General features: G+C 37.8%; 3 protein-coding genes and 1 pseudogene across 3 annotated transcripts; 3 read left to right on the forward strand and 1 right to left on the reverse strand.

Moving 5' to 3' along the window:
* Window positions 1–4,515: 4,515 nt before the first annotated feature.
* Window positions 4,516–5,484, forward strand: LOC136157315 (olfactory receptor 7A17-like). The gene has a single exon (XM_065919241.1). It carries the CDS (start codon window positions 4,516–4,518, stop codon window positions 5,482–5,484), a length of 969 nt encoding a protein of 322 aa, XP_065775313.1.
* Window positions 5,485–10,065: 4,581 nt separating this feature from the next.
* LOC136157325 (vomeronasal type-2 receptor 116-like) lies at window positions 10,066–33,990 on the forward strand (annotated as a pseudogene).
* An 18,485-nt stretch (window positions 33,991–52,475) lies between these two features.
* Window positions 52,476–55,878, forward strand: LOC136167298 (olfactory receptor 7A17-like; the record flags this gene model as incomplete). The annotated part of the gene is made up of 2 exons (XM_065934822.1): window positions 52,476–53,383; window positions 55,848–55,878. Coding segments are annotated over exons 1-2 (939 nt in total), but the record flags the coding sequence as incomplete, so codon positions are not given.
* A 6,768-nt stretch (window positions 55,879–62,646) lies between these two features.
* Window positions 62,647–63,615, reverse strand: LOC136157335 (olfactory receptor 7A17-like). Its single transcript, XM_065919256.1, has one exon. It carries the CDS (start codon window positions 63,613–63,615, stop codon window positions 62,647–62,649), a length of 969 nt encoding a protein of 322 aa, XP_065775328.1.
* Window positions 63,616–72,089: the final 8,474 nt, after the last annotated feature.

The raw sequence follows: 72,089 nt of genomic DNA on the forward strand, positions 1-72,089 counted from the left end.
TATATTTTTAATGGAACTTTATTTTATAATGTTAGCATACAGAGTGTGTTTTACATAAGTGATCATTAATATATCATTTAGGTAAATATGTGAACTCAAAACCACCAAACTCTTTGGTCAAAGATTTAATGCTCATAATCAAAACAGCAGTGTTCAGGGTTGGGCTGTACCCAGAAGCATTTTATGGTTAAGTTTCCTGAGAGTGTAAGAAGTTTAACAGAAAATCAAATATTGTTCTGCTTACTATTTGAAAGAGAATTGTTAGTCAACAGCAATACCATACAAAATGCACCTGACCTTTTATGATCTCAGAAGCTAAGCAGGGTTAGGACTGGTTGGTACTTGGATGATGGGAAACCACCTGGGAATACTGGGTGCTGTAGGCTTAAAAGTAAATAAAGAAAAGAAAATACTAACACTTACAGCAGTTCAGTTGGCTTCTCATGGAAAAGCAATTAGCACATGGTAGATCCAGGAGTCAAAGCTCAGTTTTCTGATGCCCCAAATTTGCATATAATACCATTTAAAAAATCTCTCATATTTTCATCTTTCATCTTTAAAAATGTTCAGTAGTTATTTTACCTTGTATATTTTCTGTTGTAAATTGAGAATTTATTTCTTAAGTGAATTTATCTAACAGAATATTTAATCAGTAAAAGGTCATAACATTATAAAATATTCCTTGTTTCTCTGGAGAATAAATTGTGAGTTTTCCCCCTCCTTTTATTAGGTATTCTATGCACTTAGGGGATATGGTTTGGAATGCTGCCAGAACCAGAAAAGAGTCCCTCTCATCATAATCTCTCAGAAACTACCTGAGCATTCTAGATCATTTTATCTCTGATGTGTAGATCTCTTCTCTCACTTTCCATTTTTGAATCTCTTTTATGTTTCCTTATATACTAGACATAAAATGGGCATATAAATATAGATCTTCATGTTAACATGTACTTGAGAGAATTATCAGTTGGAATTGTGTACTATTTCTACATTCTTTTTTAATTGAAGTGACATTGGTTTATAACATTATGTAGTTTTCACATATACAACATTATATTTTGAGTTCTACAACACTGTATTCACTACCAAAATATTAGTTTCCAACTATCACCACATAGTTGTTCATCTTTATTAATTTTACATCCCCCTCCTCTCTTCTCTGGGAACTATTCTTTCTCTATATCTAAGTGTTTCTTTTTATGTGAATTGGTTTGTGCACTTGTTTTAATTTTTTTTCCCTTATATACCACACATGGCTGAAATCATATGGTGTCTGTCTTTTTGCCTCTGACTTATTTCCTTCCATCATACCCTCGAGGTCCAGATGGACCTTTGTAAAAAAATGTTAGTAGTTCTTCTTTTATTTTAGCCAAGCAATACTCCATTGTAGATACATACCACATTTTCTTTATCCACTCATCTGTCAATACACACTCAGGTTACTTCCATATATTGGCTATTGTAAATAATGCTGTAGTTAATATTGGCGTGCATGTATCTTGTCAAATTAGTGTTTGAGAGTTTTTTTGGAGGGAGGGGCATAAATATCCAGAAGTAGAATTGCTAAATTTGAGAAACCTCCATACTATTTTTCATAGTGGCACCACCAATTTATATTCCCACCAATAGTGTATAAAGTTTACCTTTTCTCCCCAGTCTTTCCAATACTTGTTATTTCTTGTTTTTTTGGTAATAGCCATTCTAATGGACCTGAGGTGATAGTCTGTGTTTTCTTCCAGAAGTTTTATGGTTTATCAGTTCTAATATTCAAGAATTTAATCTATTCTGAGTTGACTTTTTATATCATTTTTTTGCAATTTTAAATAGGATGGTATTCTTAATTTATTTTCCTTTTAGTTCACAGTTAGTGTATAGAAACAAAATTTTATATGTTGATTTTATACCCTCTAACTTCACCATATTTATTATTTCTAATGGTCTTAGGGTCTTCTACAAATAAAATCATGTTATCTGCAAATAGTGATAGTTTAACTTTTTCCTTCCTAATTCAACTGTCTTTTATTTATATTTTTGCTTGAATGCTCTGATTAGGACTCCAAGACTATCCTGAATAAAGATGGGGAGAGTGGGCATTTTTGTCACATTCCTGACCTTAGGGAACCAGCAGTTAGTACTTCAGCACTGATTCTGATGTTAGCAGTGGGTTTGTCATAGATGACTTTTATTATGTATGCTGAGGTACATTCCTTCTATATTCACTTTATTGAGAGTTTTTATCATAAAGGGGTATTGAATTTTTGAACACCCTTTCCACATCATCATCTTTTCTGCATCTGTTGAATTGATCATATGATATTTGTTCTTCATTAGTTTCTCATGATTTTTCATGTTGATTACCTTTAAGATGTTACGCTGTCCTTGCACCCCAGGAACAAACCTCACTTGTTATGGTGTGTAATCCTTTTAAGGTACTGTTGTATTCAGTTACTAATATTTTGTTGAGACTTTTGGCTCTACATTTATCAGATATAGTGGACTATAATTTTCGTATTTTCTTTGTTTTCATGGTCTGGTTTTGCAAAAGGGTAAATTTGGCCTCATAAAATCAGTAAGGATGATCTTCTCTCCTTTAATTTTTTGGGAAGAATTTGGTGAGGATAAGTATTAAATCTTGGAAGGTTTTGTAGAATTCACCCTTGAAGTTGTTATCCTAAACCTTTCATTTTAAGGAGCTTTTTGATTACTGCTTTAATACCTATACTAATAATTGGTCTAGTCAAACTTTATATACCTTCAGTCTATAGTTGTGTGAGTCTAAGATCTTATTTCTTCTAGTTTGCCCAATTTGTTGGCTTATAGCTGTTCATAATAGCCTCATAATCTTTTGTACTTCTATTATATTTATTGCTATTTCTGTTTTTTTATTTCTAATTTTTTTGATGTGGACTGTTTTTAAAGTTTTTATTGAATTTGTTACAATATTGCTTCTGTTTTTATGTTTTGTTTTTTTTTGGCCACAAGGCATATGGGATCTTAGTTCCATGACCAAGCATTGAATCCATACCCTCTGCACAGGAAGGGAAAGTCTCTACCACTGGACCACTAAGGAAGTCCCTATTTCTGATTTTAATCAGAGACTCTTTTTTTTTTTTTCTTTTCTCTTAATGAATCTAGTAAAGTTTTGTCTGCCTTTGTTTATCTTTCCAAAGAACCAGCTTGATTGAACCAAATCATTGATTTTTCCCCATCATCTTAATTATTTTCATTTCACGTTTTTCTGTTCTAACTTTTATTATGTTCTTTCCTTTACTGATTTTTGGCTCTTTCTTCTTCTTTTTCTATTGCCTTTAGATGTAAAGTTTGATTGTTTAGATCTTCCTTGTTTCTTGAGGTAGGTAGGAATTGCTGTAACATTCCCTCTTATTGCTACTTTTGTTTTATTAGAAAGATTTAAGTATGTCATATTTTCATTTGTATGCATAAATATTATGACTCGTTTGATTTGTAATATTCTAAATGCTGTTAAGTAGCATGTTGTTTCATGTGCATATATATTTCCAGCTTTTCCTTATAGTTGATTTGTAGTCTCATACCATCATGATCAGAAGATGCTTGATATAATTTCAGTTGTCTAAATGTGTTAAGATTTGTACTGTTTTCCAACATATGGTCTACTCTTGAGAAGCTTCCAAGAGTAGACTTGGAAGCTTCTTGAGAAGCCAAGCTTCCAAGCTTTGCACCTGAGAAGAATGTGTATTTGGATGGAATGTTCTGTACAAAATCTATCATGTCCTTCAGATCCAATGTTTCATATAAGGCTATTATTTCCTGTTGACTTTATGTTTCAATGATCTATTCATTGTGGCCAGCAGGGTGTTAAAATCCTCTACTATGATTGTATTGCTGTCACTTTTCTCCATTAGGTCTCAATAACTGCACTATACATGTCAGTTCCTCTATTTTAGATGCATATATATTAATAACTGTTATCAACTTTGTAATTTTGTCTTCATCATATCTAGATCTTCCTGAACTCTCAGTAATAAATAAACCCTCATCCATTGTTTTTATACTTGTTTTTCTTTCTTCACATATGTCACTATGTCACATGATATATGATACTTATTTTCTTATACATTTTCACTGTCCTTATATCTTTTGGCTTCTGTTTCTCAGCATCTTAAACCTAGAAAATGGCCAGTACTCACCATATGTTCCTCAAATGCATGAAAATATTTCTCATTAAAATCGTTTAATGCGTGATTCCTTGGGAGAAAATCTGAAACATTTCTCCACATAATAATCCAGGATCACCTGAGAACTTTAGATATTTTTTCCCACTCAAGTCTATATATTTCCCCTCTTTTTAACAGAATTCCTAGTCAGAGATGTCACAGAACATCCATTAAATGTGAAGATTCGGACAATACACGTATGTATGTATATATATTATATGCATATACATATACTTACTTTATACATTGTAGCATTTCAAATGAATAATATCCATCATATATGCATTTTTTTTTTATTCCTAGTCATCAACACCAGCACATGGTACCAGGAAATGATACACAAAATTCAGGATTTCTTCTTCAGGGTTTATCAGTGGAACCAGAACTGCAACCATTCATATCTGGAATCTTCCTCTCCATGTATCTGATCACTGTGTTTGGAAATCTGCTCATCATCCTGGCTGTCAGTTCAGACTCCCATCTTCACACACCCATGTACTTCTTCATCTCCAACTTGTCCTTTGTTGACATCTGTTTCACTACCACAACAATCCTAAAGATGCTAATAAATATACAGACCCAGAATAAAGCTATTTCCTATGGAGGGTGCATCACCCAGATGTATTTTTACATACTCTTTGCAGCACTGGATGATTTTCTGCTGACTGTGATGGCCTATGACCGCTTCTTGGCCATCTGCCGCCCCCTGCACTACACGGTCATCATGAACCCCCGACTCTGCGGACTGCTGGTGCTGGTGTGCTGGCTCATTAGTGCCCTGCTTTCCTTGTTAGAAAGCTTGCTGGTGTTACAGCTGTCCTTCTGTACAGACTTGGAAATCCCCCACTTTTTCTGTGAAATCAAACAGGTTGTACAACTTGCCTGTTGTGACACTTTCCTTAATGACATAATCATGTATTTTACAGCAGTGCTGTTGGGTGGCGGCCCCCTGGCTGGTATTCTTTACTCTTACTCTAAGATAGTGTTCTCCATACGTGGAATCTCATCACCTCAGGGGAAATATAAAGCGTTTTCTACCTGTGTGTCTCACCTTTTAGTTGTCTTCTTATATTATTGCTCAAGCCTAGGTGTGTACCTTAGCTCTGCTGCTACCCACAGCTCACACTCAAGTGCAACAGCCTCGGTGATGTACACTGTGGTCACACCCATGCTGAACCCCTTCATCTATAGTCTGAGAAATAAAGACATAAAGAGGGCTCTGAAAGTGTTCATTCAGATGGTAGTTAAAAAAAGGAAAATCATTCTGAGTCTGCAGAAGTGTCCTTGAAGAAGCACTCAAAACCTTAAAAAAAGAGATTCCTATTCTTTGATCAGATTCTGAATGTTGGATTTGCTCCTTCTGTTAATTTCTTAAAATTTCCATTTCTTTGACTTCAACACTTTAGACGATTTGTATACTCACCTGTTGAAGTTTTCCTCTCTAATGAATTTTTTTTCTGTTCATTTCTTTTGTCCATTTCCCTATTTTTCCATTTTCATTTGTATATTTTCCTACTTTCACAAAGTTGTTCCCAGCCTTAGAGAAGAAAGACTTGGAAATTTTGATTAATTGGTGCAACATGGATTACTTAAAAATAATTTTTCTCAAATGACATATATTATCCAAAAAACTGAAAAGTGAGTAATAAAATTTTTAAACTTACATATATATCAATAATTTCTTTAATTGCCAATGGAGTAAATGATTCAATAAGGAGACACAGGGTGCCTGAGAGGATAAGAAAACAAAACCCATTTAAATGCTGGGGCTTCTCAAGTGGTGCAGAGGTAAAGAATCCACCTGCCAATGCAGGAAATGTAAGAGATGTGGCTTAGATCCCTGGGTTGGGAAAGTCAACTGGAAAAGGAAATGGCAACCCACTCCAGGATTCTTGTCAGAAAAATTCATGGACAAAAGAGCCTGGTGGGCTAAAAAGTCCATGGGGTTGCAAAGAATTAGACCTGACTGAGTGGCTGAGCACACACATACATACTTTATATAAAAGACTAACTTCAGAGCTGAATTTTTCACAAAGAATGAATGTAAGGGACTGCAAAAATATATTTTATGCATATGAACATTATAAGAAAGAGGGGTTTCAGTATCCATATCAAACAAAATAGGCTTCAAAACAAATTTATCTTTATTACATGAGACAAACAGGGTATTATATAATCTGAAAGGAATCAACACAAGAAGAGTATATACTAATATATATATATATATATGTGCTAGTATATATGTGCCTAAGATAAGAGAAACTAAAGGATAAAGCAAACATTGACTTATATAAAGGGAGACATTGACAATAATACAAGAACAACAGGAAATGTTAACATCCCATTTATATCAATGGACTGATCATCTAGATAGAAGATCAACAGTGGTCTTGAATGATACATTAGAATAGTTGTACTTAATAAATACATACAGGAGATTCAATTCAGAAAAACAACACATATTTTTATAGTGTACATGGAATATATACTCCAGGGTAGATCACTTGATAGCCCAATAAACAAGCCTCAAATTTAAAAGTATAGAAATTGCTTTTTGCATTTTTGGAGCACAAAGATATGAAACCAGAAATCAATTATAGGAAATAAAATGAGAAAAACACAAACATATAACTAAGAAAACACCATATAACTAAGTAACAACACCATAAAAACCCAAACTAATGGGTAAATGAAGAAATCAAAGAGGAAATCAGGAAATAGTTAAAAAATAAAAATGAGAGCACAACTTTCCAAAATCTATAGGGTGCAACAAAACTGTTATGAGTCATTTTAATACCAACACAGGTCTCAGTCAGTTTAGTTCAGTTGCTCAGGTGTGTCTGACTCTGCAGCCTCTTGGACCGCCGCATGCCAGGCCTCCCTGTCTATCATCAATTCCCAGAGTTTACTCAAACTCATGTCTATTGAGTCAGTGTTGCCATCCAACCATCTCATCTTCTGTCATCCCCTTCTCCTCCCGCCTTCAGTATTTCCCAAAATCAGGGTCTTTTCAAATGAGTCGGTTCTTTACATCAGGTGGCCAAAGTATTGGAGTTTCAGCTTCAACATCAGTCCTTTCAGTGAATATTCAGGACTGATTTCCTTTAGAATGGACTGGTCCAAGGGATTTAGAATTGCAGTCCAAGGGACTTTCAAGAGTCTTCTCCAAAACTGCAGTTCAAAACATCAATTCTTTGGCACTCAGCTTTTTTTATAGTCCAACTCTCACTTCCATACATGACTGCTGGAAAAACCATAACTTTGACTAGACAGACCTTTGTTGGCAAAGTAATGTCTCTATTTTTTAATATACTATCTAGGTTGGTCATAACTTTTCTTGCAATGAGCAAGTGTCTTTTAATTTCATGGCTGAAGTCACCATCTGCAGTGATTTTGGAGCCCCAAAAAATAAAGTCTGTCACTGTTTCCACTGTTTCTACATCTATTTGCCATGAAGTGATGAGACCAGATGCCTTGATCTTAGTTTTCTGAATGTTGAGTTTTAAGCCAACTTTTTCACTCTCCTCTTTTACTTTCATCAAGAGGTTCTTTACTTCTTTGCTTTCTGCCATAAGGGTGGTATCATCTGCATGTCTGAGGTTATTGATATTTCTCCAGGCAATCTTGATTCCAGCTTGTGCTTCTCCCAGCCCAGTGTTTCTCATGATGTAGTCTGCATATAAGTTAAATAAGTCAGAATGGCCATCATCAAAAAGTCTACAAACAATAAATGCTGAAAAGGGTGTGGAGGAAAGGGAACACTCTTGCACTATTGGTGGGAATGTAAATTGATACAGCCACTGTGGAAAATGGTATGGAGATTCCTTAAAAGGCTAGGAATAAAAAAAAAAAAAAAAAAGAAAAAAGCTAGGAATAAGACCAACATATGATCCAGCAATCCCACTCCTCAGGCATATACCCTGAGGAAACCAAAATTGAAAAAGACACATGTACCCTATTGTTCATTGCAGCACTATTTACAATAGCTATAACATGGAAGCAACCTAGATGTCCACTGACGGATGAATGGATAAATAAGTTGTGGTATATATATGCAAAGAATTATTACTCAGCCATAAAAAGGAACACATTTGAGTCAGTTCTGATGCAGTGGTTGAATATAGAACCTATTATACAGAGAGAAGTGTGTCAGAAAGAGAAAGATAAATATTGTATTCTAACACATATATATGGAATCTAGAAGAATGGTACTGAAGAACTTATTTACAGAGCAGCAATGGAGAAACAGGCATAGAGAATAGATTTATGGACATGGGGAGAGGGGAGTAGAGGGTGAGATGTATGGAAAGAGTAACATGGAAACTTACATTACCATATGTAAAATAGCCAACAGGAATTTGCTGTATGACTCAGGAAACTCAAACAGGGGCTCTGTATCAATCTAGAGGGGTGGGAGGGGGAGGGAGATGGGAGGAAGGTTCAAAGGGAAGGAGATATATGTATACCTATGGCTGATTTATGTTGAGGTTTGACAGAAAATAGAAAAATTCTGTAAAGCAATTATTTTTCAATAAAAAAATAAAAAGAAAAAAAAGAGTGAAAAAGTCAGCTTTTTAAAGCTCAATATTAAAAAAACTAAAATCGTGACATCTGGCTTCTCTGCCCACGGGATTCTCCAGGCAAGAGTACTGAAGTGGGTGGGTTGTCGTGCTCTTCTCTAGGGGATCTTCCTGACTCAGAGATTGAACCTGGTCTCTTATATCTCCTGCATTGGCGGGTGGGTTCTTTACCACTATAGCCGCCTGGGAAGCCCCCTCATCACTAGTTCCAAAACTTTTTATCACCCTGAGCAGAAAGTCTGTACCCACTGAGTTTCACTTCTCCCAGTCAGTTTGTGAACTGTTTTTATTTGTGAAGCATTTTTCCATTTATATTTTCATTCAGTTGACACAGGTGGTAGGAATCACAATGACAAATCAGGCAGTGCCGCTACCCTCATCTAGCATGGACAACAGACACCTTACAGGACAATAAATGTCTAAATAAAGTTATTTCAAAAGCAGTAAGAGCATCAATAAAGATAGATGGGAAAAGCAGCTTTACCCAGAGGTCTGGGGTACCTCTTTGTGCAGGTGACATCTGCACTGTGTTCCAGTTTGGCAAGAAGGATTTGGGCATGAAAATTATTCTAGACAGAGTGAACAGCATGGGCAAAGATCCTGGCATGGGAATGAGCTTGATATGTTCAATTAGCAGTGAGAAAGCTAGTGTGGCTGAGCCAAGAGAGGGCAAGAGAGAGAGGAGATGAGATTCCAGACAATCAGCACGTCTACATCAAGGAGAGTCTTGGGGGAAGTTGAGTTTTAAATTGTGGTAAAATATAGGTCAAGTAAAACTCATAATTGGAAATATTTTTAAGTGTACAGTTCAGTAGTGTTAAATATATTCACATTGTTGTGCAACCAATCTTGAGAATGTGCAAAACTGAAATTCTATGTCCATTAAACAACAGTTCTCTACTTCCATAAAATCTCCCAGATGCTGGAAGCCTCCATTCTGCTTTCTGTCTCTAAATACTTGACTATTCTGGGTAGGCCATATAAATGAAGTTATCTGTATTTGTTATTTTGTGACTAGCCTATTTCATTTAGTATAATATCCTTAAGGTTCATCTTTATTGTGGCATGTATCTGAATTTCCTTCTTTGAAAGCCTGGAAACATTCCACTGTGTGGATGTACCACATTTGGTTTACTCATTCATTAGAACTTTGGTTTTTACACAGAGCAGGCAACATGCTAGCTGCTGGGGTACAACAGGACAAAGGTGAACTAGATTTCCTGACTTTGTGTAGGTCAGCATGTGGAGAGAACAGGGACAAATAATATATGTTCACAAAGAAGGTAACCATGCCTGTAATGGGACAGACTCGTTGTTTGTGTCCTGGACCCTTGAGTCCTGGTTATGGGAGAAATCAGAGCCTTATAAAGGATGATGATTTAGAAATTTTGCACCTCCCCAAAGAACAGTGCACCATCCCTACGGGGAATCTCCACCCCGGGGACACAGACTCTCTGTCCTCAAAAGCCCATTCCACTGTTGTGTTGGGCCACCTGCTTCAGGATGGTTGGAAAAGGGAAGGACCAGTGAATTTCATGAGCGGTTGCTCACTGTCAAACTTCATTTCCTGTGCAGTGTGTGTGGGACACCGTGACGATTGATAATACACCTAGAAACATCGCATGCAGGAATGGAAATCTGTATCCAGCATGAATGTCTATCCCAGAGAAAACAAAACACTGCCCTTTCATTGGCCAAATTGAAAGGACTGATCATCCCAGGGATTGTTCTCATCCCAAGAAAAGGACTCCATCTTGGATCTCATTTTGAATTAAAAATACCTATCTTACCTTCACTTTTCACTTTACTCAATGTAATTTGTTGAAAAAAATCTGTCCCTTCCACATTGAATGATAGTACAGTTTTGCCTCACTGCTTAAGTTAATTGCTAAGAATTTTTATTCCTTTTTGAACTGTTCTTCATGAGCATGTAGCACAATAACTTAGGTGTATTGATTTTATATTGTGCAACTTTGCTGAATTTCCCCAATGAGTCAAAATGTGTGCTTTGGTTATTGTGTGTCTCTCTCTGTGTCTGTGTGTAATCTGAGGGTTTCTACACATTACACAACTTCATCTGTGAACAGGGATAATTTTTTGCTTCTTTTTAATATAGTTTTTTTCATATCTTTTTTCTTGCCTATTTTCTCTAGCATGGTCCTCCTGCACTATGTGGAGTAGAAATGGCAAAAGCAGGCATCTTTCTCTGAAAGGGCATCAGTGTTTTACTCTTAGCTATTACATTTATTTCTTTCCATATGTTGGACCATCTTTCAGTTCAGTTCAGTCGCTTAATTGTGTTCGATTTTCTGCGACCCCATGGACTGCAGCACGCCAGGCTTCCCTGTCCGTCACCAACTCCCGGAGTTTACTCAGATCCATGTCCATTGAGTCGGTGATGCCATCCAACCATCTCATCCTCTGTCGTGCCCTTCTCCTCCTGCCTTCAATTTCCCCCAGCACTGGGGTCTTTTCCAATGAGTCAGTTCTTCGCATAAGGTGGCCAAAGTATTGGAGTTTCAGCTTCAACATCAGCCCTTCCAATGAACACCCAGGACTGATCTTTAGGATGGACTGGTTGGATCTCCTTGCAGTCCAAGGACTCTTGTATGGCAAAAACCACTACAATATTGTAAAGTAATTGACCTCCCACTAATAAAAATAAATGAAAAAAAAAAGAGTCTTTTCCAACACCACAGTTCAAAAGCGTCAATTCTTCGGCACTCAGCTTTCTTTATAGTCCACTCTCACATCCATACATGACTACTGGAAAAACCATAGCCATGACTATGCAGACCTTTGTTGACAAAGTAATGTCTCTGCTTTTTAATATGCTGTCTAGGTTGGTCATAACTTTTCTTTCAAGGAGTAAGCGTCTTTTTATTTCATGGCTGCAGTCACTATCTGCAGTGATTTTGGAGCCCCCAAAATAAAGTCTGCCACTGTTTCCACTGTTTCCCCATCTATTTGCCTTGAAGTGATGGGACCAGATGCCATGATCTTCGGTTTCTGAATGTTGAGCTTTAAGCCAACTTTTTCACTCTCCTCTTTCACTTTCATCAAGAGGCTCTTTAGTTCCTCTTCAGTTTCTGCCATAAGGGTGGTGTCATCTGCATATCTGAGGTTATTGATATTTCTCCCGGCAATCTTGATTCCAGCTTGTGCTTCATCCAGCCCAGTGTTTCTCATGATGTACTCTGCATAGAAGTTAAATAAGCAGGGTGACAATATACAGCCTTGATGTACTCCTTTCCTGATTGGGAACCAGTCTGTTATTCCATGTTCAGTTCTAACTGTTGCTTCCTGACCTGCATATAGGTTTCTCAAGAGGTAGGTCAGGTAGTCTGGTATGCCCATCTCCTACAGAATTTTCCACAGTTTATTGTGGTCCACACAGTCAAAGGCTTTGGCATAATCAATAAAGCAAAAATAGATTTTTTTTCTGAACTCTCTTGCTTTTTTGATGATCCAGCCGATGTTGGCAATTTGATCTCTGGTTCCTCTGCCTTTTCTAAAACTAGCTTGAACATCTGGAAGTTCATGGTTCACGTATTGCTGAAGCCTGACTTGGAGAATTTTAAGCATCACTTTACTAGCATGTGAGATGAGTGCAATTGTGTGGTAGTTTGAACATTCCTTGGCATTGCCTTTCTTTGGGATTGGAATGAAAACTGACCTTTTCCAGTCCTGTGGCCACTGCTGAGTTTTCCAAATTTGCTGGCATATTGAGTGCAGCACTTTCACAGCATCATCTTTCAGGATTTGAAATAGCTCAACTGGAATTCCATCTCCACTAGCTTTGTTCATAGCGATGCTTCATAAGGGCCCATTTGACTTCACATTCCAGGATGTCTGACTCTAGGTGAGTGATCAAACCATCATGATTATCTGGGTTGTGAAGATCTTTTTGGTACAGTTCTTCTGTGTATTCTTGCCACCTCTTCTTAATATCTTCTGCTTCTGTTAGGCCCCTACCATTTCTGTCCTTTATTGAGCCCATCTTTGCATGAAATGTTCCCTTTGTATCTCTAAATTTCTTGAAGAGATCTCTAGTCTTTCCCATTTGATTGTTTTCCTCTATTTCTTGCATTGATCACTGAGGAAGGCTTTCTTATCTCTCCTTGCTATTCTTTGGAACTCTGCATCAAATAGGTATATCTTTCCTTTTTCTCCTTTGCTTTTTGCTTCCCTCCTTTTCACAGCTATTTGTAAGTCCTCCTCAGACAGCCATTTTGCTTTTTTGCATTTCTTTTTCTTGGGGATGGTCTTGATCCCTGTCTCCTGTACAATGTCATGAATCTCCATCCATAGTTCATCAGGCACTCTGTCATCAGACCTAGTCCCTTAAATCCATTTCTCACTTCCACTGTATAATTGTTAGGGATTTGATTTAGGTTATACCTGAATGGTCTAGTGGTTTTCCCTACTTTCTTCAATTTAAGTCTGAATTTGGCAATAAGGGGTTCATGATGTGAGCCATAGTCAGCTCCTGGTCTTGTTTTTGCTGACTGTATAGAGCTTCTCCATCTTTAGATGCAAAGAATGTAATCAATCTTACTATCTTTAGATTCCAGGAATAAATCTCATTTGGTTATTTTTTACAATCCATTTAATGTGCTGCTGCGTTCAGCTAGCTAGTATGTGCTGAAGATATTTCTATTATTATTCATGAGTTTATTCATCTATTGTTTTATTTTTTTTCGTATTGTTTTCTTCTGGTTTTGGTAGAAGAGTAATACTGGCCTCATGAAGTGAGTTAGAGAGAGTGCCTGTCTCTTCAATTTTTGAGAAGCATTTGAGAATTATGATTATTAGCTAATTTTTATGTTTAGTAGAATGCAACAGTGAAACTATATGGCACTGTTCTTTATTGGAATTTTTGGGTTACTGATTCAATCGTCTTACTAATTATAGGTCTATTCAGATTTTCTATTTCTTCTTGATTCAGTCTTGGTTGGAACATTTCAGGAATTTGTCCCTTTTGTCTGGATTATCTAATCTGCTGATGTGCAATCATACAGAGTGTTCTCTTTGAATTCTTTGTTTCTATTATTTTAGCAGTTATGCTCACAACATTGATTTCTTATTTTGAGTAGTTGAATCTTCTGTCTTTTTTCATAGCAATCTATTTAAAGTTTTGTCATTCTTGTGGATCTTTGCAAAGAATCGTTCGTTGATTTTTATATTGTTTTTCTCTCCTCTATTTTATCTCCCTCTAATCTATATTATTTCATTGTATGTGATAGATCTGAATTTAGTTTTCCTTACTTTTCATAATTTCTTAACATGTAAAATTAAGTTGTTTATAAGATAGATTTGAAATAAAATTTTGAGATATAGTGGCTTCTTAATTACATATGTCATGATCAGAAATTGGTAATTAATTTTACCTTTTACTAAAAATCAGTATTATGTGAAAAAGTTCCACGTTGATTCCAGACCAGATTTTCCTAACCCTGCCAAGTCCCTTAAAGCAGTGGTTTCACAACAACCATGGGCTCTTTGCGAGGAAATCAGTCCTGAACAGAAGATGACAGAAGTCTCAGTGTCAGGATGGGCTTGTTCTCTCCAGCCCTAACTCTCTGCCCCTAAGCGGTGACGTTTGAGAGTCACACACTATGATGAAATCACAGAGGTTAGAGGAAAGACATGTTTATGCTCATTGTTTTCCACCAGGTTGGAGGCGACAGGTGCAGAGCCCCAGGACAGGGGCCTCCTCGGTGGTCCTCCATGAGACTGATATGAACCGGTAAAAAGAGGAAGCCAGGCTGCTCCGCTCACAGTGACACTGAGGGTGAGGTGTCAGCACCGTGACTCCTCGTCAATACCTCCTTTATGATTCTAACTGGGCCCCGCTCCGACATGTCAGCCTACACACGTCCTGGAGTGTTTCCCGGGCTGAGAGACGAGTGTTAGTGGGCATGTGCTGTGGTGCTGGTGAGGAAAAGTGTTCCGTTCTGAGGGCAGAGCCTACAGACTTGCTCCTTGATCCAGCTTCTCCTCAGCTGAGCTTAGACACAGGTTTTATCTCCGCTGGGCTGACCCTACCGTGTCATTCTCTCTGCTTTGTGATTTCTGAATCCTGCGCCCTTTACATACTGCCTGTGAGACGTATAAAGACGGTGTTTACAACACCAGAAGCTAAGTGTCTGCAGAGATGGGGATCTGATGGTGGGTGGGTTTCTCCTATTGTATTCTTTAGGCCAGAAAGCAAAAATATTCCAGCTGTCTTTTGTGCACAGACCAGAAGAAGTGACAACCATTACGTAAGTTCTTGTTTGCACATGCAAATGTGTGTGGGTTTCATCCCCTTGAAAATGATCTCAGTGGTGCACAGAAGTGGCAGAAATATAGACCAATGGGATTCTGAATGTTCTATTGCTTCTTTGTCTTTGAAATTTTTTTCCCTCCTTGCTCTGTTCAAGACAGAGAAGTGAATTATGCATCTATCCTGTTCATTCCATCAGCAGAATATCCACGTTTAGTTCCTGGAGGTCTTAGAATCTGTGAGACTGCTGACCCCCAACCCCTCCCATTGTTAGGACCCTTAGGCTGAGGCACACAATGCTTTTGTGACACTGATCACCCTGGCCACACTTAGGAGAAACTGGCTCAGCCTGAATGCTCACTATTAACAAAGACACTGCTGAAATGTACTGTCCTAGAGAGACCCTAAGTGCCTTGGATTCACCACCATATAAATAGAAGTCCCCTAAAGATCATTAATCAAATCCCATCAGGAGTGTGATATTCAGCTCATTATTCCAAAAGCAAGAGTAGAAAACTCAGTAATATTTCAGAGAGTGTCAAACCCCTTCATTTTTATACATATCCTTAACCTCTCAAAAAAAAAGAAAAAAAAAAAAAAACCCCAGTGCCTTAAAATGTGGACTTTGTCTACTTTTGTGAAATGTATGTCTGTAGTTGATTTATAATACAGAAGCCTAAGAGGTGGTTTTCATCAAGCAACCTGTGTTCTGTTCATGATTTGTTGAGTGAAAGGGTAAACAGTGCTTCTGCAACATTTTTCAACATGTCTGTGTCCTCAGAAGAGTGAGGAGGTATTTAGAACCTATGTACTATGCTTCCTTACTAGTTCTTTTTGGAACTGTCTTAAACCCAATCGTCTGTGCAGGTGTCCTGCACTGGAGGGCTCTGACATTTTCTCTCATCTGTGGGTTGACCTCTTTGTCCCCATCTTTGTCCCTTCCAGCTGTCTCATGTCACGTTTTCTTTCCTCTCGGTGTGCTTCTGTATCTTGTACCAAAACATGAATTGCAGTGTTTTATAGAAATTGCTTCATGCGTGTACATTCTCTAGTTTTGTGAAATCTACTGATTGTTTTCCCTCTACCAGGGTTAGGATGGTAAGAAGGCTAACAAAGAATGAGGGAAACTCTCTGATCTCAGGCATTGTGGGGGGAAGACAGAACCTGTTTTGTGCATGAGGTCTGTGGCAGGCGGGGAGGGGTGAGAGTTTTTAGTGATGTCACAAGGCTAGAGGTCAAATTTTACTGCCTTCCTTCTGAGCAGCAAGCAGGAATCTTTCTGCACATTTCCACTCTGGGCTTAAGAGCTACAGGTATCATGTGATTGACAACTCTGGAATGTTTTCCTAAACTGTGTGGGTTATTACATGGCTATATACTGTCAACATGATTCTGTAAACTGTTTCTTACACATAAAAATTATCATAAACATTATTTAACATGGGCAAATGGACTTTTACATTATTGTTTAAAATCTACAAATGTGATTTCATATAGATGTGGAATATTAAGTCATTGTCATTAATTTTATGCAATAATAAATAAGGGATTATTAATTCTTCCTAATAATCTTGGAACAGCTCTGTGATTTCAATAAGTTCAAACTGTTGGGTCAAGACCCATGCAATTTCATACAGCGTTTGGTATGTATGCGTTATCAAGATACCTGCTGCGTGGATCCTCTATGACCCACCTCCCAGAATATTGGAAATAAAAGCAAAACTAAACAAATGGGACCTAATGAAACTTAAAAGCTTTTGCACAACAAAGGCAACTATAAGCAAGGTGAAAAGAAAGCCCTCAGATTGGGAGAAAATAATAGTAAATGAAGCAACAGACAAAGGATTAATCTCAAAAACATACAAGCAACTCCTGAAGCTCAATTCCAGAAAAATAAATGACCCAATCAAAAAATGGGCCAAAGAACTAAACAGACATTTCTCCAAAGAAGACATACAGATGGCTAGCAAACACATGAAAAGATGCTCAGCATCACTCATTATCAGAGAAATGCAAATCAAAACCACAATGAGGTACCATTACACGCCAGTCAGGATGGCTGCTATCCAAAAGTCTACAAGCAATAAATGCTGGAGAGGGTGTGGAGAAAAGGGAACCCTCTTACACTGTTGGTGGGAATGCAAACTAGTACAGCCACTATGGAAAACAGTGTGGAGATTTCTTAAAAAACTGGAAATGGAACTGCCATATGACCCAGCAATCCCACTTCTGGTCATACACACCGAGGAAACCAGATCTGAAAGAGACACGTGCACCCCAATGTTCATCGCAGCACTGTTTATAACAGCCAGGACATGGAAGCAACCTAGATGCCCATCAGCAGATGAATGGATAAGGAAGCTGTGGTACATATACACCATGGAATATTACTCAGTGATTAAAAAGAATTCATTTGAATCAGTTCTAATGAGATGGATGAAACTGGAGCCCATTATAAAGAGTGAAGTAAGCCAGAAAGATAAAGAACATTACAGCATACTAACACATATATATGGAATTTTGAAAGATGGTAACGATAACCCTATATGCAAAACAGAAAAAGAGACACAGACGTACAGAACAGAATTTTGGACTCTGTGGGAGAAGGCGAGGGTGGGATGTTTCGAGAGAACAGCATCGAAACATGTATATTATCTATGGTGAAACAGATCACCAGCCCAGGTTGGATGCATGAGAGAAGTGCTTGGGCCTGGTGCACTGGGAAGACCCGGAGAGATCGGGTGGAGAGGGAGGTGGGAGGGGGTATCGGGATGGGGAATACATGTAAATCCATGGCTGATTCATGTCAATGTATGACAAAAACCACTACAATATTGTAAAGTAATTAGCCTCCAACTAATAAAAATAAATGGGGCGGGGGGTGGGGGGTGGGGAAGAAACCTGCTGCGAAACTAACACTTCACAATGCAGCCAGCAGAGGGCAGGGTCGTCCTTTTCCTGCATTCTTGCTAAATTGAATATTCTCTCTGCTTCACCTTCGAGGCACAAATCTAAGGCCTTCATATTAATGTGCACATTTTTGCTTGTTAAAATCTCAGTATTGTTGCCTGTGATTTTAGACCATTGAACGTGTTTGTCAAATTATGTGTTTGTTCATAGCCTTTGTCTTTAATAATCTCTACTGAGGTGCTGGTCTTTTGCTTATTAATTTATAAAATGCTTTATGTAGTACTTGTCTGAGCCCTTCACAGTAATTTATCACAGTTTCTTTCTTGCCGTTTAATCCTGGGGCGGTATGGAGAATTATGAAAGTGCTCCCATTTATGTAGTTAAATCTTTTATTTTTCTACTTTTGTTTCATGTTTCATCAAAGTCAAGAATTTATGTGTATACATCTGTATTGAATTTTTAAATCAATGTTTTATTGAGATATAATTCCCCTAATATAAAATTAAGGCTTTTACAGTGTACAATTCATTGGCTTTTGTGTTTTCACAGATTTGTGCATCCATCCCTAGTATCTAACTTAGAACATGAGTATTACCCCAACATGAAATTCTACACCTATCATCAGTCTATTCCCATATTCTTCTCCTCCCAATCCTGGTCAGTAACCTACTCTCTCTAAGTGTTTTATTGTTCTGGTATTTCATATAAATATTTATGTAATATATAGTTATTATTAATATATTTTGAAGTGGCTTCTTTTACTTAGTTTCCTAATGGATTATCTGTCTGAAAGATCTATTCACTGTTGAAAATGGAATATTGATGTCTCTATTGACATTGAATTGTTGTCTATTTCTCCCTTGTTATCTGTTAGTATTTGCTTAGTATTTCACCATACTCCTATAAAATAGGATGTAAGAAAGGAATCTTTATAAGATGTAGTTTATCAATTTGAGGTAGTTTCCTCTGCTGCTAGTTTGCTAAGGTTTTGTTAGTTAAGGATTTGAGAGTATTTGCTACACTTGATCTGCATACATTCAGATGATCAGGTTTTCTTGCTTTATTTTGCTAATATGGTAAATTATGTTGATTTTTCAGTGGCAGCACAGCCTTTTATTTCTAGAATGGTCTCAGGAAAATTATACTGTTTACATGCATATACACACATATACCTATATATATGTATATGTAATCAATGTGAAGATGTATAAAAAGACATTTGTCTGTAGTATTATTTTCTTCCAATTTTCTTGTCTTGTTTTTATTATGGTAATGCTAGCTGCACAGAATGATTTAGGAAATATTACATATTTTTCTTTTTCCTGGAACAGTTTTTAAAGAATTCATCTAATCTCTAGCTGAAATGTTTTGGAGAAGTTATAGTTTTCTGTTCTTTCTGCCTTTGAGTGCTGTGACAAGTACCATGTCATAATTTTTCTCTTTTTTTGTCTTTAAAGGCCTTGTTTAATTCTATTGGCTAAAATTTACATAAAATGAATACATTTGGATTTGTTCCTGGAATGGAACAGAAATCAATTTTTCAATATCCAACTTTGTGTCCTGGTTCTTCCAGCTTCAGGAGAACTGGTTGGAGAGAAGTAGATGTTTTTCTGGAACTCTCTTGCTTTTTCAATGATTCCGCAGATGTTGGCAATTTGATCTCTGCTTCCTCTGCCTTTTCTAAAACTAGCTTGAACATCTGGAAGTTCACGGTTCACATATTGCTGAAGCCTGGCTTGGAGAATTTTGAGCATTACTTTACTAGCATGTGAGATGAGTGCAATTGTGTGGTAGTTTGAGCATTCTTTGGCATTGACTTTCTTTGGGATTGGGATGAAAACTGACCTTTTCCAGTCCTGTGGCCACTGCTGAGTTTTCCAAATTTGCTGGCATATTGACTACAGCACTTTCACAGCGTCATCCTTCAGGATGTGAAATAGCTCAGCTGGGATTCATCACCTCCACTAGCTTTGTTCGTAGTGATGCTTCCTAAGGCCCACTTGACTTCACATTCCAGGATGTCTGGCTCTAGGTGAGTGTGAGTGATCACACCACCGTGATTATCTGGGTTGTGAAGATCTTTTTGGTACAGTTCTTCTGTGTATTCTTGCCACCTCTTCTTAATCTCTTCTGCTTCTTTTAGGTCTCTACCATTTCTGTCCTTTATTGAGCCCATCTTTGCATGAAATGTTCCCTTGGTACTTTCTAATTTTCTTGAAGAGATTTCGTCGTTCCCATTCTATTGTTTTCATCTATTTCTTTGCATTGATCACTGAGGGAGGCTTTCTTATCTCTCCTTGCTATTCTTTGGAATTCTGCATTGTAAATATACTAGAATGGAATCCTCATATGAGATGAAGTGTGCATCAATTGAACTGAGCACTAAATTCACTCTTTTTTAAAATTTATTTTACATTTCTTAATTTTTAATGTTTATTGTATATTGGAGTACAGTTTATTAATAATATTGTGTTGATTTCAGGTATTTAAAGTGATTCAGAGTTCAAAAGTCTGTTCTGTACTTCTGTGTCTCTTTTTCTGTTTTGCATATAGGGTTATCATTACCATCTTTCTAAATTCCATATATATGTGTTAGTATGCTGTAATGTTCTTTATCTTTCTGGCTTACTTCACTCTTTTGAACTCTGTGGGAGAAGGTGAGGGTGGGATGTTTCGAAAGAACAGCATGTATATTATCTATGGTGAAACAGATCACCAGCCCAGGTGGGATGCGTGAGACAAGTGCTCGGGCCTGGTGCACTGGGAAGACCCAGAGGAATTGGGTGGAGAGCGAGGTGGGAGGGGGGATCGGGATGGGGAATACGTGTAACTCTATGACTGATTCATATCAATGTATGACAAAACCCACTGAAATGTTGTGAAGTAATTAGCCTCCAACTAATAAAAAAAAAAGTGATTCAGTTACACATAAACCTGTATCCTTTTTAAAATTATTTTCTCATTTGGGTTATTACAGAATATTGAGCAGAATTCCCTGTGCTACACAGTAGGTCCTTGTTCATTATTAATTGCAAGGATAGTAGTGGAACATTTCATCCTAAACTCCCAATTTATCTCTCACTTCCACCCTTCCCCCTTGTAAACATAAATTTGTTTTCAAAGTTTGTATTTTTTTTCATTTCTGTAAATATGTTCATTTGTATCATTGATTAGATTCCACATACAAGTGATATCATATGATGTTTGTCTTTGTCGAATTTACATTACTTGGTATGGTAATCTCCAAGTTCATCCATGTTGGTGTAGATGCCATCGTTTTATTCTTTTTAATGGTTGAGCACTATTTGATTTTATATATGTACCACAGTTTGTTTATCTTTTCATCTTTCAATGGTCATTTATGTTCATTCCATGTCTTGGCTATTGTAAACAGTGGTGCAAGCAACAGTAGGGTCCATGTATCCTTTGTAACCATGTTTTTTTCATATATATGTGTAGGAGTGCAATTGCTGGATCATATGTTAGCTCTATTTTTAGTTTTATAAGGAACTTCAGTACTATTCTCCATAGTGGCTCTACCAATTTACATGCCCACCATTTGTTTAAGAGGATTTTCTTTTAGATACATGCTCTCCAGCGTTTACTATTTACATATTTTTCAATGATGGCCATTCTGACTGGTGTGAGGTGATATATCCCTGTAGTTTTGATTTGCATTTCTCTAATAAATTCTGGGAGCTGGTGATGGACGGGGAGACCTGGCGTGCTGCGATTCATGGGGTCGCAAAGTGTCGGACATGACTGAGCGACTGAACTGAACTGAATAATTTGCAACGTTGAGCACCTTTTCCATATACTTTTTGCTCATCTGTTCTTTTTCTTTGGAGAAATGTCTATGTAGGTCTTCTGTCCCCTTTTTGACTGGATTGTTTGTTTGTTTTGATATTGAGCTGCATGAGCTGTTTGTAAATTTTGGAGGGTGATCCCTTTTGTCCATATAATTTACAACTGTTTTTTCATTCTGTGGGTTGCCTTTTGTTTTGTTTATGGTTTATTTGCTATGCAAAAGCTTTTGAGATTTGTTAGGTCTGACTGGTTTGTATCTGTTTTAATTTTCATTACTCTAGAAAACAGATTGAAGAAGATATTGCTGTGATTTATATCAAAGTGTGTAGTGTCTATGATATCCTCTAGAAGTTTATTATTATTATTTATTTATTTATTATCCATCATGCTGGATCTTTAGTTGTGGCACATAGGATCTTTGATCTTCCTTGCAACATGTGAGATTTTTAACTGTGACAGGTGGAAAATCAGTTGCAGCATCCCAACCAGGGATAAAACTTGGGCCCCATACATTGGGGCCCATATGTAAGTTTTAGCCCCTGGACTACAAGGAAGCCCCTCTTCTAAGAGTTTTATAGTATCCAGTTTTATATTTAGGTCCTTAATATATTTTGGGTTTATTTTTGTGTATGGTGTTAATGAATGTTATAATTTAATTTTTTTTGCATATAGCCATGCAGTATTTCCAACACTATTTATTGTAGAGGTTGTCTTTCTTCCATTGTACTGTCTTGCCTCATTCATTGTAGATGAATTGAGCATAGGTAGGTGGGTTTATTTCTGGTCTTTTTATTCTGTTTATTTGATATGCTTGTCTCTTTTTTGGAAAGTACATACTGTTTTGATGACATTATTTTTGCAATAGAGTCTAAAGTCAGAGAACCTAATTCCTCCAGCTCCATTTTTCTTTCTCAAGATTGATTTGACTGTTCAGTGTCTTTTGTATATCCATACAAATTTTAAGATTTGTTTGTTCTAGTACTATGAAAACATCATTGGTAATTTGATAGAAAATGCATTGACTGTATGTTGCTTTGGGTGACATAGTCATTTTAATAATATTAATTCTTCCAATCCATGAACATGGTATATCTTTCCGTCTGTTTGTTTCATTTTCTATTTCTTTCATTAGTGTCTTATAGATTTTTGAGTATGGGTATTTTCTATCCTAAGTTAGGTTTACTCTTAGATATTTTATTCTTTTTGATGAGATGATAAATGTAATTGTTTCTTTAATTTCTCTTTCTGATCTTTCATTGCTAGTATCTAGAAATGCAACAGATCTGTGTATTAATTTGCATCTTGCTACTTTACAAAATTCATTGATGAGCTCCAGTAGTTTTCTGGTAGCATCCTTAGGATTTTTTTTTTTTTGTATTTTACCATGTCATTTGCAATCATTGACAGTTTTATTTCTTCTTTTCCAATATGAAATATTTTTTTTTGTTTCTTCTATGATTGCTGTGGCTAGGACTTCCAAAATTATTTTGAAAAAAAGATAAGAGAGTTGACATCCTTGTCTTATTCCTAATCATATAGGAAATGATTTCAGCTTTTCACCATTGAGTATAATGTTAGCTGTAGGTTTGTCATATGTGGCTTTTATTATATTGAGATATGTTCCGCCTGGTTTCTCAGGTGGCTCCGTGGTAAAGAATCTGCCTGCTAGAGCAGTAGACACAGGAGACACGGGTTTGGTCCCTAGGTTGGGAAGATCCCACGGAGGAGGGTATGGCAAAACACTCTAGTATTCTTGTCTGGAAAATTCCATGAACAGAGCAGTCTGGTAGACTACAGTCCATAGTCACAAAAAGTTGGACACAACTGAGCACACACACACAAAATCTTCCCTCTATGCCCACTTTCTGGAGAGTCTTTTAAAAGCGTAAACAGATGTAATTATGTCAAAATATTTTTTCTGCATTTATTGAGATTATAAAGTCTCTATTCTTCACTTTGTTCATATGGTATATCATTAATTTATTTGCGTATACCAAAGAATCCCTGATTTCTGGGATAAATTTCACTTGATCATTGTGTATGACCCTTTTAATGTATCATTGCATTCATTTTGCTAGTATATTGCTGTGTCTATGTCCATCAGAAATATTGGCTTGTAATTTTCTTTTTGTGTGACATTTTTGCCTAGTTTTGATATCAGGTAGCCTGGTATGGTATGGTATGGTTTGGTATGGTAGCCTCATAGGATGAGCTTGGGAGTATTCCTTCCTCTGGAATTTTAAAGAAGAGTTATTGGTAATAGCTCTTTTCTATATGTTTGATAGAATTCACCTGTGAAGTCATCTGGCTCGGACTTTTGTTTGTTGAAAAAATTTTAATCCCTCTTTCAACTTCATTACTTGTGATTGGTCTGTTCATATTTTCTATTTTATTTCCTGGTTTAGTCATGGAAGATTGTACCTTTTAAGAAGTTGTCTATTTCTTCCAGATTGTCCATTTCATTGGCATTTAGTTGCTTGTATTAGTCTCTATGATCGTTTTTATTTTTGTGTTGTCTGTTGTAACTTCTCTTTTTCATTTCTAATTTTATTGCTTTGAGCCTTATCCCCTTTTTGTTGGTGAGTTTGGCTAAAGGTTTGTCAGTTTTGTTATCTTTTCAAAGAACCAGGCTTCAGTTTTATTCATCTTTTGTATTGTTTTCTTCATCTCTATCTCATTTACTTCTACTCTGATATTTATAGTTTCTTTCCTTCTGCTAACTTGGTTTTGTTTGATCTTCTTTGTAGAGTTGCTTGAGGTGTAAGGTTAGGTTGTTTGTGACTTTTCTTGTTTCCTGAGATAAGATGGTATTGTTATAAACTTTCCTCTTAGATTTGCTTTTGCTGAGTTTTATAAGATTTGAATAGCTGTGCTATCACGTTAACTTTCTGTAGGTATTTTTGATATCCGCTTTGATTTTTTCAGTAATTCATTGGTTGTTTAGTAGCATATTTTTATATTGTTTAGTCTCCATGTGTTTGTTACTATTTTTTGCTTTTAGTTGATTTCTTATCTCATAGTGTTGTGTTCAGAAAAGATACTTGATATGATTTCAAATTTCTTAAATTTTCTATGAGTTCACTTTGTGTCTCATCTTGGGATCAATCCCAGAGAATGTTCCGTGTGCCCTGAGCAGAATGTGTATTCCGCTGCTTTTGGATGGAATGCTCAGTAAATGTCAGTTAAGTCCATCTGGTGTAACGTGTCATTTAAGACCTATGTTCCCTTATTGATTTTCTGTCTGGATGATCTGTCCATTGCTGAAATGGGGTGTTAAAGTTCCCAAGTAGTGTTGTGTTGTTTTCAATATCTCCTTTTTATGGCTATTAGTATTTGCCTTGTATATCAAGGTGCTTTTGTGTTGGGTGCATATATATTTACAATTGTCGTATGTTCTTCTTGCATTGATCCCTTGATCATTATTTAGTGTCTTTGCCTCTTTTAGCAGTCTCAATTCTAAATTCTATTTCATCAGAGATGAGTATTGCTACTCCAGCTTTCTTTTGTTTTCCATTTACACTATATAGCCTTTTTCATCCCCTTACTTTCAATCTTTATGTGTCCCTAGATTGGAAATGCATCTCTTGTTGACAGCATATATACAGGTCTTGTTGTTGTGTCCATTCAGCCAATCTACCTCTTTTGGCTGGAGCATTTAATCCAAAGATAATTATTGATACATATGTTTCTATTGCCATTTTGGTGATTATTTAGGATTTACTTTTGTAGTCTTTTTTCATCTCTTCCTATTTTATTCTCTGCTCTTATATTTGGTAACTAACTTTAGTATCATGCTTGGATTCTTTGTTCTTTTGTGTGTGTTGTATCTATTGTAGATTTTAGTTTTGTTGTTACCAATTGGTTTTGATATAGCAGTCTACATTTAAACAAGACTCTCAAATTGCTGGTATTTTAATTTCAAATGCATTTTAAACACCCTGTATTTGTGCTCTTCTTACAGTTGCTGGTTTTGATATCATATTTGAGAGTGATTTCCTACCATTACTGTATGTTTGCCTTTGTTGTTTAATCCATAAATCATATCTGACCTTTTTGCAACCCCATGGAATGTAGCCTGCCAGGTCCTTCTGTCCATGGGATTCCCAGGCAAGAACACTGGAGTAGGTTGCCATTTCCTTCTCCAGGGGATCTTCCCAACCCAGGGATTGAGCCTGCATCTCTTGTATTGGCAGACAGATTCTTTACACTGAACCACCTGAGAAGCCCATGTTTGCCTTTACCTGTAGGCTTTTCCCTTACTAATTTTCCTGTTTCTAGGTGTGGCATTTTTTTTTTTTTTCTCAGACAATTTCCTTTAGTATTTGTTACAATGCTATTCTGGTGGCATTGAATTATTTTAGCTTTTGCTTGTCTGTAACACTTTTGATTTGTCTGTTGAATCTGAAAGAAATCCTTGTTAAGTAGAGTATTCTTGGTTGTAGGTTCTTCTCTTTCATGTCTTTAAATATTCTCTTCCGCCATGTATAGTTTCTGCTGATAAATAAACTGATTATCTTATGTGAGTTTCCTTGTATGTTATTTGCTGCCTTCTTTGTGTCACTTTAAAATTTTTTTCATTGATTTTAAATTTTGTCAGTTTGATTACCATGTGTCTCTATGTGTTGCTCCTTGAGCTTATCCTTCCTGGGACTCTCTCTATGCCTCCTAGACTTGGGCGAATGTTTCCTTTCCTATATTCAGGAAATTTTCAGTTATTATTTATTCAAATATTTCCTTTGGACCTTTCTATCTCTGTTTTCCTTCTGGGACTTTTATAATGCAAATATTGGTTCATTTAATGTCTCAGAGGTCTTTTAGTCTGTCCCCATTTGTTTTCATTCTTTTTTCTGTTCTGTGGCAGTGTCTTCCAGGTAACCCTTCCATTCTCCCTTAATATTTGTGCTGTTGGTTTTTTCTAGTGTATTTTTTATTTCTATTATCTTACTGTTCAACTCTTGGTTTGTTTTGTTTTTCAGTTCTTTTAGGTCATTATTGAACATTTCTTGTGTCTTCTCAATCCTTGTCTCCATTCTTTTATTGAAATCTCTGATTACTTTCACTATCATTATTCTGAACTCTTTTTGCAGTAGGTTATCAATCTTGTTCTTTCATCTGGCACATATCTCTCTGCCATCTCGTTTTGTCTTTCTGTGACTCCAGTTTCCATTCTGCAAGTCCCAGGGTATTATTTCTTCTTGCTTCTGTTTGCTCTGGTGGATGAAGCCATCTAAAAAGTTTGTGCAGGGTTCCTGGGGAGAAACTTCACTGGTGAGTGGAGCTGGGTTGTGTCCCTCTGGTGGCCAGGGTCATGCTCAGGAGGACTTTAAGAAAAATGGAGCTGTGTTCCTGCCCTATTGATTCTTTGGCTGGGGCATCTCAGCACTGCAATATATAGACTGTTGGGTGGGGCTAATGACAGCCTCTGGGAGGGCTCATGTCAATGAGTACTCATCAGAATTGCTGCTGTTGGGGTCTTTGTCCCTGCAATCAGCCATAGCTACTCTCACCTCTGCAGGAGACTTGCCAATACTAGCAGGTCTGTTTGGCCCATTCTCTTATGAATTCACTGTCCACCCACCCCAACTCTGGGTTCAGGTGCACAAAAACCTTGTGTGCATCCTTCAAGACTAAAGTCTTTGTTTCTCCTAGTCCTGTGGAATTCCTGTGATCAAACCCCACCGGCCAGCAAAGGCAGGTTCTCTCTGGACTTCTCCTCCCGTTGCCAGATCCCCAGGCTGGAAAGTCTGACATGGGGCTCAGGAGTTTCAATCCTGTGGGAAAACTTCTGTGGTACAATGCTTTTCCAGTCTGTGGGTAGTTCATTCAATAGATATGGGATTAGATTTTACCATTGTGCTCCTCCTAGCATCTTGCTGTGGCTTCTTTTTTGCTTTGGATGTAAGGTATCTTTTTTAGTAGGTTCCAGTGGTTTTCCTTTTCTTTTTTTTTTTTGATAATTTTTCAGCAGTCATTTGTGATTTTGGTGTTTTCATAAGGATATGTGAACACCATCCCTCTTCACCAGCTTCAGCCACCTCTCTCATCTCTTGCCTTTGTGCCTGATCTAGTTTCACTTGTTCACAGGGTACTCCATGCTGAGGCATTGTGCCTATTGCTTCACACCAGAATGCCTAGTGGGCAATGACTGTGCCTGACACCTCAGCTCTGTGGGTTGTGTGGGCAAACACAATGTAATTTCCTATATTCACTCTTTGAATGCAATGTCTAGACTTCATACTAAGTAATCTTACACACAGTATGAGCCACTGTCTAGAATAAGCATGCTTATACAGACAGTTATTTTAAATTTCAGCATATGTATTCATACAGCAGCTGAGTGAGTGCAATGAATAAAGGTCGTGGATGTAGTGGGAACTCTGAGCCTTATTTATGTACTGTGAAAGTCCTACTTATGTTTAAATAATCACATGTAGATTAAATATTCAACTATTTTTTAAAATTCCATTTATGCATTCCCTGCTGGCTCAGAGGGAAAAGTGTCTGCCTACAATGTGGGAGACCTGGGTTCGATCCCTGGGATGGGAAGCTCCCCTGGAGGAGGAAATGGTAACCCACTCCAGTACACTTGCCTGGAAAATCCCATGGATGGAGAAGCCTGGTAGGCTACAGTCCATGGGGTCGCAAAGAGTCGGACATGACTGAGCAACTTCACTTTCACTTTCATGCATTCCTTAGGTCATTTTCATGTCCTTTGATCATTGAACAATTCTACTATGTACGTCAAAACTTTGAGCATGATTTCCTTTCATTTTAGTTGAAAATTCCACAGTAATATTTTGTTGATTAGTAAAACAATGATAAATGCCTTTAGTGTATGTGTTATTTCTGGGTAAAACTGCAATACTTGGATCAGGCATGCAGAATTGTATCATAATCTTCATTTCACCACACATACTGATACTTTGTCTCTTCATACCTTACATTTATTGTTTCTTGAAGCTACTTTTAGTAAGGTGGTAGTTTTTCACATTATTAGGTACTTTTATCTCAAACCTACAGCCTTCTATACAGCCAAGTATGGGAGTATAGTAAAATATTTTTCTGCACATAAATTTTCAGTATCATGAAAACATGAGTATGTGCCTTGATCGAATTTTGGGGTGAGGTGGTTAAACAAGAGGAAAACAAGGTATGTTGTCAGGAGTGTATGAAATAAAAGTCATGAAATAATTTTATAAAATTTTAGTTGTCTGTATAAATATTTCAAAAGAAAGACAGAGGTAACACAAACCTCATAACCCACACTTAGATGTCTAGATGATATCAACCAAGCAGGGAGTAGGGAGCACACACAGCAATGTAATAGAAAGTGAGACATCCTTTCTTCTTTTGGGAGGAATATAGATGTCCTCTGATAGCACCTAATCATGTGCAGAATTATGATCAATGACTCTCTATTTTTCCTTTCAGATACCTAAATCTTTCTGTAGCCAGAGCTGCATTTCAGGATATAGGAAAATTCCACAAGAAGGAAAGCCTTTTTGTTGCTTTATTTGTGCTTTTTGCCCAGAGAGACACACTTCCAACCACACAGGTATAAAAATGTTTAATTACCCTATGATAACTCCACTTTTTTTTTTCGAGTGAAAAGGAAAGTGAAGGCATTGATAAAGGAGTCATGAACCAATCTCTTCACACATTTATTTATTCTTTTGTACTATTTGTTTTTATTATGGTATATTATACATAATATGAAATTTACTGGAACTTCCCTGCTGGCTCAGTGCCTAAAAATCCCCCTGTCAATGCAGAAGAAGCAGGTTTGATCATTGGTCTCGGAAAATCCTACATACCATGGGGCAAGTAAACGTATGCATCACAATTACTAAGCCCATAATCTAGAGCCTGGGAACCACAACTACTGAGCCCATGTACCCCAACTACTGAAGTCTGAACACTCTAGAGCCTGTGCTACGCCATAAGAGAAGATGCTGCAATGAGAAGCCCATGCACCACAACTAGAGAGTAGACCCCGCTCACCACAAATAGAAAAAGGCCCAGGCAGCAAAAAAGACCCAGCACAGTCAAATAAATACTTTTAAAAATTACCATTCAAAGCATTCTTATGATTACATTGAGGGACCTTAAATCCATTTGCACTCTTGTGCAATCATCTCCACTATCCCTCTGGAGAACTCATTATATCTAACTTAATTTCTGTTCCTTTGAAACAGTTACTCTCACTTACCCCCTCTCCTAGGGTCTATGAGCTTGAAGACTCCAATTACCTCATTTGGGTAGGATCATTTTGTATTTCCCCTTTGTAGCCTGACTTCTTTTACTTAGGCTAGTATTTTCAAGATTTACCTACATTGTAGCCTGGGTCAGAAAATGCATTCTTTTTAAGACTGACTAATGCTTCATTGTATGAATATACCACATTTTATTTATCCATTTGTTCATTAAGACATTTGGATTGCTTTTATCTTTTGACTACTGTAAACATTGGTGCTAACAACATTGTTTAAGTATCTATTCATGTTACTGCTTTCAGTTCCTTTGAGTATAGACAGAGAAGGGGATTTGCTCAATTATATAGCACTTCTATGATAAAATATTTCTGATTATTACATTTTTAATTGATGTATAATTGTTATGTTAGCTCCAGGTATACCATATAGTGATTAACTATTTTATAGATGATACTCAATTTAAGTTATTATAAACTATTGATTATATTCCCTTTGTCCAGCAATATATTCTTGTAGTTTATTTTAACTTAGTAGTTTATATCTTTTAATCCATGATCCCTATCTTTCCTTCTGATTTGTAGATCCACACCATTGAGGTCAAAAAAGTCCTTGACATAATTTCGATCCTCTTAAAATAGCAGAGGCTTGTGGCCTATTACATCATCTGGTCCAGAAACATGCTTGTGCTTAGTTGCTCGGTCATGTCTGATGCTCTGCGACCCCATGGACTAAAGCCCACCAGTCTCCTCTGACCATGGAATATTCCAGACAAGAATACTGGAACAGGTTGCCATTTCCTCCTCCAGGAGATCTTCCAGACCCAGGGATTGAACCCATGTCTCTTGCATTTCCTGCATTGGCAGGCAGATTCTTTACCACTAGTGGTGCCTGGGAAGCCCAGAAACATGTTATGGACACTTGAATTGAAGGTGTACTCTTCTGTTTTTGGATGAAGTGTTCTGTAGATAGATTTTAAGTCTGATCTAATGTGTTTTTTAGGGGCACTATTTGCTTATTGATCTGGATGATCTCTCCGTTGAAGTGCATAGGTTGTTCAGTTCCCCTAATATACTGTCATTGTCAATTTCTCCCTTGATGCATGTTAATATTTGATTCATATATTTAAGTGCTCCTTTGTCAGTTTAACAAATGTTTCTTTTGTTGGTGTTCTTTTATTTGAGACTATTCCCATGTTGCTTAACTTTCTCTGCCTATGTGAAATTAGATGAAACAGATGACTATTCTTGTCTTGAACAGATGCCATTGTGCATTAGAGCATCTATATAAGTCTACATGTACCTAATGGCTTTGGTGGAGGAACTGGATCAGAAGTGAGCAGTATTCATATCTTCTTCTCAGGGGATGCTGACAGCTCTCACTGTTGTAGGAGGTGGGGCAGAAGATTGAGGAATTAAAAATAGGGTTCTTTATGAGCAGGGTCTTCTTTTCTGTTCAATGATCAACACTACCCAAGTGGGGATCGGGTCAGGCCAAAGTATCTGAAGCACTGAGGTTTGATTCTAAGTGATTCTGTTTGCTATAAGTTTGCTCTCACCTCTTTCCAAGTTGGCACTTTTGCCCCTGAGAGGGGCAGTGCTGAAACAAAAAGAGATGAAACAGGTATCCATTGTGTTCAGGTGTGTGTGCACTTGCAGTCCAGGAATACTGGTCACAGTTCCTGATGCTTTCACTCTGCTGCTTACCATTAATATTTGTAATTAGTGGCATCATCCAGATTAGATTTTGTGCCAGTTTCAAGCTGGTTTTTCCCCATTTCCACATCTGTAACAGTCTTATCCTACAATGGAGCTGAACTGTGGAGCACGAAGGGCCATAACTGGCACACGAGTTGGGGTTTGAAGCAGTGGAACAGTTGTGAGAAACTAGCCAGAATCCCAGAAAATTTCAGTGTGCTTCGTCTGCCTTTTTCCATGAGATTGGAAGAGTGTGTGTGTATGCGCACTCTTCATGAGCAGAATCTAGGTTTCTTACAGACTCACACTCAGTCTCACTGCTTTTCCAACCAGCCTAGTGAACACTGACCCCCAGTCCAGTGTTGGATTCCAGAACTGGAATACCCAAGATGTACTTTGACCTATTCACTCCCCAGGGAGGATTTCTGAGGCTGTGTGATCCTCCTCTTCTTTCTTGGTGGCTCTAGGACTGTTGGCCTGACTTGATAGCTTCTCTTCCACTTCTGAGTCTGTGTGGGTCTTTCTTACAGCCTTACTTTTATAAGAATATTTTCTACTTGTGTCCAGTTTGTCTCCGATAAAAACTGTCTTACATGTATTCATGATGTGTTCACAGGTCCAAGTGAGCTCCACTTCCTTCTATTTCCCTACCCTGATGCTCTTCCATGTTTAGTTTTCTGAGGAACTCCCAACAGTTTTCCATTACAGCTGCATCATTAACTTTACCACCAGCAATGTACAAAGGTTACAGTTCTCAACACCTGACATTTTGAAAATTATTTTTAAAATAATAGTCATCCTAATGGGTGCAGAACGGTGTCTCACTGTTTTGCTTTGCATTTTGTAACATGTAATACTGATGAACATTCTTTCATGTATATATAGCTTCTTTGGAGACATGTCTACACAAGTTCTGTGTTCATTTTTAATTGGTTTGTATTGTTTGTTATTTATGTGAGGTTATAGAAATTCTTCATTTATTGAGGATATAATCCCTTAAATGAAGATTTACAAATATTTTCTTACTTTTGCTTTGTTGCCCCTTCATTCCTTTGATACGGGATTTTGATGCGCAGAAGTTTTAATCTGGATGAAATGAAATTTTTCTGTTATTTTTCAATTTTGTTGCCTGTACACTAGGGATAATAGAGAAAATAGTAAGGAATTTGGTGACACTGACTGAGCACAGATCATCCATCCTGACTTCTACACATGCTGAAGATTAAATTTACATGAATTTGGCCTTATCTGCACCCAAAAGCATTGTGACTTGCTCAGGAATAGAATCTAAACTTCAGGTGTCTAACAGTAACATCAGGGGTTGCCAGCACATATAGTGACAGGAAAGGTGATGGGGAAAAAGAACAAATTCTGAAAATGAATACTGAGTTTGCTTTCTCCTCAGATCCAGAGCAGTGTGTCCAATGTCCAGCTCAAGAGTATCCAAACAGTGAGAGGATCGCTGCCTCCCAAAAGTTTTGACCTTCCTGGCCTTCAAGGATTTCTTGGGGTGTCACTGGCCTGCATGGCTCTGTGCTTTGGTGTCATCACAGCTGAGGTTTTGTGGATCTTTGTGAAGCACCAAGACACCCCCATAGTCAAGGCCAATAACCGGGCTCTCAGCTATGTCCTGCTCATCTCCCTCCTCCTGTGCTTCTTCTGCTCCTTACTCTTCATTGGCTGTCCCAACACAATCACCTGCATCCTCCAACAAATCACCTTTAGAGCTGTGTTCACTGTAGCTGTTGCTACTGTTCTGGCCAAAACCTTGACTGTAATTCTGATATTCAAGGCTAGGACACCAGAAAGAACCATGAGGCGACTGCTGGTAACAGGAGCCTCTAACTATGTCATTCCCATGTGCTCCCTGATCCGAGTGATTATCTGTGGAGTCTGGCTGGGAACCTCTCCTCCATTCCTTGAGATGGACACTCATTCTGACCCCAAAGAACTCACTGTCATGTGCAACAAGGGCTCAGTCAATGCCTTCTACTGTGTCTTGGGATATCTGGGCTCCTTAGCCCTGGGGACTTCCTCCTTGACTTTCCTGGCCGGGAATCTGCCTGACACCTTCAATGAAGCCAAGTTCCTGACTTTTAGCATGTTGGATCTGCAGTATCTGGGTCACCTTTCTCCCAGTCTACCACAAGCGCCAAGGGCAAGGTCATGGTGGCTGTGGAGATCTTCCCCATCTTGGCCTCCAGTACTGGGCTTCTAAGCTGTATCTTTGTCCCAAAGTGCTATATCATTCTTATAAGACCTGAGAAGAACTCTTTGAAAGGTTTCAGGAATGAAATAGATTTTAAGAGAAATAGGCACTGAGGTTTTATCTCATAAGTTTCTATCACAATTTTGTCTTTGAACAAAAAAAGTCAGAAACAGAATAGTATTAATATATGTTTATTCATTCAGATATTAGGAACCATCAAAATTGCCTTATTTCTATTTGTTCAAGAATTTGCTCTGTTTTTAAGAATATATTTGTAAAACTACCCTCAGCCATCCAGACTCACAGATAAGTGTTCTGTGTCAAATTATTATCTGTTTTCAAGGCTTTTGCTATTAAATCTAGCCATTTCCTTCATAATTAGGTATACAAAAAGCATATCCTTGTAACCTAGGCCAATTCTGTACCTTAGAAAGCTCTTCTTAGACCTAAGAAAATTTCAGATTAATCTTTCTTGTGTCTTTTCTGTTTGTGTTTATAGACTTGCAGTAAGGGTCAAAGTATGCTTGGGTAAATAATCTACATTACACTTGACTTTCCCATGATTTATTTGAAATCTTATAGAGTTTACAACTTTATTTTGGCTAATTTTATTTCTTTTCTGAATAGAGTAGTCAATTTTTGCAAACTGAAATGGGTTCTCCATCATTTTAAATCATCTTTTTCTAACTTACTTGAATTGGTGACCTCACTATATACCAAATTTTATGTATATATGAATTTGTTTCTGGAACACCTTTTTTCGCCCCCTCAGTCTTGTGATCATTCATCTAGAGCCAGACATCCTAGAATGTGAAGTCAAGTGGGCCTTAGGAAGCATCACTACGAACAAAGCTGCAGGAGGTGATGGAATTCCAGCTAAGCTATTTCAAATTCTAAAAGATGATGCTATGAAAGTGCAGCACTCAATATGCCAGCAAATATGGAAAACTCAGCAGTGGCCACAGGACTGGAAAAGGTCCGTTTTCATTCCAATCCCAAAGAAAGGCAATGCCAAAGAATGCTCACACTACCACACAATTGCACTCATCTCGCATGATGGTAAAGTAATGCTCAAAATTCTCCAAGCCAGGCTTCAGCAATACGTGAACTGAACTGTGCCATGAACTTCCAGATGTTCAAGCTGGTTTTAGAAAAGGCAGAGAAACCAGAGATCAAACTGTCAACATCCACTGGATCATCAAAAAAGCAAGAGAGTTTCAGAAAACATCTATTTCTGCTTTATTGACTATGCCAAAGCCTTTGACTGTGTGGATCACAATAAACTGTGGAAAATTCTGAAGGAGATGGGAATACCAGACCAACTGAGCTGCCTCTTGAGAAATCCGTATGCAGTTCAGGAAGCAATAGTTAGAACTAGACATGGAACAACAGACTGGTTCCAAATAGGAAAAGGAGTACGTCAAGGCTGTATATTGTCACTCTGCTTATTTAACTTCTATGCAGAGTACATCATGAGAAACACTGGGCTGGAGGAAGCCCAAGCTGGAGTCAAGATTGTCGAGAGAAATCTCAATAACCTCAGATATGCAGATGACACTACCGTTATGGCAGAAAGTGAAGAACTGAAGAGTTTCTTGATGAAAGTGAAAGAGGTGAGTGAAAAAGTTGGTTTAAAGTTCAACATTCAGAAAACTAAGATCTTGGCATCTGGTCCCATCACTTCATGGCAAATAGATGGGGAAACAGTGGAAACAGTGACTGACTTTATTTTTCTGGGCTCCAAAAGCACTGCAGATGGTGATTGCAGCCATGAAATTAAAAGATGCTTCCTCCTTGGAAGGAAAGTTATGACCAACCTAGACAGCATATTAAAAAGCAGAGACATTACTTAGCCAACAAAGGTTCGTCTAGTCAAGGCTATGGATTTTCCAGTAGTCATGTATGGATGTGAGAGTTGGACTATAAAGAAAGTTGAGGGCTGAAGAATTGATGCTTTTGAACTGTGGTGTTGGAGAAGACTCTTGAGAGTCCCTTGGACTGCAAGGAGATCCAACCAGTCCATCCTAAAGGAGATCAGTCCTGGGTGTTCATTGGAAGGGCTGATATTGAAGCTGAAACTCCAATACTTTGTCCACCTGATGCGAAGAACTGACGCATTGGAAGAGACCGTGATGCTGGGCAGGATTGAGGGCAGGAGGAGCAGGGGCCAACAGAGGATGAGATGGTTGGATGGCATCACCGTCTCAATGGACATGGCTTTGGGTGGACTCCGGGAGTTGGTGATGGACAGGGAGGCCTGGCGTGCTGTGGTTCATGGGGTCTCAAAGAGTTGGACACGACTGAGTGACTGAACTGAACTGAACTGAATTTTTAGATGCGATAAAATATGTCACATAAGAATTATGAATGGAATTATTTTTAAATGTAAAGTTGAATAGTGTTAAATATATTCATATTGTTTTGCAACCTTTCTCTAGAAAGTGTAAAACTGAAATTCTATGTGCATTAAACAACAGCTGTCCATTTCCATCTATCCCCATATATTAGAAACCACCATTTTACTACTGGTGTCTAGATACTTGAGTATTTTCGGAAGGTCAAATTATCCTGTATTTGTTATTTTGTGAATGGTCTATTTCATTTAGCATATTGTCCTCAAGGTTCATCTTTATTGTGGCATGTATCTGAATTTCCTTCTTTGAAAGCCTGGAAACATTCCACTGTGTGGATGTACCACATCTGGTTTATCCATTCATTAGAACTTTGGTTTTTACACGGAGCCAGCAATGTACTATGTGCTAGGAGTTGGACAGGACTATGATGAACTAGATTGTCCCATTCTCTGACCTCATGGAGATCAGCATGTTGAGGAAACAGGGACAAATAATACATGGTCACAAATAAAGTAATGAGGGCTATAATGGGACAAGCTTGGGGCATTGTGAGAACCAGAAGAGGTCCCTGACCCAGGCTGAAAGAGTTCTTGGAGGAGGAGCAGTAGGAGGCATGTAAGTGGAGACGTGAAGGATGATCCGAAATTACTGAAATAAGGAGAGAAGGAGAAACATTCAGACAGAAGTGACTGCATGTTCAGAGATCCCAGGCTGAGACTATATGACTAGGTGGAGAAAGTGAAAACTGTTTAACAATGCTGGAACACAGGAAATGATTTGCACGGTGACCAAAGATGGAGAGGTACCAAGTGGACTTTATCCCCAAAGGTCAACATATCCTTCCCCAGGTCAGTGAAAATGGCTTGGAGACAGGGGTGGGTATCCTCTACATCAGTAGGTAGCTTCCCAGCAATTCTTTCTGCCTACAAAACAGATGTTCCATGAATTGAGCAGACAGATCCATAGCATCACCCAGCTGGGCTCTTATTCTCTGGACAAGGACAGACTCTACTGAGAGGATGAGCTGTTCTCAGCTCACTTGACTGAGTCCTCCCCTCTACCCAAAAAGTTTCCATTTACCAGTCATTTCTCTAGGGGAATCCTAGGGGCAAAGTTCAAAGTGAATACTGACTCCACACTGTTCTTATACAGGACCTTACTGTCCTGTAAGGTTGTATCATAAGAAACACAACAGGCAGGACTCTCCCAAGGAGGCCTTTTCAGTATAGTCAGCAGCTGAAGAGACACCCTAGTTCCTAGCATCCCGGGTCCTACCTGACTTAGCACAGCCATATCCAAGACAGTAGCTTGCTAAAAGACAGTTGGTAAAGAAGCACTTTCACTCCAAAGGGAAAGTGAATGCCAGGTTCCTGGGCTAATCCAAGCAAGGAGAAGAAAGTGGATCTGAAGGACTTTTCCTGAAGGACTGAGAGTCTCCTTGAGAGTGGAGATGGCACGAAGCTATATTGACCAAGTCTTGTGGGTACAACTATGGCAGAGGAAGGACAATTTATTGCATCTTTGGACTTTTAATTGTCGAAATGTGCTGATAGTCAACAAGAAGGGCCCCACGTTTAGGATAATGGTCTACACCAGTAGATATATGTATATCATAAATGCACTCTAACTTATTCAAAACAGAATAAAAGAAATACTCATAACAACCAAATACACGTTTTATACAGTGGTCACCTTTTCTCACTGGTATTTATAACTACTTTGTTACCCATTTCTATTCCCTTCACCCTCAGCAAGCTTGTCAGCTGGTCCTGGCTCTTCACCTGGCTGGATAACCCTAAATTTTATTCCTGAGGGTCTGACCATTCGTGGTCCTGTTTGGATTGTTTTCTTGTAGATGTCAATTGATTTTAGTCACAGGACATGCTAATACTAAGAAAGTCCTCAGGAATCTCTTGATTCCCGACGTAGGCCTCCTCATGTTTATTTCAGGATCTGGATCAATTTCCCTTTGGTAAGAATAACCACCTCAGCTGTAAAAATTTCATTCTTTGCTTAGTGATTCTTAGGCATGAACAGACCAAAGTGACCAGGGTCCGGTCTTAACATCAGTTTGATAGAATCCATACAATGGAAAGACAGAGAAGCCGACCTGCTGCTGATCGTGGAGTCGCAAGGAGTCAGACATGACTGAGGGACTGAACAACAACAACAGCAACCACAACCACAGCAACAACAACCACTCTAGTGGCAGAAAATGAGAGGCAGAAAACTAAGTCACACGACTTAGTGACTGAATAATAACGCTTCAGAATTTTCCTAACTTTGGATTAGAAATGTTTGGAAATTCCATTTCTTAATGAGAACTTGATTTATTAAAAGTATTAGTTCTCAATAACATATGTCATCTCAAGTAATTTTCTTTTGTCTTCCTAAAAGAAAAACTATGAGTTGCATTATCCATATAAAAGCATACATGACAATTATGGAAGTTTGTATGATTTTAATAGGTTTGACGGAATAAGTGGATATAGAGAAATGACCAAAAGTTACATGAGGATTTTTGACTATGCAGAGAGCTCATTTTCCTAAACATTGTCTTATTCAAGGGTTAAGTCTGTATGTACCTACATATGTATGTGCTGTTCAGTCGCTCAGTCAAGTCTGTGTCTTTGTGACCCCACGGACTGCAGCATGTCAAGCTTCTCTGTCCTTCACTCTCTTCCAGAGTTTGCACAAATTCATGTCCACTGAGTTGGTGATGCCATCCAGTCATCTCATCCTCTGTCACTCCCTTCTCTTCCTGCCTTCAATCTTTCCCAGCATCAGGGTCTTTTCCAATGAGTCAGCTCTTTGCATCAGGTGGCCAGAGTATTGGAGTTTCAGTTTCAACATCAGTCCTTTCAATGAATATTCAGGTTGATTTTGTTTAGGATTGACTGGTTTGCTCTCCTTATTGTCCATGGGACTCTCAAGAGTCTTCTCCAGCACCACAATTCAAAAGCACCCATTCTTCAACACTCAGCCTTCTTTATGGACCAACTCTCACATCCATATATGATTACTGAAAAAACCATAGTTTGACCATATGGACATTTGCAGGCAAAGTGATGTCTCTGCCTTTTAACATCCTGTCTAGTTTCTTCATAGCTTTTCCTCTCAGGAGCAAGTAGCTTTTAATTTCCTGCTTGCAGACCCCATCCACAGTGATTTTGGAGCCCAAGAAAATAAAGTCTGTCACTCTTTCCATATTTTCCCCATCTATTATCATGAAGTGATGAAACAAGATGCCATGATCTTAGTTTTTTGAGTGTTGAGTTTTAAGCCAGATTTTTCACTGTCCATCTTCACCTTCATCAAGAGGCTCCTTAGTTCCTCTTTGCTTTCTGCCATAAGGGTAGTCTCATCTGCATATCTGAGGTTATTGATATTTTCCCCAGTAATCTTGATTCCAGCTTGTGCTTCATCCAGTCTGGCATTTTGCATGATGTACTCTGCATAGAAATTAAATAAGCAGGGTGACAATATACAGCCTTGACGTACTCCTTTCCCAATTTGGAACCAGTCTGTTGTTTCATGTCTGGTTCTAACTGTTGCTTCTTGACCTGCATAGAGGTTTCTCAGGAGGCAGGTAAAGTGGTTTTTATTCCCATCTCTTGAAGAATTTTCCATAGTTTGTTGTGATCCATACAGGCAAAGGCTTTAGCATAGTCAATGAAGCAGAAGTAGAAGTTTATCTGGAACTCTCTTGCTTTTTCTATGATCCAATGGATGTTGACAATTTGATATCTGGTTCATTTTGCCTATTCTAAATCCAGCTTGTACATATGGAAGTTCTTGGCTCACGTATTGTTGAAGCCTAGCTTAAGGATTTTGAGCATTACCTTGCAAACATGTGACAGGAGCTCAATTTTGTGGTAATTTGAACATTCTTTGGCCTTGCCCTTCTTTGGGATTGGAAGGAAACTGACCTTGTCCAGTCCTGTGGCCACTGTTGAGTTTTCCAAATTTGCTGGCATATTGAGTGCAGCACTTGAACCACATCATTTTTTAAGAATTGAAATAGCTCAGCAGGAATTCCATTACCTGCACCAGCTTTGTTCTTAGTAATGCTTCCCAGGGCCCACTTGACTTCATACTACAGGATATCTGGCTGTAAGTGACCACATCATCGTGCTTATCTGTGTCATTAAGACCTTTTTCTGTACAGTTCTTCTGTGTATTCTTGCCACCTTTCTTTAATATCTTAAGTTTCTGTTACATTCATGCAGTTTCTGTCCTTTATTTTGCCCACTTTTGCATGAAATTTTCCCTTGGTATCTCTAATTATCTTGAAGAGATATCTAGTTTGTTCTTTATTTTTCCATTTTATTGTTTTCCTCTATTTCTTTGCATTGCTCACTTACGGAACCTGTCTTATCTCTCCTTGCTATTCTTTGGAACTCTGCATTCAGATGGGTATATCTTTCCTTTTTTTCCTTTGCCTTTTGCCTGTCTTCTTAGTTACTTGTAACAGCTGTCTTTGTTGCATTTCTTTTTCTTGGGGGTGGTTTTGGTCACTTCCTCCTGTACAGTGTCTCGAACTTCTGTCCATAGTTCTTCAGGCACTCTATCTATCAGATCTAATCCCTTGAATATATTTGTCATTGGTATATATTTGTCAAATATATATTTGTCATTTCCACTGTATAATCATAAGTCATTGGATTTAGGTCATACCTGAATGGCCTAGTGATTTTCCCTACTTTCTTAAATTTAAGTTTGAATTTTGCAATAAGGAGCTCATGATCTGAGCCATTCAGTTCCTGGTCTCGTTTTTGCTCACTGTATAGAGCTTCTCCATCTTTGGTTGCAAAGAATATAATCAATCTGGTGATGTCCATGTGTAAATTTGTCTCTTGTGCTGTTGGAAGAGGGTGTTTGCTCTTCTCTTTGCAAAACTCTGTTAGCCTTTGCCCTGCTTCATTTTCTAGTCTAAGGCCAAACTTGCCTGTTACTCCAGGTGTCTCTTAACATCCTACTTTTGCATTCCAGTCCTGTTTGATGAAAAGAACATCTTTTTTTGGTGTTAGTTCTAGAAGGTCTTGTAGGTTTTCATAGAACTGTTCACCTTCAGCTTCTTTAGCATTAGTGGTTGGGTCATAGACATGGATTACTGTGATATTGAATGGTTTGCCTTGGAAACGAACTGAAATCAATCTGTCAGTTTTGAGATTGTTCCCAAGAAGTGCATTTTGGACTCTTTTGTTGACTATGAGGTGTACGCCATTTCTTTTAAGGGATTCTTGCCCACAATAGTAGATATAATGGTCATCTGAATTAATTTCTCCAATTCCTGTCCATTTTAATTCACTGAATCCTAAAATGTTCACTCTTGCCATCTCCTGTTTGACCACATCCAATTTATCTTGACTCATGGACCTAACATTCCAGGCTTGTATGCAATTTTTCTCTTTATGTTATTGGACTTTATACTTCCACCACCAGACACATCCACACCTGCACATCATTTCTGCTTTGACTCAGCCTCTTCATCCTTCCTGGAGCTATTTCTCTGCTCTTCTTCAGGAGCATATTGGACACTGACCAATCTGGGGATGTAGGGAGCTTCATCTTTCAGTGCTGTATCTTTTTGCCTTTTCATGCTGTTCATGGTGTATATCATCACAATCATAAAAGGTTCACTAGAGAACCTGATATTCACAGCCTGATATTCGTAGAGCCAGATATTCATATCTGTTTTGTCATGTGATTCAGGGTCACAATTTATGCAAAAAAAAATATGTCTTCCATTCTCCTACCTACTGTATGTGAACCTCAGTGCAATCGCATTTTGATATAATTATCCAAAATAAACTTTAAAAACAGAGTAATCATGACTACCATCTTTAAATATCAAAATAATTGCCTAGAATGGCAAGGAGTAAATTATGATATTTGCTCCCAGTTTTGTTCACTTTTATTTTGTATAAGTTAGATATTGCTGTGTTAAAACTAATCTTAATAATAAATATTTTCATATTATGCCTCCATTTTGAGTTTAGTTTTCTATATGGTATTAGGGAGTGTTCTAATTTTATTCTTTTACAAGCAGCTGTCCAGTTTTCCCAGCACCACTTTTTGAAGAGACTGCCTTTTCTCTATTGCATATTCTTGCACCCTTTGTCATGGGTTAAGTGACCAAAGGTGTCTGGGTTTATCTCTGGGCTTTCCTGTTCTGTTGATCTATATTTCTTTTTGTATGCCAGTTACATGATGTCTCAATTACTGTAGCTTTATAAAATAGTCTGAAATTAGGGAGCCTGATTTCTCCACCTCTGTTTTTCTTTCTCAAGATTGATTTTGTGTTTCCATAAAAACTGCAATTTTTTTCTAATTCTGTGGAAAAAAATTCCATTTGGTAATTTGACAAGGATTACACTGAATATATAGATGGCTTTAGGTAGTATAGTCATGTTCACAATACTAATTCTTCCAATCCAAGAACATAGCATATCTGTTTGTTTGTGTTGTCTTTGATTTCTTTCATCAGTTTCTTATAGTTTTCTGAGTACAGGTCTTTTGTCTCAATAGGTAGGTTTATTCCCAGGTATTTTATTCTTTTTGTTGCAATAGTAAATGGGATTGTTTCCTTAATTTCTCTTCCTAATCTTTTGTTCTTAGTGTATAGCAATGCAAGAGATTTCTGTGTATTATTTTTTTTTTTTTCTACACTTTTACCAGATTCATAGATTAGCTCTAGTGGTTTTCTGGTGGCATATTTAGGATTTTTTATGTATAGTATCATGTCATCTGCAAACAGTGACAGTTTTACTTCTTATTTTCCAATTTGGATTCCTTTTATTTCTTTTGTTTCTCTTATTGCTGTGGCTAGGACTTCCAACTCTATGTTGCATAACAGTGGCAAATGTGGACATCCTTATCATGTTCCTGATTTTAGAGGAAATGCTTTCAGTTTTACATTTATTTTTAGGGTAGATTTACTACTGATAAATTCTTTTAGTCTTTGCTTGTTTGAAATGTTTTTTAATCTCTTCTTCAATTCTACATGATAATCTTGCTGAGTAGATTGTCTTAGTTTCCAGGTTTTTCCCTCTTAACACGTTAAACATATCATACCACCCCCTCTTTGAGTGCAGCATTTCTGCAGAATATATACACATATTTACCATCTGAGCCACCAGGGAAGCCTGATATATATCACACACACACATATATATAACACAAATATAAAAATATGAATAATTATATATATGTATTTGTATTTAGAAACCTATGTCTTTAATTTTGTCATTTCAATTGATACATCTTGGTGTCCATCTGGTTACTGTCATTTTTTTGGGACTCTCTTTGATTCCAGTATCTGAATATCTGCTTCCTTATTTACCTTTGGAATGTTTTCAGTCATAATTTTATCAAATATTAAAACAGTTTGACCCCCTTCTCTCTCTCACATCTCCTCACGGGACCACCAAATTATGTATATGTTGATATTCTTAATGTAGTCCCATAGATCCCTCAAACTAGTATCATTTTTAATTTACTTTTTTCTTTGCTAACTGAATGGTTGATTTTCATTATTCTATATTCCAGATAACTTATGCATTTTTCTGTTTTACCTGAAAAGTTAATTTGATAGTTGTTTTTAATTTTATTTATTGTATTTTTCAGTCCTGACTAGTTTCATTTTCAGTATTTTCTAGTTGTATGTAAAATTATCACTGTGTTCATCAGTTATTTCCTTAATTAGTTAGCAGTTTTACTACTAATGCATTGATTTCTTGATCCAGTAAATTGTTTATTTCTGTTTCATTGGGTTTTTAAAAAATTTGCTTTCAGGGCTATTCTCTTGCTGTTGCAGTTGAGTCAAATTCCTTGTCTTTTCATTTTGCTTAACTTTCTCTGTCCTTAAGAAATTATATTCCACAGTTACTTCTTGCAGTCTTGAAGTGGTCTTTTGTGGGAGTATCCATATACAGTTATTGTGTGCCCATTGGCTTTAGTGGAAGAGTTGGATTTGATGTTATCACAACTCATGTCTTTCCTCAGGCTGTTCCGGTAGTGAACATTATGATAGGAGGTGGAGCTGGAGGTGAAGAGGTTAGAGATGAAGACAGGTGTGAGATACGGCTTCTCTTTGCTTAGTGGCCACTACTGGTCTAATAGGACAGAAGGCAGGGCTAGGTTCCAAGTTGCTGGAGGAGAAACTCTGAGGGTCAGTTCCAAGCTGACTCTGTTCCCCTTAAGTGTGTGCCCTCCTTTCCAGAACCAGTACATTGTCCCCAGAAGTGAGCAGTGCTGGAGCAAGAGGGACAATCGATTTGCACCGGTACATGAACTCTGCCTGAGATCCAGTGTTCTGATGTGCCGTCTGTGTAAGTACCACTCATGGTAAATACCCTGCTCAGAAGCATCTTTGGGTACAAGCCTCCTACATCTCTCACATCAGGTCTACTCTTCTTGCCATGGTGTGGGGTTGCAAAACCAGAGAAAGTGAAACCTCTGTGGAATATTGGCATGGGTAGGGTGTGGTCTGTGGTGTCTGGTCGCATTGAGAGATTGGGGTTGCTTCTGATGTGAAAACTATATAGCCACCAGTAATATGTGCCATGGCCCCAGTTAGACACTGCTTCATGTCTGAGCCTCTGCTGTGTCTTCCAGACAAGCTTTGAAGTTTGGCTGAAGCATCCACTCGGCTCAGGCTTTGACACATTCCAAGGTGGTTGCAGAAAACTGGCCACCCATCCATTGAGTTACCAACCTTCTTTATCTGTCTTATTAATAAATCTATTTTTAACATTTAAAGAAGAAAATCAAGAGAAAACCACAAGCCAATGTCCTGATTAATATACACTATAAAATTCTAAATGCAACAGTGCTAACTGAATTCAACAGCACAGTAAAATGATCATATGCCATGATCACATGGGATTTATCTCTGTACAAGGATGGGTTAACATAAACAAATCAATAAATGTAATATGCAACATTAATATATATTTGACAAAATTCAGTATCCCTTCTTGACAATTCTGTCAAAGTGAGTACAGCAAAAAAATGTACCTCAACATTAAAAAGACCATATATGACAAGCCCACAGCTAATATCATACTGAACAATGAAATATTGAAAGCTTTTACTTTATGATCAGAAATAAAACAAGAGTGTCCACTCCCACTACATCTATTCAACATATTACTGACATTCATAGAGTAATTAAGCAATAAAATAAAGACATGCATATTGGGAAATAAAGATGTAAAATTTTCCCTGATTGTGATGATATGGTATTATATACAGGACACCCTGAATGTATCTTCAAAAATCATTAGAATTGACAAAGTTGCAGGGTAGAAATTCAATATGTGGAAATTGGTTGTATTTACATACACCAACAATGAACAATCTAAGAAATAAATTAAGAAAACAAAGAAAATACACTTATAAATCATTTTAATCCAGAAATTTATATACTCTTAAAACTTTGAGACATTCATGAAAGATGTTGAAGAAGGCTCAAAGAAATGGAAGAATGTCATATGTTCAATGATCAGAAGAATTAATATTGTTTAAATATTCATGCTACTCAAAGAATATATAGCTTCAATGTAATCCATATCAAAGTTATAATAGCACTGTTCATAGAAATAAGAAAAATCAATTCTAAATTTTGTATGGAATCATGTTCAAAGAGTCGGACATGACTGAGGGCCTGAACCGAAGTGAACTGAACTAGCAGCATCCCTGGCTCCCACCCACCAGGTGGCAGTAGCACTCCCCAGTTGTGACACCCGGCCTCTTCCCAGAGTAAGGGTGCTCCTTAGAAGCAAAATCAGCCCGGTTGAGACCCACTGGCCAAGAGCACAAGAACTGAAAAATCATGGATGGAGTTGCAATCAAAGCTCATCCCTTACTCAGTTCATAACTTTGGGCAGATCTCTTCCCCCTTCCAAGCCCCATTTCTGCAACTGTAGAATAAGGTACATAATAGTATCAATTCAGTTCAGTCACTCAGTCACGTCCGACTCTTTGCAACCCAATGGACTGTAGCATGCCAGGCTTCCCTATCCATCACCAACTCCCGGAGCTTGCTTAAACTCACGGCCATCGAGTCGGTAATGCCACCCAACCATCTCATCCTCATCCTGCCTTCAATCTTTCCCAGCATCAGGGTCTTTTCAAATGAGTCAGTTCTTCGCATCAGGTGACCAAAGTATTGGAGTTTTAGCTTCAGCATCAGTCCTTCCAATGAATATTCAGGCCTGCTCTCCTTTAAGATGGACTGGTTGGATCTCCTTGCAGTCCAAGGGACTCTCAAGAGTCTTCTCCAACACCACAGTTCAAAAAAATCAAAACTTTGGCACTCAGCTTTCTTTTTAGTCCAACTCTCACATCCATACATGACTACTGGAAAAACCATAGCTTTGACTAGACGGACCTTTGTTGGCAAAGTGTTGTCTCTGCTTTTCAATATGCTGTCTAGGTTGGTCAAAACTTTTCTTCCAAGGAGCAAGTGTCTTTTAATTTCATGGCTGCAGTCACCATCTGTAGTGAGTTTGGAGTCCCCCAAAATAAAGTCTGTCACTGTTTCCATTGTTTCCCCATCTATTTGCCATGAAGTGATGGGACCACATGCCAAGATCTTAGGTTTTTGAATGTTGAGCTTTAAGTAAACTTTTTCACTCTTCTCTTTCATCTTCATCAACAGGCTCTTTAGTTCTTCGCTTTCTGCCATAAGGGTAGTGTCATTTGCATATCTGAGGTTATTGATATTTCTCCCAGCGATCTTGATTCCAGTTTGTGATTCATCCAGCCTGGCATTTTGAATGATGTACTCTGCATATAAGCTAAATAAGCAGGGTGACAATATATAGCCTTGACATCCTCCTTTCCCAGTTTAGAACCAGTCTACTCTTCCATGTTCAGTTCTAACTGTTGCTTCCTGATCTGCATACAGATTTCTCACGAGGCAGGTCAGGTGGCCTGGTGTTCCCATCTCTTAAGTTTTTCACAGTTTGTTGTGATCCACGTAGTCAAAGGCTTTGGGGTAGTCAATAAAGCAGAAATAAATGTTTTTCTGGAACTCTCTTGCTTTGTATTTCTTTGAACTGGTTTTCTTGATGATCCAATGGATGTTGGCAATTTGATCTCTGGTTCCTCTGTCTTTTCTAAAGCCAGCTGGAACAACTGGAAGTTCACAGTTCATGTACTGTTGAAGCCCGGCTTGGAGAATTTTGAGCATTACTTTGCTAGTGTGTCAGATGAGTGCAATTATGCGGTAGCTTGAGAATTCTTTGGCATTGCCTTTCTTTGGGATTGGAATGAAATCTGATTTTTCCAGTCCTGTGGCCACTGCTGAGTTTTCCAAATTTGCTGGCATATTGAGTGCAGCACTTTCACAGCATCATCTTTTAGGATTTGAAATAGCTCAACTGGAATTCCATCACCTCTGCTAGCTTTGTTCATAGTGATGCTTCCTAAGGCCCACTTGACTTCACATTCCAGGATGTCTGGCTCTAGTCCAGTGATCAGACCATCCTGGTTACCTGGGTCATGAAGATCTTTTTTGTATAATTCTTCCATGTATTCTTGCCACATAATAGCATAGATATCAGAAAATAAATTTTTGTGGAAAAAAATATTAAGACAATCTATATAAAGAGTTTAAGCTCACTGCACAGTGTGTAAAAAGATCTAAATACATCTTTAACATTTTTAAATGTAGCACTGACTGACAAATTTTAATAAGTGTTCCAAGCATAAGTCTCCTAGTTGAACTGTCAAAAGCCTCATTATGCCAAGGGTTATGGGACCCATGTATTTATAACAAAGGAACACAGCCTTCTCCCTTGCCAAAAGGAGAATAGCGACTTTCTAGAGAACTTAGGAGATGTTCCCACCAAAAGAAAATATTTTGCTTGCCCATGAGATGTACTCAAAAAAGTTCCTCAATCTTAGATTTGGGGAAACAGCTAACTAAAGATTATGATAAGGTGCAATGCAGTTAAGCCTCTAGAAAACAGGGACATGGAGAAGGAGTAGTGAAACACGGATTCACCTTTCCGCCCTGATCTCCTGCAAACAGAGACTCAGTAGAAAAAAATTTTTCTTCTGTCCATATCTGTGTCCCGAAGGATAATGATGTGCTCAGTGGTGGGAGTAACCACGGAAACAGTGACTAATAAGGAGACAGAGAGAGTTGTAAATTTCTCCATTGGACTCAAGTACCTATGCTTCACTTCTTCCTGCTATTCTGCCTGAAGACAGAGCTTCAGTCTTAAAATCATCAGTCATCCAAGGAGGAATGGTAATTCTACACCACGACCTTCCACTCAGAGACTCCATCCAGATGAGCTTGACAGCCCCGTAGAAAATTCAGGAAAAATTCCAAGAGAATGGAAATGGATAACTTAACATAAAGTCACCTGAGAGCATAGCCAGTCTAATTCAGAGCTGAGAAATAGCCACATTTTAAATTGACTAACACATTTTAAATTGGTAAGTTTAATATTAATATTTTAAAAGGAGAAGTGTCTGAGGAGTCAGTAATACAAGGACCATTGTTGAGAATTAAGTGATGGGAATGCAATTCCAGTTGGATGAGAATGAAGAAGGAATGGGAAGCATAAAGTGGCTCCAGTAATGTTAGAACATTCTGAGAATTTTGCAGTTTAGGGGAATAGGAAAACAAAGCATCAGATTTGGAGGTGTGGGCAGTGAAGCTTTTACAGATGGGCTGTATTTGAACATGTTCCCTGTTTATGAGGATGATCCAGCCCCAGAGAAGTATATACTATATTGCAATGGCAGTTCTTGAGACATATTTCACAGTATCGCCGCCTAGGTTTACATTGCCAGAAAAACTATGTTTAATATACACAAAAGTGTATACCAAGGACTATTTCTTTACAATTATTTAATTACCTGGGGGCTAAATATATTTTGCCTTAGTTAGCTATTTCCTTTGTATGTGTAATTGTCTTTGCAAATAATTTGCTTTCATATTGTGAAATCTGTCTTTCATTACATTATTTCATAATATTTGCATTTCCCACCAAGTTTGCTGTATGCCATTTAATTATTTTATGTGTTTATAGATATATCTGTGGGGTTGTGTGAAAGTATAAATTATGGGTAGTCAAATCTATCAGCCAGTCATATTGCATTCCCCTCATTGCTTTTAAACATTGAAGTTTATCTGCATCCTAAGTAGTAAGGAATAGCTTTTATGCATATTCTAATCTAATTTCACAATTATCTCTAACACAATAGCTTTATGTTTTGTGATTAGATGTATATCTGAAAATATATACATTTCTCTCAGGATGCAAAACTCATTCTTTTGTATTCAGCTAATGATCTCATTTTTAAAAAATGAACATGAGAGAGTTCATTTATATGTAGGATGTAACTGTAACTTTAGATACTGCTTTCTCCACTATATATTAAAAATGTTGTTTTCCTATTCTTTTATTTCCAAGATTTTATTTCATCTTAAATTACAGACCCATGTTGGTGTGAGTAATTTATTGTTAACATATACAATTTCAGATGTTAGTATTAAATATTTATTCAGTATTTTTAATACAAAAATTTAAATGTACTATTATTTACATAGTTCTATTCTCCTGACCATACTGTTTATTAAATAAGTTCTCATTTTCTTAACATTTGTTGCTATAGAGATACATACCTTTGTGAAAACATAGAAGTGAACAATGTGGGTGAGGTACCTACTAATTTAGATAATATGTTACAACGGATAAAGAGCAATGAAGTAAATGCTTGCATTGTATGACATAAGGTAGGCAAGAAAAAAAATATCATAAAGAAAGGGGGTAGATTGCCAAGGAATACACAGAATTTTATAGAGTACGGTCTAGGGTAGTCATTGTACGTTGGACGAGTAACAGAACCAGGACTAGCACCCACTGGATTTATCAGAAATGAAATCAAAGCTCAAGCCTCAAAATAAGAAAGGAAAAACCCTACAAAGAAAAATGGGAGAAGAGCGAGGTTCACCCACTACTGGGACATACAAAAAGGAGGAGTGGTCAAATGAGCACAGAATAGGTATAGGGACAGCAGTCAGACTGAGGATCTGAGGTGGATACTGCAGTGAAGCAAGTGGAGCAGCCAGTGTGTGGTCCCTTGAGTCTGAGGTCACTGTAACATTCTCTGACTGCCTTTTTCTTTGCAACCTGCCTCTTTTGACAGGCTCTTCATTCATATTGCATTTCCTTCATTAGCAAAAGCTGGCTTTCTTTTAACACTGATTTTTCTTTTAATGTGCTGGATTCCAAATTTTATGAGTGTGTCCCACAGTAAACATGCTTTTTACATAATAGTCAGTCATGTGTGCACATGCAAACACACAACTATTCATACGGACACATGTGCAACTATGCAAAGAAAGTAATCACTAGTTATTACCATTCATACACTAACAGGAAGGACCTATGCTGAATGTTTTACATATATTGACTAAATCTATCAACCACTTGAGGAGGTTGGACATCACTATGCCAACTATTTGTATGAGAACATAAACATTTAGAATAGATCAGTTGTCTCCCTAAATGTTTTCAAATAGCCATTATGTGGTAGATCAAAGTTTCAGAATTTAGCTACTGGTTCCAGAATCTTATACTTAATATCATCCAGAAAAGTCTTTTAATGTGTCATCTTTAAAATTTCCAGTATTTTCATATGTTTTGTATTTCTTTTGTAAATTGTGCATTTATTTCATTTGCTTATATTTAGAGTGGATGTTCATTCATTAAGATGTTTTGACATTGTAAATATGATTCCTCCCTCTTTAGGGTAAATTGCTTTTTGCTGCTTTACTAGTTATTCTGGGAATCAAGGAGGTATACCTGGGGTTGTAATGATGCTAGAATCAAGGAAGCTATCTCTTCTCTATAATCTCTCAGGGCCCACCTAAGCTAATTACAGATTTTTCCATCCCACATCCATTTCTTTCCATTGTCTCTGTTTTAAATTCATTTTTTCCCATTTATTTTTATTAGTTGGAGGCTAATTACTTTACAACATTGTAGTGGTTTTTGCCATACATTGACATGAATCAGCCATGGATTTACATATGTTCCCCATCCTGATCCCCCCTCCCACCTCCCTCCCCATCCCATCCCTCTGCGTCTTCCCAGTGCACCAGCCCTGAGCACCAAATTCATTTTTTACACTTATTTAAATGCAGTACAGAAAACGGTCATATTAAAAATAGAGCACTAAATTCGCATGCTCAGGGGAAGTTCACAAGCTGGAATTTGAAAACTCTTTATTCTTTAGGGTTAAGATAATTAGATGTTGCAGGCTTGACTTATATCATTTCTTTGCTAATTTTGTGCCTGGGGGGTGAGAAGAGCCTGGTAGTAACCTGCTCCCAGACGGTCTCAGTGTGTTCCATTTTGTGTGTGTGTGTTATGTGGGTGATAAGCAGATCTGAGAGCTGGGTACTCGACTCCATATATTCTAAAAGTAAGAACGTAAAGTCGCTCAGTCATGTCTGACTCTTTGCGACCCTATGGACTGTAGCCTACCAGACTTCTCCATCCACGGGATTTTCCAAGCAAGAGTACTGGAGTGGGTTGCCATTTCCTTCTCCAGGGGATCTTCCCAACCCAGGGATGGAACCTGGGTCTCCCGCATTGTAGGCAGACACTTTACCCTCTGAGCCACCAGGGAAGCCACATATATCCTAAAGTGACCCTTAAAAGGCAGATGACATAATGCTATCCAACACATGAAGATAAGGAGGGGATCTATGTATATTTACAAGGTTCCTTGAAATCAAAATTAGTAAAGTGTAAGGAACAGAATATGAAAAAATGTACTGTCAGTGTCCTGAAGCCTCAACAGCAAATGGGAGGCCATCTCTATCCTCAACCCCCTCTGACCCTTTTCTCACCACTCTGCTGCTTGCTCATTGCTCATCATACTGGAACATTTTGAACCTGGAACATCTGAAACAAGCAACTTCCTCAGGACTTTTGCACTGGATTGTCCCCTGCAGAGCACATGCTTATCCAGATAACCTCCTGTCTTCCACTCAAGTTTGCCTTGAAGTCTCTGTTCAAATGTCACTTTGTTTTTAGATCTTCCTGAGCTCCCAGTTAAAATAACACACCCATCCCATTCTTTTTTATACTTGCTTTTCCCCCCACCCCCATGTAGTACTGTAATTGTAGCATGTTACAAATGCTCTGTCTCCTAACATTTAATTATTTTATTTTAAATTTTTCATTCCTAGCTGTCACCATCACCACATGGGACCAGGGAATGATACCCGGTTTTCAAATTTTCTTCTTCTGGGATTATCAAATGAACCAGAATTACAGTCCCTCATATTTGGACTTTTCCTATCCATGTACCTGATCACTGTGTTTGGAAATCTGCTCCTTATCCTGGCTGTCAGCTCAGACTCCCACCTCCACACCCCCATGTACTTCTTCCTCTCCAACCTGTCCTTTGTAGACATCTGTTTCACCTCCATTACTATCCCAAAGATGCTGGTGAATATACACACACAGAGCAATGTTATAACTTACGCAGATTGCATCACCCAGATGTACTTTTCCACACTCTTTGGAGGCTGGGACAACTTTCTTTTGGCTGTGATGGCCTATGACCGCTTTTTGGCTATTTGCCGCCCCCTACACTACATGGTCATCATGAACCCTCGGCTCTGTGGACTGCTGGTGCTGGTGTCCTGGACCTTGAGTGTCTTAAATTCCTTATTACAAAGCTTAATGGTGTTGCGACTGTCCTACACAGACTTGGAAATCCCCCATTTTTTCTGCGATCTCAATCAGATGGTCAAACTTGCCTGTTCTGACACTTTCCTTAATGACGTTGTGTTGTATTTTTCCACCGGGTTTCTGGCTGGTGGTCCCCTAGCTGGAATCCTCTACTCGTACTCTAAGATAGTGTCCTCCATATGTAGAATCTCATCAGCTCAGGGAAAGTATAAAGCATTTTCCACCTGTGCGTCTCACCTCTCAGTTGTCTCCCTGTTTTATTCTTCAGTCCTAGGAGTGTACCTGATCTCTGTTGCTACCCACAGTTCACATTCAAGTGCAGTAGCCTCGATGATGTACAGTGTTGTCACACCCATGCTGAACCCCTTCATCTACAGTCTGAGGAACAAAGACATAAAAGAGGCTCTGAAGAGAATGTATAGAATAATAGATATAAAGTGGACAACTGTCCCAAAGATGAAAAAATGCCCTTGATTGTAGAATTCAAATGCTTGGAACAAGAAACTGACTTTTTCGATTGTTTGTTTTTGATCAGTGTGGAATAGGATTTACTTCCATATATTTCCTGGGATTTCTATTTTTTTTAATTCCACTCTTCTATGCAGTTTCAGTAACTCACTTTATCAAGCTCTCTGCACTGTCTGATATATAGGTAGCTTTTCTTGTGCTTTATTTTCATGTATCCCACTCCCAATTGTTTTCTCAATTTTGGATTATAAATATTTGGAAATTTCCATATCCTTCAAGAAGCAATGTGGGTTTTTAAAAAATATTTTCTTCTTAAATGACAGATAGCATGCCACACAATTTTTCCTAGCTTTCCTGAAAGAGTAATTGTGAGTCATCTTTCTCATATAAATAAAACTATACTTGGTATCTAAAACTATTTATGCCTTGCAAATAGAAATTGAGACACAGATGTAGACAACAAAGACATGGACACCAAGGGAGAAATGGGGGGTGGGATAAATTGGAAGCATGGGATTGAAACACATAACAAACTACAATGTATAAAATAGATAAGAACCTATTGTATAGCACAGGAAACCTCACTCAATGCTCTGTGGTGACCTAAATGGTAAAGAAATTCAAAAAAGAGAGGATATATGTCTACATATAGCTGATTTGCTTCACTGTACAGCAAAAACTAACACAACCTTGTAAAGAAACTATACTCTAATAAAATTTAAAAATAAATAATTTCTGTAATATTGCATGAGAAAATATGAAACCACACTTTTCACTTTGGGATTGTTACTCTTTATATCACTACTTGAACTGCTCTTTCAGAAAATGGGAGCTGTGTCATGGTCCCCTTTCAGCATCAGCCTACTGACAACGATGCTATAGGCTAGGATACCCTGGGTAACTTGCCTCTGGTCTTGGGATTCTGATCTGAGACAATGTTTTGGTTGAAATAACACTTGTGTTGTACTACTTGTTGTTTTAATTGAAATATAAATGACATGACATTACATTAGTTTCAGGTATACAATAGTTATTCTTTGATATTCATATATATCACAAACTAATCACTACCAGTAATGCTGAAGAAGCTGAAGTTGAATGGTTCTATGAAGATCTACAAGACCTTCTAGAACTAACACCTAAAAAAGATGTCCTTTTCATTATAGAGGACTGGAATGCAAAAGTAGGAAGTCAAGAAACACCTGGAGTAACAGGCAAATTTGGCCTTGGAGTACAGAATGAAGCAGGGCAAAGGCTAATAGAGTTCTGCCAAGAGAAAGCACTGGTCATAGCAAACACCCTCTTCCAACAACACAAGAGAAGACTCTACACATGGACATCACCAGATGGTCAACACCAAAATCAGATTGATTATATTCTTTTCAGTCAAAGATGGAGAAGCGCTATACACTTAGCAAAAAAAAAAGACCGGGAGCTGACTGTGGCTCAGATTATGAACTCCTTATTTCCAAATTCAGACTGAAATTGAAGAAAGTGGAGAAAACCACTAGACCATTCAGGTATGACCTAAATCAAATCCCTTTTGACCATACAGTGGAAGTGAGAAATAGATTTAAGGGACTAGATCTGATAGACAGAGTGCCTGATGAACTATAGACGGAGGTTCGTGACACTGTACAAGAGACAGGAATCAAGACCATCCCCAAGAAAAAGAAATGCAAAAAAGCAAAATGGCTGTCTGAGGAGGCCTTACAAATAGCTGTGAAAAGGAGGGAAGCAAAAAGCAAAGGAGAAAAAGGAAAGATATACCCATTTGAATGCAGAGTTCCAAAGAATAGCAAGGAGAGATAAGAAAGCCTTCCTCAGTGATCAATGCAAGAAATAGAGGAAAACAATCAAATGGGAAAGACTAGAGATCTCTTCAAGAAATTTAGAGATACAAAGGGAACATTTCATGCAAAGATGGGCTCAATAAAGGACAGAAATGGTAGGGGCCTAACAGAAGCAGAAGATATTAAGAAGAGGTGGCAAGAATACACAGAAGAACTGTACCAAAAAGATCTTCATGCCCCAGATAATCATGATGGTTTGATCACTCACCTAGAGTCAGACATCCTGGAATGTGAAGTCAAATGGGCCCTTATGAAGCATCGCTATGAACAAAGCTAGTGGAGATGGAATTCCAGTTGAGCTATTTCAAATCCTGAAAGATGATGCTGTGAAAGTGCTGCACTCAATATGCCAGCAAATTTGGAAAACTCAGCAGTGGCCACAGGACTGGAAAAGATCAGTTTTCATTCCAATCCCAAAGAAAGGCAATGCCAAGGAATGTTCAAACTACCACACAATTGCACTCATCTCACACGCTGGTAAAGTGATGCTTAAAATTCTCCAAGCCAGGCTTCAGCAATACGTGAACCATGAGCTTCCAGATGTTCAAGCTGGTTTTAGAAAAGGTAGAGGAACCAGAGATCAAATTGCCAACATCCGCTGGATCATCGAAAAAGCAAGAAAGTTCCAGAAAAAATCTATTTCTGCTTTATTGACTATGCCAAAGCCTTTGACTGTGTGGATCACAATAAACTGTGGAAAATTCTGAAAGAGATGGGCATACCAGACCACCTGACCTGCCTCTTGAGAAACCTGTATGCAGGTCAGAAAGCAACAGTTAGAACTGGACATGGAACAACAGACTGGTTCCCAATCAGGAAAGGAGTACATCAAGGCTGTATATTGTCACCCTGCTTATTTAACTTCTATGCAGTGTACATCATGAGAAACGCTGGGCTGGAAGAAGCACAAGCTAGAATCAAGATTGCTGGGAGAAATATCAATAACTTCAGATATGCAGATGACACCACCCTTATGGCAGAAAGTGAAGAAGAACTGAAGAGCTTCTTGATGAAAATGAAAAAGGAGAGTGAAAAAGTTGGCTTAAAGCTCAACATTCAGAAACCGAAGATCATGGCATCTGGTCCCATCACTTCATGGCAAATAGATGGGGAAACAGTGGCAGACTTTATTTTTCTGGGCTCCAAAATCACTGCAGATGGTGATTGCAGCCATAAAATTAAAAGACACTTACTCCTTGGAAGGAAAGTTATGACCAACCTAGACAGCATATTAAAAAGCAGAGACATCACTTTGTCAACAAGGTCCGTCTAGTCAAGGCTATGGTTTTTCCAGGGGTCATGTATGGATGTGAGAGCTGGACTATAAAGAAAGCTGAGTGCCGAAGAATTGACGCTTTTGAACTGTGGTGTTGGAGAAGACTCTTGAGAGTCCCTTGGACTGCAAGAAGATCCAAGATCCAACCAGTCCATCCTAAAGGAGATCAGTCTTGGGTGTTCATTGGAAGGACTGATGATGAAGCTGAAACTCCAATACTTTGGCCACTTGATGCAAAAAGCTGACTCATTTGAAAAAACCGTGATGCTGGGAAAGATTGAGGGCAGGAGGAGAAGGGGCCGAAAGAGGATGAGATGGTTGGATGGCATCACCAACCCAATGGACATGGGTTTGGGTAGACTTTGGGAGTTGGTGATGGACAGGGAGGCCTGGTGTGCTGTGTTTCATGGCGTCACAAAGAGTTGGACATGGCTGAGTGACTGAACTGAACTGAACTGAACCACTACAATAAATCAAGTTAGCAGTCATTACCATACATGGTTACATTTTTTTCACATGGTGAGAATTTGCAAGATTCCCTCTCCTGGCTACATTAAACTATAAGGTACAATTACATTAATTATAGTCCCATGTTGTACATTATATCCCCATGACTTATTCATTTTAGAACTGAAATTTGTACTTTTTTGACAATATTCATCCATGTTTGCTCAATCTCTACCTCCCAGCTCAGGCAACAATCTGTTCTGTAACTCCATATGCTTAGGTGTTTTATTTTTGTTTTCATTTGACTGAATAGTGAGATCATAAAGTATATGTCTTTTTCTCTCTGACATATTTTACTTAGCTTAATGCCCTAAAATTCACCCATTTCGTTGTAAGTGGTAAGATATTCATTCTTTCTAGTGGTTGAATGATAGTCAGCTTCTGTATTTTCGTAGTTCCACATAAATTTTAGAATTATTTGCTCTAGTTCTGTGAATGTCATGAGCATTTTGATAAGGATCGAAAGAATTAATACTATTAAAGTGTCAAAAAACCTAAAGAATATCCAGATATAATGCAATCCTTATCAAAGTATCCAGTATGTTTTTCACAGAACTAGGGAAAATAATCTTAAAATTCATATGGAATCACAAAAGAATGAATTGATGAAGCAATCCTGAGAAAAAAGAATAAAGCTGGGGTTATCACCCTTCCTGACTAGACTACAACAAAGCTACAGAAGTCTAAAAGCATGATACTGACCCAACAAATCTGATACATATCAGTAGAACAGAATAAAGAGTCCACAAATAAAACAACACATCTATACTCAATTAAAGACAAAGGAGATAACAAAATACAATTTTTTCAACAAACGATGCTGGGAAAACTGGACAGTGACATGTAAAAATATAACATTAAAACATTCCCTCAAACCATATACAAAAACAAACTCATAATAGCTTAAAGTTCTAAAGTTAAGCCCTCACACACACACATACACACAAAATCCTAGAAGAGAACATAAGCATAACATTCTTTGACATCAGTTCAGTTCAGTTCAGTCACTCAGTTGTGTTCAACTCTTTGCGACCCCATGAACCAGTCTGTTGTTCCAGTCCAGTTGTTCCATGTCCAGTTCTAACTGTTGCTTCCTGACCTGCATACAGGTTTCTCAAGAGGCAGGTCAGGTGGTCTGGTATTCCCATCTCTTTCAGAATTTTCCACAGTTTATTGTGATCCACACAGTCAAAGGCTTTGGCATAGCCAATAAAGCAGAAATAGATGTTTTTCTGGGACTCTGTTGCTTTTCCTATGATCCAGCGATGTGAGGTGTCAAATGTATGTCCCTGAGTACAACACAGGCTAGATCAGTGGATTCTCCAGTATCCTTCTCCATGTGTGATTCCTGGGAGGAGACGTCCCTGAGAGATCACAACTCCCTGCCCTGGTGGCAGGACAATGCTGGACTTGCTGTCCTTAGGGTCCTCTGATGTCACATTGAGCTAAGTAAATGCATACCTGGGACTTAGTCACAGCTGCTCTTACTTAATACACCAATTCTATTACATAGGTGGAATTTCCCTATTTATAGATAAGGAACGAGAGGCCTAAAAGAGTCATTTCCTGTCAGGAAGGAAATTTTCAAAAAATATGTGTAGCATCTTCCCACTAGCTAGCAATTTTACACATAGTAGTGTATACATGTCAGTGTTACATTCACAATTTGCCCCACCCTCTCCTACCCCCACTGTGTCCACAAGGCCATTCTCTATGTCTGATCTTCATTCCTTCCCTGCAGATAGGTTCATCAACATCATTTCTTAAGATCCCATGTATATGCCTTAACATATGATATATGTTTTTGTCTTTCTGAGTTATTTAATTCTATATAACAAGATCTGAGCTCATCTACCTCACTACAATTGACTCAAATTTGTTCCTTTTTTGGCTGAGTAGTATTCCATGTATACATGTACCAATTTTGTTATCCATTCCTCTGTTGATGAACATTTCAATGTGTATGTGTTCAGTTGCTTAGTCATGTCTGATTCTTTGTGACCCCATAGACTGTAGCCATCAGACTCCTCTGACCATGGAACCTTTTAGGCAAGAATACTGGAGTGTGTTGCCACTTCCTACTCCAGGGGATCTTCTTCCCAACCAAGGAACTGAACCCACGTCTCTTATGTCTCCTGTATTGGTAGGTTGATTCTTTACCACTATGCCACCTGGGAAGCACGTTGATGGACATTTAGGTTACCTTTAAGTCCTGGCTATTGCAAACAGTGCTGCAATGAACTTTTGGGTGCAAATATCTTTTTGAAACATGGTTTTCTTCAGATATAAAGCCATGAATGGAATTGCTGGGTCATACAATAGTTCTATTTTTAGTTTTTCAGGGAACCTTCACACAGTTCATATTGCCTATATCAGTTTCTATTCCCACCTATGGTATAGCAAGGTTCCATTTTCTCCTCACCCTCTCTATCATTTACTGTTTGTAGATTTTTGTGATGATAGTCATTCTGACTAGTGTGAGGTGATAGCTCATTGTAGCTTTGATTTGCATTTCTCTAATAATTAGTGATGTTGAGCATTTTTTCATGTGCTTTTTAGCCATCTGCTTGTCTTCATTGCAGAAATGTCTATTTATGTCTTCTAACCATTTTTTGATTGGGTTCTTTTTTAATTGAGCTGCATATGCTCTTTGTATATTTTGGAGATTAATCCCTTGCAAACTACTTTCTGTGTAAATATTTTCTCCCATTCTGAGCCTGGCTGTTTTGTTTTCTTTATGGTCTCCTTTGATGTTCAAAAGTTTTAAAGCTTAATTAGATCCTATTCATTTTTGTTTTTATTTTCATTACTCTAGAAGATGAATCTACAAAGATCTTATTGTGATTTATATCAGAGAGTGTTCTGCCTATGCTTCCCTCTAAGATTTTTTTATAATATCTGGCCTTACATTTAAGTATTTAACCTATTTATAGTTTGTTTTTGTGTATGGTGTTAGGTGGTGGTGGTTTAGTTGCTAAGTCATGTCTGACTCCTGTGATCCCATGGACTGTAGCCCACCAGGCTCCTCTATCTATGGGATTCTCCAGGCAAGAATACTGGATCCAATTGCCATTTCCTTCTTCAAGGGATCTTCTAGGCCCAGGGATTGAACACAGGTCTCCTGCATTGCAGGCAAATTCTTTAGCACTGAGCCATCTGGGAAGCCATATTTCCGGTATCTACCTTCAAAATAAGAATGCTTAGGGTGTCAAGGTAATGTTTCTAATTATACATGAAGATGTCCAGTTCTCCCAGCACGACTTTTTGAAGAGACCATCTTTTCTCCATTGTATATTCTTGCTTCCTTTTTCATAGATTAGTTTACCAGAAGCACCTGCTTCAGGCTTTAAATCCTATTTCATTGACCTATATATCTGTTTTGTGATACCACCATACTCTTTTGATTACTATAGCTTTGTAGTCTACTCTGAAATCAGAGAACCCAATTCCTCCAGCTACTTTTTTTTTTCTCTTTTCTTTTGAAGTAAAGGATTATATAGGAATGCAAGATATTTCTGTGTATTAACTTTGCATCATCACATTGTTTGGTAAACTCTAGTCATTTTCTGGTAGTATAGTATTATGGCATCTTCAAACAGTTATGGTTTTACTTCTTCTTTTCCCTATTTCTTTTTTCCCTTATTGAGCCTGGCTGAAGGCTTGTCAATTTTGGTTATTCTTTATAAAAATCAAGCTCTCAATTTTATTGATCTTTTCAATTTTTGGTCTGTTTCCATTTAGTTTCTACCACTATTTCCTTCTACTGACTCTGAGCTTTCTTGGTTCTACTTTTCTTAATTCCTTTGGATGGTAACCTAGGTGATTTATATGAGAATATCCTTATTCCTTGAGGTACACTTGTGTTGGTATTAAAATCACTCTTACAAGTTTTTGCTGTATCCCTTATATTTTGGAAATTTGTGCTCTCATTTTCAGTTTTTTTTTCTTGAGAAATATTTCCTGATTTCCTCTTTGATTTCTTCATTTTCTCATTAGGTTTTTAATTATATGCTTTTTAGTTGCCATAGGTTTGTGTTTTTCTCATTTTGTTTCCTATAGTTGCTTTCTGGTTTCATACCACTGTGCTCCAAAAATGCATAGTGCAGTTTCTATACTTTTAAGATTGAGAAGACTTGTTACCTGGGTTGTCATGTGATCTACTCTGGAGTATACTCCATAAGCACTATAAAAATGTGTTTTTTTTTTAATTTAATGTTCTTTATATATTTACTAAGTACAACTATTCTAATGTCATTTAAGACCACTGTTTCCTTAGTGATTTGCTGTCTAGATGATCAGTCCATTGATGAAGAGGAGTTGTTAACATTTTCTGTTGTTCTTGTATTATTGCTGTTTCCCTTCATATAAGTGAATATTTGCTTATCCTTTAGTTTCTCTTATCTTAGGTATACAAAGTGAAAGTTGCTCACTCTTTGCAACCCCATGACTTTACAGTCCATGGAATTCTCCAAGCAAGAATACTGGAGTGGGTATTCCTTTCCCTTCTCCAGGGGATCTTCCCAACCCAAGGATCAAACCCAGGTCTCCTGAATTGCAGGCAGATTCTTTACCAGCTGAGCCACAAGGGAAGCCCTAGGTATATATATGTTAGCAAATATTTTTAATATGTACTCTTCTTATTTTGATTCCTTTCATATTATGTAATGCCCTTTGTCTTATGCAATAAAGGCAAATTTTCTTTAAAGTCTATTTTTTCTGGTATGGATATTGCAACCCCCCTTTCTTATAATGTTCATATACATAAAATACCTTTTCCATTCCCTTCCATTCCATTCTCTTGCATTCATTCTTTGTGAAAATTTGTCTGAAGTTAGTCTCTTGTATGCAGTATATATATGTGTGCTAAGTCGCTCAGTCATATCTGACTCTTTGTGACCCCATGGATTGTAGCCTGCCAGGCTCTTCTGGCTGTGGAATTTTTTAGGCAAAAATACTGGAGTGGGTTGCCACTTCCTTCTCTAGGTGATCTTCCCAACCCAGGGACTGAACTTGCATTTTCCACATTTCCTGTATTGGCAGGCAGTTTCTTTACTACTGCACCACCTGGGAAGCCCAGCATATAAATGGGCTTTGCTTTTTTATCCACTCAGCTACCTTATGTCTCTTTATTGAATCACTTATTCCATTGGCACTTAAAGTAATTATTGATATGTAAGTACTTGCTGAAATTTTATTACTCATTTTCCAGTTTTTATAGTTCTTCTAAAATCATTCAGGATAATAAATGTCATTTGAGAAAAATCTTTAATTAACCCATGTTGTACCACAAAATTAATAAAAATTTCCAAGTCTTTCCTCTCCAAGGCTGAGAAAAAACTTTGTGAATGTAGGAAAATGCACAAATAAAAATGGAAAAGTAGGGAAATGGACAAAAGAAAATGAACAAAAAATCAGCAGATAGAGGGGGAAACTTAAAATAGTGTGTATACAAATTGTCTGAAGTGTTCAAATCAAAGAAATGGAAATTTTAAGAAATTAATACAAACAGCAAGTTCAACACCCAGAATCTGATCAAACAATAGGGATTCCTTGTTTCAAGGTTTTGCATCATTCTTCAAGGATGATTCTTCAGATCCAGAACAATTTTCCTTTTTATAACCGCCATCTGAAAGAATCTTTTCAGAGCACTTTTTATGTCTTTATTTCTCAGACTGTAGATGAAGGGGTTCAACATGGGTGTGACCACAGTGTACATCACCGAGGCTGTTGCACTTGAGTGTGAGCTGTGGGCACCAGCAGAACTAAGGTACACGCCTAGGCTTGAACAGTAATATAAGAAGACAACTGAGAGGTGCGATACACAGGTGGAAAATGCTTTATATTTCCCCTGAGGTGATGAGATTCCACGTATGGAGAACACTATCTTAGAGTAAGAGTAAAGAATACCAGCCAGGGGGCCGCCACCCAACAGCACTGATGTAAAATACATAAAAACATCACTAAGGAAAGTGTCACAACAGGCAAGTAGTACAACCTGTTTGATTTCACAGAAAAAGTGGGGGATTTCCAAGTCTGTACAGAAGGACAGCTGTAACACCAGCAAGCTTTCTAACAAGGAAAACAGGGCACTAATGAGCCAGCACACCAGCACCAGCAGTCCACAGAGTCGGGGGTTCATGATGACCGTGTAGTGCAGGGGGCGGCAGATGGCCAAGAAGCGGTCATAGGCCATCACAGTCAGCAGAAAATCATCCAGTGCTGCAAACAGCATGTAAAAATACATCTGGGTGATGCACCCTCCATAGGAAATAGCTTTACTCTGGATCTGTATATTTATTAACATCTTTAGGATTGTTGTGGTAGTGAAACAGATGTCAATAAAGGACAAGTTGGAGATGAAGAAGTACATGGGGGTGTGAAGATGGGAGTCTGAACTGACAGCCAGGATGATGAGCAGATTTCCAAACACAGTGATCAGATACATGGAGAGGAACATTCCAAATATGAATGGTTGCAGTTCTGGTTCCACTGATAATCCCTGAAGAAGAAATCCTGAATTTTGTGTATCATTTCCTGGTACCATGTGCTGGTGTTGATGACTAGGAATAAAAAATACATATATAATTTTGCACAAATAAGTATTATTATTTAAAATGCTACAATGTATATTTTAAATCATGTATATGTAAAGTTGGACTTCCCTGGTGGCTCAGACCCTAAAGCATCTGTCTGCAATGTGGGAGACCCGGGTTCAATCCCTGGGTCGGGAAGATCCCCTGGAGAAGGAAATGGCAGCCCACTCCAGTACTCTTGCCTGGAAAATCCCATGGACAGAGGAGCCTGGTGGGCTATAGTCCATGGGGTTGCAAAGAGTCGGACACGACTGAGCGACTCCACCATATGTAAAGTAAATACGTATAAAACATATAAGAGATGTTTTGCAACATCTCTGACTAGGAATTCTGTTAGAGAGGGAGGAAATATACAGACTTGTAGGAAAGTCTGTACAGACTGAGTAGGAAATATACAGACTGAATAGGAAAAGATATCTAAAGTCCTCAGGTAGTCCTAGATTGTTATATGGAGAAAATTTCCAGACTTTCTCCCGAGGAATCATGCATTAAACAGTTGTAATGAGAAATATTTTATGCATTTGAGGAACATATAGTGAGTACTGGCCATTTTCTAGGCATAAGATTGTGAGAAACAAAAGGCAAATGATATAATGACTGAAAAATATAAGCAAATAAATATTGCATATCATGTGACATAGTGACATATGTGAAGATAGAAAAACAGGTATAAAAAGAATGGATGAGGGTGTTATTTATTACTGAGAACTCAGGAAGACCTAAAAATGATGAAGACAAAGTTATAAAGCTAATGTTAGTTATTAATATATATGCATCTAAAACAGAGGAACTGACATGTATAAGGCAGTTTTTGAGATCTAAATGGAGAAAGCTGACAGCAACACAAGAAGAGTAGTGGATTTTAACACCCTGCTTACATAGTGAATAGATCATTGAAACATAAAGTCAACAGGAAATAGTAGCCTTATATGAAACATTGGGTCTGAAGGACAAATTCTTCTCAAGTGCAAATGGACCTTTCTCAAGAATACACCATGTGTTGGCAAACAATACAAGTCTTAATAAATTTAGAAGATTGAAATTATATCAGGCATTTTCTGATCACAATGGTATGAAACTATAAATCAACTATAAGAAAAAGTTGGAAAAATCATAAATATATGCAAGTTAAACAATGTGCTACTTAACGATTGGAATATTACAAATCAAAGGAGTCATAAAATTTATGTATACAAATAAAAATGAATGTATGACATACTCAAACCATTGTGATAAAACAAACTTAGTAATAAGAGAGAATTGTATAGTAATCCTTACCTACCACAAGAAACAAGAAAGATCTAAACAAATAATCTAACTTTACATCTAAACGAAATAGAAAAGGAGCAAAGAGCCAAAAGTCAGTAAAAGAAAGAACATAAAAATCAAAGCAGAAATAAATAAAATGAAAACTATAAAGAGGATGGGAAAAAATCAATGATTTGGTTCAATCAAGCTGGGTCTTTGAAAAGATAAACAAAACTGGCAAAACTTTATTAGACTAACTATGAAAAAAGAAGAAAAAACAAGTCTCTGATGAATAAAATCAGAAATAGGGACTTCCTTGGTGGTCCAGAGGTTGAGATTTTGATTTCCTGTGCAGAGGATATGGGTTAAATGCCTGGTCATGGAGTTAAGATCCCTGTGGCCAAAAAACCAAAACATAAAATCAGAATCAATATTGTAACAAATTCAATAAAGACTTTAAAAATCATCCATGTTAAAAAAAATCAGCGATAAAAGAGCATAAATAGCAATAAATGCAGTAGAATTACAAAGGATTATGAGACTATTATGAACAATTATAAGCCAACAAATTAGGCAACCTAGATAAAATAAACAAAATCTTTAGAATCACACAACTATAGACTGAAGGTAGAGAAAATCTGAATAGATCACTTATTAGTACAGTTATTAAAGCAGTAATCAAAAAGTTCCCCCAAATGAAAGATCCAAGATGAGACAGTTTCAGGCATGAATTCTACAAAATATTCAAAGAAAATTTAATATCTACCCTCCCCCAATTCTTCCAAAAAATTAAAAGAGAAAAGACCATCCTTATGAATTTTGTGAGGCCAACTTTATCCTGATACCAAAACCAGACCACAACAACAAGGAAAATAAGAAAATTTTAGCCCATTATTTCTGATAAATGTAGAGCAAAACATCTCAACAAAATACTAGCAACTGAATAAAAAAATACATTAAAAGGACCACACACCATTATTAAGTGGGATTTGTTCCTGTGATGCAAGGATGGTCTAACATCTGAAAAGTAGTTAACATGAAAATCCATGATAAACTAATGAAGAATAAATACCATATATAACTCCATATTGATGCAGAAAAGATGCAGATGTTGAAAGAGTGTTAAAATTTCAATAACCTTTTATGATAAAAGCTCTCAAAAAAGTCAATATAGAAGGAACATACCTCAACATAATAAAAGTCATCTATGACAAACCCACTGCTAACATCTGAATCAGTGTTGAAATACTGAAAGCTAGCTATCTTAGGTCAGGAACATAACAAACATGCCCAGTCTCCCCATTTTTATTCAGGATAGTATTGGAATCCTGACCAGAGTACTCGGGCAATAAAATAAATAAAAGACATTTGAATTAGAAAGGAAAATGTAAAATCATCACTATTTGCAGATAACATGATTTTATGTGTAGAAAACCCTAAAACCATTAGAAATAAATACAATGAAGTTAGAGGATATAAAATCAATATATAAAATTGTGTTTCTATACAGTAACTGTGAACTAAAAGGAAAATAAAATAAGAAAATCATCCTATTTAAAATTGTACCAAAAAGTATAAAAATTCAACTCAGAGTGGTTTAAATTTTTATAATTAGACCTGAGAAACCATAAAACTTCTGGAAAAAAACACAGGCTATCACTCCAGGCCCATGAGAATGGCTGTTATCAAAAAGACAAGACATAACAAGTACTGAAGAGAATGGGGAGAAAAGATAAATCTTATGCACTACTGGCAGGAATGTAAATCAGTGGTGTCACAATAAAAAATAGTATGAAGGTTTCTCAAGTTTTCAAAATAAACGACCATATCATTTAGCAATTCTATTTCTGGGTATTTATGCCTCCCCCCTCGCCCTCCCCAAAAAACCCCTCAAACACTAATTTGAAAAGATATATGCATGTCAATGTTAGTAACAGCATTATTACAATAGACAAGATATGGAAGCAACCTAAGTGTGTATGGATAGATGAATGGGTAAAGAAGATGTGGCATGAGAGAACAAGATGGCAGAGAAGGTGGAGGCAGAGTACATCTCTCTTCAGTTACATCAGGAATATACCTTCAAACACAGAAGATCTTGCAGAACACCAGCTGAGAATGGGCACAAATACTTGACCACCAGAAAAGAATACATAGCACCACACAAAATTTGGTAGGATGAAGGAAATGGGAGGAAAAGAGGAGAGTGAGCAGAACCGCACTTGCACCTGGGGGTTGGGGGAACTGAAGCAGGGGGTCAGATCCCCACATCACGGCAACTGTTTGGGAAGGAGGAGAAACATCTGAGGCTGGTGGAGAGTGAAGTGGCTGTTCTGTGACAGTTTGAATGGAATGAGAATCACACAGACCATCCTTGTTGCAGCCGTACTTACCTCAGACAGGGATGCAAGTCCCTTAGAAAGCGCAGTGGTTGGGAGCTGGAGTGTACAGATCGGAGAGCAATCCCAGGGCGAGGTCTGCTATTGACTGCAGGGTGGATGGCCCAACGGGATGTGAGGGAGGAGATCACAGAGGAAAGTGCCTGTGGAGGAAAATCCAGCAGCCATGAAGGCCAAGCGATACTGCTGAGTCATGTGTAGGGGTTGGAGCCATCACTGTAGCCTCTTTCTCCCCATGGGGCCAGCACCAGCAGCTGAACAATAGAGAGAGACCCCAGAGCAAAAGACAAGGCCCCCAGGGGGAGGGGATTTAAGTGCCTGATGTGCCGAACAGCTGAGAAGGACCCCAGCCAGAGAAGGACACTTTAAGTCCCTGAATGGGCCTAGCAACAAAGAAGGATCAGCCAAAGAGGCTCTCTGATTTCCAGCTGCCAGAGGCTAGAAAAATCCTCTGATAGGGCCATAGCTCCTGTGGCTGAGGCAGTTGGTGTCCCTGCACGCTTAGCGGTGCCAGAGTCCCCGTGATCCAAGCAGCTACAACACCTCCACTCCGGGCAGAGCTGCCAGAGGCTAGCAAGGGAAAAAAAAAAAACACACCAAAAAAACACCCTAATAGTGCCACATCTCCTTGACAATGTGCCTTGACAAAGCCACCTGTGCCTTTGCTTACCTGGCATAGGTGATCCAGACAACCGTACCACCTCTATGCTTGATCTCTACTGGGACAGAAATTCCAGAGGCTAGAAAAACCCTGAGAGCACTGTAATTCCTGCTGCCCTAGCTGCGGGCTCTTCTGAGTCCCTGGTGCTGCCAGGGCCCCTGCGGTCCAAGCAGCTGTGCCACCTCCATGCCTGGTCCTCACAGGGGGCAGGGGTCCAGCAGGGCAGCCTCAGAGGCAAACCCTGTGGAAAACTCACCTACAGAGGTGAAGATAAAATGACAATTGAAACCCAGGGGGAGTGTGGCTGAGCAAGATGACCCTAAATCTTCCCACCAGCTGTATAAGCTGCAGATTCAATCCACACAGTCAACTAAGCAGACTCTGTCTATGGAATACATAAAAGGATAATGACAGTTTCCAAAAAAGAAAATGCACTAGCTCTGGCAGCTGTGAACATTGGAGGCAAGAACACACAGGAGTAAAACCAGATTAGAGTCTGAGCTGCCCCCACACTGGTCCAGAGACCAGCCCAGTATTGGAGGGCAATAGAGAGAGATGAGGTGGGCTGTGATTCACAGCAAGGGAAAGGATGCTGACAACTGAGACTCAAGAAAAACATCTATTATTATATTTTGACTTGTTCTGTAGTTGCTACTGGTGTTTTCTTTCCTTTTTCATTTTTTTCTCACTGTTGCTGTAGTTTATTTTATTAGTACTATTAAAGCTATTTAAGCTTTTGAGAATTTTTAAAATCACACTTTTTATGTCTTTTGTATACCTCTGCCTCTGTCTTGGCCTTTTGCAGTTCTATGGGATTTTTATTTTTAAATTTTTAGAATTTATTATTATTATTATTCTATATTTATACTTTTGTTCGCTTGTATTATTGTTCTATTCCCATTGTAGTTATTCCTTAATATATATACATTTTCTTTATCTACCTCTATTTAACTTTGCTTTTCTAGCCTTTCTTTTTCCTTTCCTTTCTTTTTCGCACTACGTTGGTTAGTTTTTGTTTTCATTGCTTTATTCCCCAGTTGGCACCTGCTTTGGTTTTGTTTTCCAGTTTTTCCTTTAGTTACTTTTGTTTTTAACTGGTTGATATCAATTTTGGTTTCCTTTGCTTGCCAAGTCAATCTGTTGTACTTATTTTTTTAACTGTTTGGTTTTGTATATGTGTGTATATGTGTGTGTGTATTCCATTATTTTTGTTATTATTTGCCTGATTTAGTATTTGCCATTTGTCTGGGCTTCATCTTTTGTTTCTTATTTTTGTTTTGGTGTGTTTGTTTTAATCCCCTTTAATGCCATAACAAACCACCTGTTGAATCTCCATTCCATGGCCAGAAATCAGGCCCTGAGTTTTTGGAGTGAGAGGACTGACTCCAAGACCCTAGACTGCCAGAGAACTACCTATCCCAGGGAGTATTAATTAGTGAGAATTCCCACAAAGGCCTCCACCTGTGTACAAGAACCAGCGTTATCCACTTCCACCAGGACTGTCTGCAGGATGCCTCACCCAAACAACAAACACAATAAAAACACAAACCCAGTCATCAGCAGACAGGACGACCACCTCACACAGCCCTGCCCCTCAAATGGGGAAAACAAAACAAAACACAACACAACAACAACTCACCTCCTCCCACCAGAACACAAGCACAAGTCACACCCAACACAAAGCCGACACAAACCAAGGGACCACCCTTATCATCCACCAAGGGCAGAAATCAAAAGGAAGAAGTAATTCAGCCTCAAAGCCTGGGATAAGGAGACCTCAAACACAATGCTTTTTAAAAAAAATAGGCAGAGAAATATTGTGCAGATGAAGGAAAAAGCTAGAAACCCACAAGACCAAATAAACAAAGTGGAAACAGGGAAGCTACCTGAAAAATAATTCAGAGTAATGATAGTAAGGATGATCCAAAACCTCAAAAATAGAATGGAGGAAATGCAAGGATCAGGTAACACATTTAACAAAGATCTAGAAGAAATAAACAGACAGACAGAAAACACAGTTACTGAACTTGGAAGTACTCTGAAAAAGATCAGTAGCAGAATATCCGAGGCAGAAGGACAGATAAGTGAGCTGGAAGATAGAATGGTGGGAATAATTGCCAAAGAGCAGAATAAAGGAAAAAGAATGAAGAGAACTGTGGATAGTCTCAGGGACCTCTGGGACAATATTAAATGCACCAACATTTGAATTACAGGAGTTCAGAAGAAGAAGAGAAAAAGAAAGGGTCTGAGAAAATTTTTGAAGTGATTATAGTCAAAAATATCCTAAATATGGGACAGGAAATAGTCAATCAAGTCCAAGAAGCATAGAGAGTCCCATAAAGATAAACCCAAGGAGAAACATGCCAAGACACATACTAATCAAACTAACAAAGACCAAACACAAAGAAAGAATATTAAAAGCAGCAAGGGAAAAACAACACGTAACATACAAGGGAAACCCCATATGATTAATGGCAACTCTTTCAGCAGAAATTCTGCTGGCTGGCCAAAAGAGAATGAAAAAATATACTTAAAGTACTGAAAGGGAAAAATCTACAACCAAGATTACTGTACCTGGCAAGGACCTCATTCATAACTGATAGAGAAATAAAAAAACTTTACAGACAAGAAAAAGTTAAGAGAATTTAGTACCACCAAACCAGCTTTACAACAAATATTAAAGGGACTTATATAGACAGGATTCACAAGAGAAGGAAAGACCTACAAAGATAAACCCCAAACAATTAAGAAAATGATAATAATAACATATTTATCAACCATTACTTTAAATGTAAATGAATTAAATGGCCCAACCAAAAGACAAAGACTGGCTGAATGGATACAAACACAAGAACATATGACATATGCTGTCTACAAGAGACACACTTCAGACCTAGAGACACATACAGACTGAATGTGAGAGGATGAAAGAAGATATTACATGAAAATGGAAATCAAAAGAAAGCTGGAATAGCAATCTTCATATCAGACAAAACTGACCTTAAAGTAAATAATAATGCAAGAGATAAGGAAGGACACTGCATAATGATCAAGCTATCAGTCCAAGAGGAAGACATAGAAACTATAAATATCTGTGCACCCAATACAGGAGTACCTCAATACATAAGACTAACACTAACAGACATAAAAGGAGAAATTGAAAGTAACACAATAATAGTAGGGGACTTTAATGCCTCACTTACATCAATGAATAGATCATCAAAACAGAAAGTAAGGAAACACAAGCCTTAAATGACACATTAGACCAGATGAATCTAATTGATATCTTCTGGACATATCACCCAATTGCAGAAGAATGCCTTTCTTTTCAAGTGCACATGGAACATTCTCCATGATATACCACGTCTTGGGTCATAAATCAAACCTCAGTAAATTTAAGAAAACTGAAATTTTATCAAACATCTTTTCTGACCACAACACTATGAGACTAGGTATAAATTACAGGGGAAAACAACTGTAAAAAACACAAACACATGGAGATTAAACAATATGTTTCCAAATAATGAACAGGTTACTAAAAAAATCAAAAGGGAAATTTAAAAAATCCTAGAAACAAAATAACAATGAAAACACAACTCAAATCCTATGGGATGCAGCAAAGTCAGTTCTAAGAGGGACGTTTATAGCAATACAATCCTGTCAAAAAACAAGAAAAACATTGAATGTATAACCTAACTTTGCATCTAAAACAACTAGAAAAAGAGGAACAAAAAAATCCCAAAGTTAGCAGATGGAAAGAAATCATAAAGATTAGAGGATAAATAAAAGAAAAAGAAATGAGGAAACAATAGTAGTGATTAATAAAACTAAAAGCTGGTTCTTTGAGAAGATAAAGAAAATTGACAAACCTTTAGCCAGACTCATCAAGAAAAAAAAGAGAAGAATCAAATCAATAAAGTTAGAAATAAAAAAGGCGAGGGTACAACAGACAACACAGAAATACAAAGGATCATAAAAGATTATTATGAACAACTATATGCCAATAAAATGAACAACCTGGAAGAAATGGACAGATTTTTAGAAAAGTTTAATCTTCCAAGACTGAACCAGGAAGAAATAGAAATTATGAACAAGCCAATTACAAGCAGTGAAATAA

The sequence above is a fragment of the Muntiacus reevesi genome, chromosome 1 (assembly GCF_963930625.1).
Source record: "Muntiacus reevesi chromosome 1, mMunRee1.1, whole genome shotgun sequence".
NCBI classification, from domain to species: Eukaryota; Metazoa; Chordata; class Mammalia; order Artiodactyla; family Cervidae; genus Muntiacus; species Muntiacus reevesi.

Coding starts and splice junctions, on each gene's coding strand:
- LOC136157315 (XM_065919241.1), top strand. CDS start 4,516: ATGGTACCAGGAAATGATACACAAAATTCAGGATTTCTTCTTCAGGGT.
- LOC136157335 (XM_065919256.1), bottom strand. CDS start 63,615: ATGGTACCAGGAAATGATACACAAAATTCAGGATTTCTTCTTCAGGGA.